The sequence below is a fragment of the Sinohyriopsis cumingii genome, chromosome 7 (assembly GCF_028554795.1).
Source record: "Sinohyriopsis cumingii isolate HCF-2022 chromosome 7, ASM2855479v2, whole genome shotgun sequence".
Classification (NCBI taxonomy): Eukaryota; Metazoa; Mollusca; class Bivalvia; order Unionida; family Unionidae; genus Sinohyriopsis; species Sinohyriopsis cumingii.
This window is the reverse complement of record NC_142967.1, coordinates 90446859-90512903: the sequence shown is the minus strand read 5'-3', so window position 1 is coordinate 90512903 and position 66045 is coordinate 90446859. Positions and strand designations below refer to the sequence as shown.

The window sequence follows — 66045 nt, the reverse complement described above, 5'->3', positions numbered from 1 at the left end:
TTTTGGTCGTTGATTTGATGAGAGTCATACGAAAGTGTGTAAGTGCTAATGAAGTTTGCTATATCTGCAAAGGTAAATGGGTATTTGTCTCCAGAATACCTGCTTCGTCTAAGAAAGAGAGACAAAAGTCAAGATACCTAATATCGTTGTCAGGAGAAAGGACACTGGAATTCAGAGTGCCCTACGAGAAAAGAGAATAAACAAAAACAAGACGAAACAGAGAAGAGGGATTCAGAAGAAGAAGAAATTGAAGATGATGAAGAACTTGTGCCAGTAAAAACATGGAAATGGAAAAATTGACAATGTGAGCCGATGCGTTGGCCCTGATGTGAAATTTCATACTACCTTCTAAAAGAGAATAGACCAGAAAGAACACGTAAGTGTCTCTTGGTCTTGACATTGTATAATAAGGATGGCGTGTTTTGTTTTCTACTCACACTTTATGAAATTGTGCCCTTTCACCTATCTCTATCCCTCTGGATCATGTTTTAGTTAGAATTGAAATGGAAGGATGTTTTCCTTCACGCACGCTCTTTAGGCATGCAAGTCGGTAAACAATAGTCAGTCTATTCCTCCATTATTTTGTGTCTTGATGTTTCCTAAATCACACACTGATGCCATAAAATAACGGGTTAAATGGGTTTTGTAGTGTTGGGAGTGGGGGTGGGTGGGGTGTAGGTGTTTGGCAGAGTTGGTCATTGCAGGTGAGGGCTTAGGTGCTTTCAAAAAACTTTTACTTCTTCACTCTGTGTTGATAGTATATTTGGGGTTTGTATGCGTTCGCGTACGTTTGTGTGGATAGTTTATTTGGGGTTTGTATCATCTCCCTTCTGTGTTGATAGTATATTTGGGGTTTGTATGCGTTCGCGTACGCTTGTGTGGATAGTTTATTTGGGGTTTGTATCATCTCCCTTCTGTGTTGATAGTATATTTGGGGTTTGTTTTTTCCTCTTCCCTCTGTATGTGTATGTGTGTATGTGTGTGTGTGTGTGTGTGTCTGCGCGCGTACGTTGTGTGGGTGTGTGTATTGGTCTCTGTTTGTCCGTATAAAACTCACTTTATCCCTATCAGATACACTCTACCTACCTACCTGCAGTAGCGTGCATTCAGGTCAGCCACTTGCAACACTGTTGATATTTATCCCTAGTGTTCAGTACAGTGACGTCACTGACGCTGAAAATTTCGAGACTATAAATATCGACTTGGGGATTTCCACATTTTGTAGCTATACATATATACTAGAATTCATAAACAGGAACGTCACTCAAGCTGAAGCTATAAAAAGATAGTGGGATTTTCCAAAGAAAAAACCTACAAGTTGGAGCCATAAATAGTGGGATTTCATAGGAATTTCAGCTGATTATAGATACATAGGTATTTATCCACGATCGTCACAGAAGTTGATATTGTAAGTAGTTACTAATTTTATCTATTTTATAGTGTGTGTGTTTATGTGTGTGTGTGAGTATGTCTGCGCGCGTACGTTGTGTGTTTCTGTGTGTGTGTGTGTGAGTATGTCGGCGCGCGTACGTTGTGTGTGTGTTTGTGTGTTTGTGTGTGTGTGTGTGTGTGTGTCTGCGCGCGTACGTTGTGTGTGTCTATTGGTCTCTGTTTGTCCGTATAAAACTCACTTTATCCCTATCAGATACACTCTACCTACCTACCTACAGTAGCGCGTATTCAGGTCAGCCACTTGCAACACTGTTGCCATTTATCCCCTAGTGTTCAGTACAGTGACGTCACTGACGCTGGAAATTTCGAGACTATAAATATCGACTTGGGGATTTCCACATTTTGTAGCTATACATATATACTAGAATTCATAAACAGGAACGTCACTCAAGCTGAGGCTATAAAAAGATAGTGGGATTTTCCAAAGGAAAAACCCACAAGTTGGAGCATAAATAGATAGTGGGATTTCATAGGAATTTCAGCTGATTATAGATACATAGGTATTTATCCACGATCGTCACAAAATGGAACGAAAAAATTGAAAAAGAAGAAGAAAATGAGAAGAGGAAGAAAGAAGAGGAGGAGGAAGAGAAGAAAGAAGAGGAGGAAGAGAAGAAAGAAGAGGAGGAGAAAAAAAAGAAGAAAAAGAGTGTAGGAGAGAAAATAAGAAGTTGGTTGAGAAAAAGAAGAAATTAGAAGCAGAAGAAGAAGAAGAAGAAGATAACCCAAAGGCCCTTTTCAGGGCCAGCCATATTTCTCGAAAAGAGATAGCCTTTCCATTGCCTACCCCTTTTTTAAAAAAAAATTTTTAAAAAAAAATCCCATGTTCAATTTCCCTTATACGTAAAGTGATCCACGATTTATTCCCATGTTAAATTTCCCTTGTACGTAGATTGACTCACGATTTATTCCCATGTTAAATTCCCCTTGTACGTAGATTGACCCACGATTTTTCGCGATGTTAAATTTCCATTGTACGTAGATTGTCCCAAGTGGGGTCTGTAATGCTAATTCCCATTGTACGTAGAGTATCCCTATTCACTAATGTCGTCTATACCGTGTGTGAATGTTGCATGACTGTCTTGAAAGGCACGATACCTTTGTCTCCACATCAGAACGAATGCTTGGAGGTGGACAAGGTTTGTCAGTTTTGTTTCTTATGTTTTTGATGTAACATCAGTTTGAAGACAAATTTAATATTGTGTTTATATATTATTTGAGCGTAAACATTTGTTTAGTTATTCATTGGAACTACAGAATGCTCATTGGACAAAAATATTATTCTGGGACTATTGAGAATTATTCAGAGGAGTTATGGACAACGCCATTTTAATACGTCATGAATCTTGGCAGACCAGTGCATTCAAGGATCTGAAATTTATTCGGGACATTTAATTCCTTTGGACTTTAATAAGGCCTTTTAGGATCATGTTGGATTCAAATCATAAAACTGTAAATTCATCATAAATTTTCTTTGTAAAACTTTGATTATTACATTATTTTTTAAGTGTTGACAAATTTGCTGGTTCGGCTTCTAGAGTCATAACAATATAAAAGTACAGGATATACTCTGTTGTGGTATGTAAATACGGATATATTTTCTCCAAATTTTCTACAGGAAAAGACATAACACTCCTCTCCAATCATAATCATCAACCATTTACCTTATAAATAAAGTCTGTCCACTTTAAAAAGTTTTAATTGTCAGCGTGGAATTGCCTTTTTTCATAAAAAAAATTGTAACTAAGTTTAATTTGTGTACAATATTTTGATCTGCAATTTACATTACTGTAATCAAACTTAGGTTACCAACTCATTTTGAAAGACTTTGTTCTGCAGTTGATGGTTAGGCCTACATAACGGTACAAGTTGAAGTTTTATAAGCAACGTTGCTAAAATTAATTCTTATCATTGGGACCTGGGTAAGGTCGCATATGGAATTACGTCACAATTAATACTTCCAGTTTAGTACCCACGAATGTAGTTCTAGTCTATTTTTAGAACATTTTTTCCTCTCTCATTTTGGTGGTGATAGGAGAGTTTTATTTATGCATTTTTGGTAGGGATTTAAAGGTAACTGTTTATTCTTGATAATATGAGCTCAGGGTGTTGTTGTCTGTGTGTATTTCGGCGACAGTGCACAGTGAGTAATAAGGCCTTGGTGATGATCCGGAAGTGAAATCTGTGTTCTGTTTACATGCTGCTATGTTGACAGTCCAGCATCCCAAAAAAGAGCAGGTCAACATTTGACAAGAACTTCACCGTGAAGTCATCTTTGAAGGTATTTTAGATCAACATATGATTTGCATTGATTGTCACACAGTGGAAAAGTTAGTACTTAGAAACAAATGTTGAGAACATATAGTAAAATTAATTGTGTTTTATGTCCATATACTTAACAACGGTTACACTTGGTCAAATGCATGTCGCGTTGAGGCGAAAAGTATGAGGCGCCGTAGCGGACAAAAGCTGGTCCAATGAGAAAGTTGCAGTTGGAATTTTTATGTCGTATGTCGACAAATCCAATATCACATGTTGGATCAAAGTGCGTATCCTTAAAGTTCCATTTTCTAGGTCAAGATTTTATATTTTATATGTTGAATTATACAGTGGTGGTTTAAAGTTCTATTTCCTATGTCGACGTTTAACAGTGTATATTTTGAATTACACAACGGTGGTTGAAATTTCAATATCATATGTCGAGGATCCCTAATTCACACGTTGAATGTAACTGTTTGTGATGAAAGTTCCATTTTCATATGGCGAGTATTTATATTTCATCTTCGGACTTCGTGGAGTTTTGTGAGCTAATAAAACTATCAGAAAAAAATGTAGTGCCTTATACTGATGTTGTTGTTGTTGTTGTTTTTGCTGTCTATTTTGCCAAAATTGTTATTTACCACAAAAATACCAACTAAAGGGGCAAGCATTCAACTTTTACATAATACGATATTCGCAAATCATTTACTCCTAATACTGGAGGGCAACTAGCGGTAGAGACATGGCAAATCATTGACTTTAATATTGGAGGGCAACTAGAGGTAGAGACATTGCAAAGACTTAAGATTACGTTGTCTTGCTGATTTCTGACAAATTATAGGTATTAAACCTTAAATTCAATTTAGAGGTAATGTCCATTTCAAGAAGTTTGACATAATTCATACATGGTATTTCACGGCCTGAAGCAGTAAAAATATATTTACAGCATATATATATATATATATATATATATATATATATATATATATATATATATATATATATATATATATATATATATATATATATATATATATGTGTGTGTGTGTGTGTGTGTGTATATATATATATATATATATATATATATATATATATATATATATATATATATAAGAAAGCTCATGGAATTGTTGGGAACTGATGAAATAGGTAACTTCTAAATTTTGAAATCATAAAACTCCTTAGCTGGATAAAATTAAGAACTCTTTATATCTGTCAGCAGGATAGGGTTTTAGCATCGGGCCAGAAGGTATTAGTGTTCAGCAATGCGTTGGCGACAGCTGACTGGTCAGCATTTTAGCTTCGCTGACAACTGCATTACATTTCGGTGCATGTTATTTTGCCTGGCACGATATGGTTTTTCCAAACCAGACCACGTAACAGAGAATGTTTTAGCACGGCCCACTAATTAAGGTAGCGGTTAGAAATAATCCGATTGAGGCCTTTAGTTAGGCGACATCTTTGCGGGAATTTCGAGATATCAAATTTTTTGTACCCGTCAGTTTCAGTTCTGAACAGAAATATTGCGTACCTGCATTTCTTTGTTTAGGTAATCCTTATAAAGATTTGAACTGGATGTGCACTTTCATCAAATTCTGCACCAAACCAATGTGTTGTTACCTTTATCGAAGATCGTGCATCCTGTATACAAAAATTGGGAGCGAGACATTTCGACCCTAAGAAAATTCCAGTCATTTCATTCCCCAATTTATGTATTTTTAAAACAATAATGATAGTACAACTCTCTTGGCTCATGTGCGCGCTCCGATTCACTGTCTGAAGCTCATCATCATCATCAACATCGTCAAACCCGTAGCCCAAGAGGTCGTTGGGGCACCACAGATGACTTTACAACCAGTTCTCTCCATCTTTCCCAGTTCTCTACTGTCCTTTGGGTATCTCCAAATCCCATGCCCGTCCACTCCTTAATGTTGTCTTCCGACCTCTTTATCTTTCAGCCTCTTCAGCACCCTCACATTGTACCCCGCAAGAGTATTTTTTTTCAGTCCAGTTGATCTTGAGACATGACCGTACCACTTCAGTTTGCACTTTTTTACAGTGGTCAGGAGGTCTGTATAGGGTCCGATGGCTTGTTGGATCCTGTTGTGGACCTCTTTGTTGGTTACATGATCAATGTATGAGATGCCCAAGATCTTGCAGTATTATCTCATTTCAGTGGTTTAAATCCATCTCTGTAGATCTAATGTGAGCGTCCATGTTTCACAAGCATGCAGAAAAATGAATATGACATTCGAGCACATCAGCCTTATTTTGGAACCAAGAGTAATGTTGGCATCTATCCACATTGGTCTCAAACTTGTTGCTGTTGCATAGACTATCATGCAAAGTAGTTCTGGTGTGGAGCCCACATCTGTGATAATTGATCCCAAGTACTTGAAGCTTGTGACAGCTTCTGTCCACTGACCCATATTTCTGCACTAATGCCATTGGTGTTATTTGTCATCAGTTTTTTTCTGCAGCTATAGGTGTCATTTTAGAGAATTTGATTACACATAACTTTAAATGGCATTTCGTGCCTTGTCCATCAAAATTCCATTGAAGATCATTGTTTAAATTCCTTGAAAAATGCTTGACGCAAATTCAGCATTAACATACTTTAACATTTTGAGACAGAGTCAGTCAAGTGGGTGATCCTAATTAAACCAGTTTTTGTTGCGCTATGAGCAAACGCGCCTGCTGTTGGGAAGAAGTTGTACTACAAACATTGTCATTTATAAACAAAGCCTGGAAAAATGCCAGCAGGAAAACAACTGCACACAAGTCCAATAAATTGGAGGCAATTATGTTAATTTTAAGTTGACTTTGGAATAAAGTCATTAATTAGTCAATAAGATATCACACTAGAACATAAATATCAAGTGAAGTGGCTTATACATTGTAGGACTAAGCCAACAGTTATATCAGAATATAGGTTCAGTTTTTCAGATTATAGGTAAGGTGCCTAATATGATAATAAAAGAACCACATTGGGGGGATAAAGAATGTGATAAGGCAAAATATAATACAAACTACTGGTTACAACAGCTTAGAGCATCCGCCTCAGATGCGGGATGTTGTGGGTTCGAACCATGGATGAGTCATACTAAAGACTTACAAAAATGGTAGTAATAACTGCCTTGCTATGCACTCAGCATTAAGAGGTTAGTTTTAGGACTGGTCGGCCTGGTGTCAGGATAATGTGACTGGGTGGGTCATCATGCTACATGTCTCTTGCATGATTCCCCAGTGCTAGACATCACTATATACTGCCACACTGCAGATGTTGTAGCGATATGACTGAAAAATTGTTAAAGCCTTGTGAAAAATCCAGATCACACACACACACTGGTTACAGTGCTTTAGATTCTCAAATACTTAAGCTGACCTTAAGTTATATGAGAGTATAAATCGGCTTTTAAACCAATAATTGCACTCAAGAAAATATACAGAGAATCCCAGATGAATAAATTAACTCAAGTGAGGAAAAACCTTTGCCAATTTTGGCATATTTTGAAATAGGGAAACACATTATTCTCAACATGAAGAGAAATGTATCTCCCCCAAAACTGGTATGAATACTTGAAATCTTTACTGAAGAAGCCTGTGTCCAAGTTAGATGATTATGACAATAATGTTTGAGAAGAATGACCTCACTTACAGGTTGATGATTTAAAGACTCCTATTACAAATGATGAAGTTTTGAGAAGTTTACTAAAAACAAAACTCCTGGACCTGATATGATAAAAAACAAGAACATTGTCAAATTCATTTATTTTCCTAAACAGTGGGAGAACAGTATTATCTGTCATTTATACGTGCATTGACAAGAGCGATCCGAACAATTACAGAGGGATATCCTTTAGTGAGACTTTATGATCCAAACAATTACAGAGGGATATCCTTTTTTGATACTTTATGCAAGATCTTTACTGACATATTGAATAATGATATATACATGTAGGCAGAAGACAATGGTCTGATAGACAAAACACATGCAGGGTTTAGGAAAACATTCTCTGCAGGTGACATGATTATATACGATTGTTATGAGTGTATACAATTATATATTCAGTTATTCTCTAAAGAGGTGGTGCAGAAACCTGAAATCCTGTTCTTTCATCAATACTCAAATTTTATGTATAGTGATTTCATCACATTTATTATAATTTACAATCACCATCTGTTTGCAATTAATAGGCTACGTGGGATCAGCGACTTTGTATTCTTTCAGACCTCATTTCTCATACACATTGCTATTGGGGTTTTCAAAAGGCAGATGTAGTTCTATAGATAATTTTGTGTTTGTGTGTGGTTATTAAAAAGTTAATTTGCAAAATCTTGTCTTTGTTTCATTGTAAGGTTGATTGTGTTGCATGCACATCTTTTATGAACATGCTATCAAACGAATTGATCATGTACTTTCAAGAGGCAGCTGTTTTCACTTTATTTTCTATATTTAATATAAGAATTAATTACCTATTATGTATTCATTACAGGTTTCACTGTAATGTATTTTGGGATACCATCAAATATGTTGACATGATTGCAGCATTCTGGGATGACGTCAACCCTTATTCTCTAACTTGTTTTTGGGCTGTTAGCAATATGTAAACAAGGTCAACCATGTGACTGTTTGAGTGTAAACATTGTCAAGTTGATCACCTTATTCAACAAAGTGGGACATGATTTGGCTTTTGGTACGAGATGTAGGAGACTTGCATTTGGGTATTTTTATATGGGTCAAAAGGAAAGTACATGTAGATCTTTGATACTTTTTCTATTGGTTAATTACTTAACTGTTTGTTTCCAGAAAAGGAAACATTGTTGAAATAATTTATTATTTGGTGTGATCAAAAACTTTTATTTAATAAAACTTCCATTATAAAAAACTGGCTGATGATGCAAGTGTCTGTTTAGAACTGAAATACCAGTAGTCACTACCACAAGATTATGGAAACCACGAGAATATGAGAAACTACTATACTTTTGCTCTTTTCTACCCTATTAAACTAGAGATCCTGTGTATAATTTTTCAATTAAATGAATGGATTTGAAATTTGACCATCCTTTGTGATTAGGAAAATTGAATTCATGAGCACGGCTGTACAGGTCAAGGTCAGGGACTAGTATCATGCCTATATTGGGCAAGTGTCTTATGTAAGGAATTTAGTCCTGAGCAAGTCCATTGTTTAAAAACTGAAATGTCAGACATGCTGTTTTATAAAGTAATAAATTTACTCCTTTAGTCATAATGAACGCCTGTTTACTTATCCCTCAGCAGGAGAAGGGCAAATGGGAATTTGAAAGAGATTACATGAGTACATCCTTAACATGCATCTGGCTACTTGACACTTTAGTGGCGCTCTACAGTTTTGTATTTTGCATAGGGTTAGGATTTTAAAGAAAAAGAATTTCCCTGGCTTTCCTCACTGGTTATACTGGCTATTTAAAAAAGACCTTGTATATCTTATGTATAATTCAAAGAACCTTTAATTCCCTTTATTTTGGTGTATGATTGATGGGTGTACTATGGGTTGTAAAGTATACAGCTTGGCCTTACTTCAGATGTGCACCTTTCAAAAAAGTGCTAGCTCTACTTGGTCATTTTTACTTCCTGAACTTCAGAGGTAAATTGTATAAAAAAAGAGCCGATAACTTTTTTTACATTCTGTATATTTGGTAATTCATTCATTGCACTTTCAGAAGCTGGTATTGTCTAGTCTTGCAAAATTCATTTTCCCTATTTTAATAGCTGCTATGTATAGTGTACTTTAGATAATTCAGGCTGATTTTTTAACACAAGGGAGCAGTCATTTTAGTTAGCAGTGTGCTTAAATCATGTAAAATTTCCAAAAGTACAATATCCAAAGAAATATCATTCACATCACATTACTGTAGCATATAGATATGGCAACATTTTCTCCATTGTGCTTGTTTTAAATGCAAACTACTTCACCTTACATACGTCACTCTCACTAAAGTACATATTAATTGGTGAGCGCCGCCTTAGTTACTATTATGGTCTCCATGCATTAGGTACCATTATGGTCTCCTTGCATTAGGTACCATTATGGTCTCCATACATTAGTTACCATTATGGTCTCCTTGCATTAGGTACCATTATGGTCTCCTTGCATTAGGTACCATTATGGTCTCCATGCATTAGTTACCATTATGGTCTCCTTGCATTAGGTACCATTATGGTCTCCTTGCATTAGGTACCATTATGGTCTCCTTGCATTAGGCACCATTATGGTCTCCATGCATTAGGTGGCGCTTTACAGTTTCGCATTTTCCATAGGGTTAAGATTTTAAAGAAAAAGAATTTCCCCGGCTTTCCTCACTGGTTATACTGGCTATTTAAAAAAGACCTTGTATATCTTATGTATAATTCAAAGAACCTTTAATTCCCTTTATTTTGGTGTATGATTGATGGGTGTACTATGGGTTGTAAAGTATACAGCTTGGCCTTACTTCAGATGTGCACCTTTCAAAAAAGTGCTAGCTCTACTTGGTCATTTTCACTTCCTGAACTTCAGAGGTAAATTGTATAAAAAAGAGCCAATAACTTTTTTTACATTCTGTATATTTGGTAATTCATTCATTGCACTTTTAGCAGCTGGTATTGTCTAGTCTTGCAAAATTCATTTTCCCTATTTTAATAGCTGCTATGTATAGTGTACTTTAGACTAATTCAGGCTGATTTTTTAACACAAGGGAGCAGTCATTTTAGTTAGCAGTGTGCTTAAATCATGTAAAATTTCCAAAAGTACAATATCCAAAGAAATATCATCCACATTACATTAATGTAGCATAGAGGTATGCCAAAATTCTCTCCATTGTGCATGTTTTAAATGCGAACTACTTCACCTTACATACGTCACTCTGTCAAAAGTACATATTAACTGGTGAGCGCCGCCTTAACTGGTGCTTACAGCAGTGATGTCAATAACATGAGCTTGACGCCTTGTATTCACTTCTAAGCAGATGTATTTTGAAGTATCAGTGGTATGATGGTCAGTGTCAATGAACAAAATCCTTGTTGAGTCATACCTGCATGAAATAAACAGGAAAATGTTTTAGTTTTTGAGAAATAGTGAGTATTATCAGTGTTTTAACAATCCTCTGACAGATGGGATGAAACTACAGGGTTGATGAAATTTGACCTGGTACTCACCATTTGCATTACTAGCCACATGACTACACAAATCTCGCAACCACATATCCATGACATCTGAGGTCCAATAGTCAAGTGATATTAACAATAAACCACTTTCCAATGTTGTACGAAAATTCCAAAATGTTAAATGAAAGTTAAATGCTACTTGTAAAAGAACAAAAGAATCGAGCACATGTCAGCAATGGTTTTGCTGTATCATATAATTACCACATTGACATGTGCTCTCTGCCTGATGAATCTGGCTTCGTACAGGTTTCTTATAGTTGTCTTCAGAATAAATATTTTGAGAATTATGTGTATTTTCTGGTTTTGTAGAGTATAAATATGGTTTTTAATTATTAATTGCACTTCAAGAGTTCCAGTATTTTACAGTCTCGTTTCAATAGCTCAGTTTCATTAGATTAAAAGATATTCAGTAATACTGGTACTTAAATGTTTTATTCTCTTTCAATACTTTCTGTATCCATACTGATCTCATCACACCTATCAGTTTAACGCACTGACTGGCAAAGACCGCTAGTGGATACATAATAAATACATGTGAACTGAAACACTATAAACCACTTTATAATCCCTTTTTGTTTAAATGGGCTATAAAAAAACAACCTATAAAAGATATTTTATTATAGTTATGAAGTTCAATTAACAAATAGCTGAGCTGTGTTGATAGTAAGGAATGTATCCATGAGAAAACCATGTGAAGGGGTTTTTTGTTAACCGTGTGGCTCATTTTTTGTTTGGTTTTTAATATTGTAGATTAAAACAACCACAGAATCCATGAAAAATTGGTACCCCATGAAAATTTGTTAACCTTCAAGTACATCACTACCTTAGAAATATGGACAGACAGTACATTGATATCGTCATTAATGACAACCTTCGTCTCCATATAAAAGTTATTATAGCCTGAGAAAAATGTGTTGAGCATGATATCTTAGTGTCAGGGAGGCAAGAGTGTCAACTCAGTTGTTAAAGTTTTTTGTAAGGCTATCATTGCAATAAATGTAAGGCACATCATTCTGAGAAACTCTTGTCTGCTTGCTGTATTTCTTTTCAGATGTGTTTTTAATCATAGGCATCGACATCTTTTGTTTTTACAAAAATCACCTGCAGTTCATTTGTCCCATAATAAAAATGTGCTAAATTTCCTTTTACAGATGTGTGGTGCTGTTTAACAAGCTATTGTGGAAAAGACGGCAATGCTTCATCATTTGAGATTTCTATAACATGGAATAACAATTTGAATTCAAGTGCATCTCATCATTCCCTTCCATGGCACAGACCCCTACATCTGCAGGGAGACAGGTATACAGATTTATATCTTGGGACATTGTGAAAGGATGGAAAGTAGATCTTGTTACATTTCTTATTAATCATTATGTGCATCAGTTAGATTTTGTTATGTTGAGGTTTTCAGTGATACATTAAGTTCATCATCAAGCCATAGAGAACTGAGGGTTCAGAAGTCACAACTGTGTATCACTTTTTCAACAACAGCAGTTGTGGCAGTGTTAGATTATATTTGTAAATCATATAAAGCATACCTGACTTGTGCAGAAAACATTATTTTAGACCCCCAAACCCACTGATAAAGCAGTGTTTAGAATATTACTTTAAGTAATCTTTGTAACAACCACCCCCAAAACAATATAGAGACCTTTCTTTACCACCATGATATGTACCAGTGAGCTATAGCCTGTACAAACAGAAACAGTCCTGCTTAGTGCTCGTGTACAGCTATTGTTGGTTCAGTTTATACAGCTGATTACCATTGAGGCAGTTAAAAAGTAAGGTGGTGAAAGATCAACAGCTGCTTTTTCACAGATTACTGAATGACAATAGCTAGGGTTATGTCCTGTTGCATCCTTTGAGTACTGCTTTTGGAGAGCCCATTAGGCTAATTTGCATAGGCAAAGTACACCAAGTGGAACAGCTCAAATCATTTGCATTTGAGAGACTCAAAAGAGATGCATGTTGAAGGACAAACATTATTACACATCATTACCTTGAATGATAATGTTTAAGCCATCTTTATTAAACATTATTGGCAAATTCATGGTCCTTGGCAACATTTCTTTAAGACTAGATACTTGATAGGCATTAGACTTTGTATACCTGGACAGGGTTGGACTTGGGATACCTGGTAGGCATTAGACCTTGGATACCTGGATGGGATTGGACTTGGGATACCTGGTAGGCATTAGACCTTGGATACCTGGATGGGATTGGACTTGGGGTACCTGGTAGCCATTAGACCTTATATACCTGGACAGGATTGGACTTGGGATACCTGGATGGGAATGGACTTGGGATACCTGGTAGGCATTAGACCTTGGATACCTAGATGGGATTGGACTTGGGATACCTGGACATGATTGGACTTGGGATACCTGGTAGGCATTAGACCTTGGATACCTGGATGGGATTGGACTTGGGATACCTGGTAGGCATTAGACCTTGTATACCTAGAAGGGATTAGCAGACCTGCCAACTCTTACAGTTTTGCTGTAAGTCTTATGGAAATTACCCTTCAAATATGGACTTATGGAATAAAAGATCAGATTATTGCAATACAATAGTTTGGGGTTAAATCTGGAAACTGGTTTGTCGGAGTTTGATTTGGATCTAGGTTTCATATTAGATTTAATGGAATTGGTCAGGGAACTAGAAGAAATTTACCAGAGTACCTCATATGCTTAAAACTGCACATATTTGTGATGCAACATGTCTGCATGATCAAGCTGTTTTTTTAAATGATGACTAACAAGCAAGTGGTCAGGACAAAATGGACAATGAATATCTTAAGCAGTTTTAATAGTTCAGAAAAATAAAATGGAATATTCGGATTCTTGGAGAGAAAAGCGGAGAGAGCAGCAATTAATTTTAGTGGACATCATGTGTTGATTTCAGTACGTCACATGACAGGAAAGATGATTGCCATCGCCGCGCCATTTTTTTAAGGGATTAAATCCAGTTGAGAGTTATCAAGAAGTCATTGAGCTGTGTAGGGTTGGAACTGCAGTTTGTGAAACTGTACTGGAGGTAATTAAGGTTAAATGAAACTTTGCAAACTTTTGAGTTGAACAAGATGTTTACAGTTGGTACATCAGTTTTGAATCACACCTCTGGACTTTTAAATGCATGTTTTCCAGGTTGACAAATAGCATTACATTATATTTTGTTACACTGTTCTGAAAACTGGCCCAACTTACAGAAACAAATTTACTGTCTTACTGAGGAAGTCTTGTTAGCTTTGCCAGGTCTGGATTAGACTTGGCATTAGACTTTGGATACCTGGTAGGCATTGGACTTTGGATACCTGGTAGACATTAAACTTTGGATACCTTGTAGACATTAGACTTTGGATACCTTGTAGACATTAGACTTTGGATACCTTGTAGACATTAGACTTTGGATACCTGGTAGACATTAGACTTTGGATACCTGGTAGACATTAGACTTTGGATACGTTGTAGACATTAGACTTTGGATACATTGTAGACATTAGACTTTGGATACCTGGTAGACATTAGACTTTGGATACCTTTTAGACATTAAACTGTGGATACCTGGTAGACATTAGACTTTGGATACCTTGTAGACATTAGACTTTGGATACCTGGTAGACATTAGACTTTGGATACCTTGTAGGCATTTAATTTTGAATACCTGGTAGGCATTAGACTTTGGATACCTGGTAGACATTAGACTTTGGATACCTTGTAGACATTAAACATTGAATAAGATTTGCCAGTTTACATGGAATAATATCCTTGAGGTAGGCAGATCTAGGTGTCAGAGGTCAAATTCACAGGATGAATTATTGTTAAACCATTTTGAGGTACATAATAGAGAGATATATAAAGAGTCAATATTTTTTTTATTTCAGTGCATATAAAGGGTCTATATTTTCTATTTCCATACATGGATTTTCATCAGTTTGTCAATATTAGCAGTGGAACAGAATTCCTAGTACAATTGTTATACACTTCTTGACTTGAATCTTTTAGCAGGAGCTTTAGAAACTTACCTTTTACTGAAGTTTTATTGTGAAACACTTTTGTGATTTTTCTGTTTTTTTATATTAATAAACACGATATTTACCTTTAACATTCTCCAATAAATGTTGTACATTCTATATTTTTCTCATACTTTTAACTTCACGCTAAGGGTCAGTGGTCAAAATCTCATGTTATTTGTGGGAGAACTTACCATATTATTATAGATGAACACCTGCATATATTTTCCACAAATCATAATGCAGTATTATGAAACTTCAGAGCAGTGAATAAATTTGTTCATTAAATGCTATTTCTTTCTACCTATCATTTGTTCTTCAGCATCTTTAATGACCTACTTTCAATAAATGTTATGTAATTTGCTTTTTTAAAATAAATTTTCTCGTCGGGTTAAAAATAAAATGTAGGTAACAGATAGAATTTCCTTGTTTTACAGATGAGTTCAGGCTTGAAGGAAAGATTGAAAAGATGCGGACGTTACCATACATCACCAGGCGACCAACCACTGAATAAGCAGCCTCGCCTTGCTGTGCCAATGAGTGATATATTAAGGTGTCCTCCTGAGAAGACAGTGACTACTGTTAATATTAATGATGATGATGATGGTTTTTCAGGTGCTAAACAAAAACTTTTCCAGTCACCATGGAGACATCAAAAACAAATTGAAATTACCCCTGAAAAATTTTTAAAAGAGAAGATACAAGTATTAGGTGTTACTGTCCAATCTATGATATCCTCAAAGGGTGATTTTAGTTTATTGCAAAGTGAGGACTGTTTGTCTCTAGGGAAAAATGGTAGTCTAAGTCAGGGTCTGAGTGATTCATCCTCACCTAGTGTTTCTGTGACAAATACGAGTCTTAGTCAAGGTCAGAGTGATTCATGCTCACCCAGTATTTCTATTACAAGTGTGAAAAGTGCTGAACAGAGTACCGTATCTAGTGTGTTGAAGCACATAGCAGTTGTTGGGAGTGAAGCAACAAAAACATTGGGGACACCATTGACATCAAAGTCAAGGCTAAGTTCTTTCTCTTTGAAAGGATCAAAACTAACATTTAGTGATACTGGTTGTGATTCTGACCAAGATCAGATGGAGAAAATGACTTCTTGCCCTGACAGTAGCGATATCTCAGCTGAAGAACTTATAGTAGAGAGAGACAGACTGCAGAAATTACTTGCACATAATGAAGACACATTGAGGAAATTGAATATGGTCAAAATGTATAGAGCAAAGGTGAGGAATTTATTTTTTTGTGGTCATTTTTTACAACATTAGGTTTTGCATATTGCATCATTTAGTTATGTTAAAGTGTGCCACAAATATCTAAGTGGTAAATACTGTAAAATTAGGAATTTAATTGAGTTTCTGAATTTATGTTTTATATGTGTAGCAAAAAACAAAATCCCCACCCCACCCACCTTTAGCTACCACAGTCAAGATTCTCAGTAAATTTATGAAAAATAATTTTAGGCATGAAGTTGAAAAAGATTGCTTTGTAAGTAAAATTTTCAACATGTTTAGGGCTGCATTGCAAGAAATTCGTAACTTCTGACATGTTGAACACACAAAGAGCTTGAGATTAGCATCCAGTAAATTGGTTTTTTTTCTTCCTGGATTGGAACTGCATTTTGGAGAAAAAAATTGGGATACCATGTATACCCACATATAAGTCTGATCCAACTGCAAAATGTGTAAACCCTGATCTGTCATTCAGATAATATGCCAGTAGATCAGGGTCTTTGTTGTTTACAGTTGGATCTGACTTGTAAGAAAGTATATACAGTATTTTGTGAACACTGCAAAAAAAGAAACTGAGTCTTAATCATCAAGACAGTAATGACGCCAATATGAATGCATCAAAAGGCTTGGTGATCATGATTAATTCAAGGTGCATTCACTTACATGACTGTATTTGCATGAGTGTTCTTGCAATAATTATGTACTAGTAATTCAAATATCCACAAACATCTGGAACTAGTACTGATAGTGTAGTTTATCCTGATTGAACTTACCATCATAAACACTAAACACTTTGGACTAAATGCTTAAAATTAAATTGCTTTGCATAATTTTATTACATTTACAAATTTATTTTTGCATTTTTATTAAATTTCCATAAAATACAGAAATACACTGCTTTTCTAAAGCTCCTCACAGAGTAGAAAATATGCAAAGGTTGACTTCATCTGCTGACTTGCTTTATTTTTCAGAATGATCTTGCAACTTTATGCAAACTGATAGAAAAGTGGCGTTCTGTCAGCCAAGAAGCCTTGCAAGATCTTCATAACCTGATGTCAGAACCCAAACCCACCCTGACGGAGTTAATCAACCACTGTCAGATAGACCACATACTTGTCAGTTATAATGCAGAGGAAGAGAGCTTTTCATGAACCTTGTGATGAACATACCAAATGGTTGCAGTCAGTTCATAACCACATATATACTGTATCCTATGAATTACATGTGTTATATAGTTTGATTGAACTCTGTGAGGAATATTTGAACTTGTGTTTACAAGGGTCACATAATAAGTTCTAGAAAACAACTTTTGCTGCAACTGTTTTTAAGTTTTTATACCTGTCGGCTTTTAGATTTCTATAGCAGCTGGTGGAGAAAAGTTTATAATGGTAATACTTACCTGACAGGTAGGATGGAGTTTGAGAGATTTTTCAACTCCTGCAATTTCATCAATAACTTCACATGCTGTCCTTTTCTCAGGACCATTCTTTTCTCCTTGTCTGTGTCATTGGTCAAAAATTATATTGGGGACACAGTTTGGTTTCACTTATATTTATAGCCAGTTGGTAAAGCATTGTGCTCATTATCCAAGGGTTGTAGATTTGATGCTGCCGAGGTCAGCTTCTATTGGTTGTATCAGTATGTATTTGGGAAAGGCACATGCCTCCCATTTCCTCTGCATGATATAGTCAGTAATGTCTTAAAAGTAACATTAAAACCCAACAAAATAAATGAATATTACAAAATAATATGTCTGTAATCCTGCACTTGATTCACTTCACATTTGGATGAAATATCATATAATCCACTTAGCTCAGTAGTACTTCTATTCCTGGATTATGCCGCAGCTTGCTTCCATAGGCAGAATTATAATGGGGAATACATATTTAAGGATTATTTTTTTCGACACTGTATTTTCATAACAATCATCACACACTAACTGTAAGGATTTGGACCATTCCCATCCCAGGTTCAATTTTCTGGGTGGAGACATGGAGTCAGTATGTAGGACACCATTTGGGTAAAGGTTTGATTCCATTTTGTATGCTTTTATAAACATTGTATTCAGTTAACAATAAATTGGAAATACTACCATATTCCTCAGGGTTAAACCCCTGGATGGAGCAATGGTGTCAAGAACTAGGACACTTTTGATTCATTATTACTATTATTGTTTCAGTAACTTTTCCAATTTTGGTACATACTTGGAATAAAATGTCACATTTGCTTATCACCTTTTACAACTTATGCTTTGGGGTTCAGAAAGTATGATACATCTTTTAGCTGTATTATTTTTTGGCACCCAATTTACACCTTATTTGGAATAAATAAAAACATACAATTCCTGTAGCATTTCTGCCCTTGGGCCATGCCCCTGATTGGTGTCGTGGAGTTATGCCCTTTTATATACAAATAACCTGCCTTGGGGGCATACTGTATGTTTCTTAACATACACTTCTTGATTAACTGTATGCTGCATTCAGCTGAACAATTGTTATAATTTTGTACAGTGTTTCAAAGTATTTGTTGTACATAGTGTTTCAAAGTATTTGTTATAATTGTTAAATTTTTTATAAGTTAAAGTTTATGATTATTTATCTAAATGTTGTTGACTTTAAAATGGTTTGATGCTTTGATTTCCGGCGAATAGTTTTCTTGAAAGTGACTATGCTTTGAATCCTGGGAATGTATGCCACATTTTATTTAGTATTGATACTATTTATATAAATAAAATAAAATTACAACTGCTCATCTGAAACAGTGTCTTGTGTTCCGTTACAATTAACAGTAACATAATCTGTCCATCTTTCTCTCCATCCAGCCATTTTTCTTCTGTCCAATTTGGTTCAGCAGCAGTTAGATATAAATCATGATAATTTAGTCAGTTTATTCTGTTATGTGTATTTGTATTTTAGTTTTAAAGTTCCAAATCTCTAATTTTCTTGTGACCACTATTTTTTGATAAACTATTTTATATATCTGGTTGCCATCAAACATAAATTACCTCATAAAATTAGGTTATTGAAGGCATTTGTCTCCCTTTCTTTGAGAATAATGACACTTTTATTATAAAATTTGGGCTGCTTTCAGCATAATGGATGAAGGTTATATACTGTGGACATTGTTAGCTCATGTGTACAACGTACAAGAGAACTTGTGCTTTACCCTTGGTGTCATCATTTTCCAGTCAGGTCAATTGCATAGAAGTTTGTTATACTGCCATTGCTGCCAGCTTCATGCATTTATTCAAACTTTTTTTAGTGTTCATCACATCACTCTGAACTACCACAGGGTAAAGCAGGTTACAATGACCTACCCACTTGATACGAATAACAATGTTATTAAAAGTTAACGCCATTGTGAAAGTTTCAACTTCCAGGCAGATCTCCAGCTTTAGGCATGGTATATTCATGTACATTAATTTTGCTTAAAGCTTAACTATATAGAAATTTTGGGATACTTGCATATGTCCAGATGTAGATTTGCTGCATTTATGGAAATTGGTCAGTGTTCTTTGCATCATTCCAAACCACCTCAGGGAAAATTTAGTCACAGTGACCTACTTTCTTAACTAATGCTGTGTATTGCAGGCTAATACCAGCTGTAGGTATATATGTAGATGTAACTTGGTCATGATGTTTCATGCATTATTTGGATTCACTCGGGGAGGGGGGGAGTGAGTTGGTCTACTGTAATTACTTTCTTACTTTCAGTTTATCTCTATTATAATTATTTTGTCTTCCTATGACATTTCCAGCTCCAGGTATGTGGTAGTTTATAGAATTTCGTCAGGGTGATAGTTGCATCAATTTAAAATACCTCAGGTAAGAGTGGTCTACTTTTTGTACAGGTTAACCCCAGGGTAAAATTATTATCTTGCTGGCAAATCTCCAGCTGTTGAATTCAGCCAGAATGTTCCTCACGTTATTGTAAACTACCTTAGGTAAAGGTTGGTTTCAGTGACCTACTTCCTGTAGAGCCTGCCTTGGCAGAAGCTCTACACAATGATCATTTTGGCATCTGTATGCATGCCCATCTGTTCATCCATACTCTAGATTAACTGTAATGTTATTTTTGTATGAGGGGCCCCGAGTGGCCGAGTAGTCTAAAGCACTCACCGTTCTGGATCACTGCCATCTCACCTCTGTCTGTGTGGGTTCGAGTCCAAGGATTGGCTAGCGTGGATACGTAGGAAAGCCTGCCAGTAGCTTCTTGTGGGTTGGTGGTTCTTCCCTGGGTTTTCCAGGGTTCTTCCTCCACCAGTTATACTGGCTGCCATGTATAGCCTATCTTGTGCTGAAAAATGGCGTTAAACCCTAGAACAACAACAAAATTTTTTTTTGTATGTAGTCATTTTAGCATCTGTCTGCATGCCCATCTGTTCATCAATACTCTAGATTAACCTTAATGTTAGTTTTGTATGTAGTCATTTTGGCATCTGCATACATGCCCATCTGGGGGCCCCGAGTGACCGAGTGGTCTAAAGCGCTCTCCGTTACGGATCACTGCCATCTCACCTCTGTCTGCGTGGGTTCGAGTCTCGGATTCGGCCAATGTGGGTATGTGAGAAAGCTTGCCAGTAGCTTCTCGAGGGTCGGTGGTTCTTTTGGGGTTCTTCCTCCACCATTAATACTGGCCGCCATGTATAGCCTATCGTGTGCTGAAAAATGGCTTTAAACCCTACAACAACAACATGCCCATCTGTTCATCAATACTCTAGATTAACCTTAATGTTAGTTTTGTATGTAGTCATTTTGGCATCTGTATTCATGCCCATCTGTTCATCAATACTCTAGATTAACTGTAATGTTATTTTTGTATGTAGTCATTTTGGCATCTGTATACATGCCCATCTGTTCATCCATACTCTAGATTAACCCTAATGTTATTTTTGTATGTAGTCATTTTGGCATCTGTATACATGCCCATCTGTTCATCCATACCTAGATTAACCTTAATGTTATTTTTGTATGTAGTCAATTTGGCATCTGTATACATGCCCATCTGTTCATCCATACTCTAGATTAACCCTAATGTTAGTTTTGTATGTAGTCATTTTGGCATCTGTATACATGCCCATCTGTTCATCCATACTCTAGATTAACCCTAATGTTATTTTTGTATGTAGTCATTTTGGCATCTGTATACATGCCCATCTGTTCATCCATACCTAGATTAACCCTAATGTTACTTTTGTATGTAGTCATTTTGGCATCTGTATACATGCCCATCTGTTCATCCATACTCTAGATTAACCCCAATGTTATTTTTGTATGTAGTCATTTTGGCATCTGTATACATGCCCATCTGTTCATCCATACTCTAGATTAACTGTAATTTTATTTTTCTATGTAGTCATTTTCTCTAGTACAGTTGACTACAGGGTCATCTTACATGGTATGTGGATATGCTTTATATTTACAAAACAGTTTATCAAACCCAGGGGAGGGCTTAACTTGTCATTGTTACCATCTTATGTTATACAAATGTAGGTCACATTAACTTTACTTACATTTCTTTCTTTGTTGTATGCAGTTTATGTTCATTTCATATAAACACCAGTGTACAAGCAGGCTTGGTTGTCACATAGTCAGCTTTTGTTAGCATGGTGGACAAGACTTAGAAAGTTGGGATTGTGCAGGCTTTATAAACCTACCATTTTGGATGTCGGAGCATTTTATGCTAAGGCACTGCCTGTTTATCTATCAGTTAACTTTTTTTTCTGCATGATAACTTCAGTACTACACCATGTACCTTCGCCAAACTTTGTGAAAACTTGCATTTGTGGTAATGAAAAATTGATTTGGGGGTCAAAGTTCATGGTCAATGGGGCTGAACAACAGTCAGTTTGTGAACAATAACACTATTTCTACATTACACACTTGGGCCAGACTTTCTAGATATCTTATGCTTGGGATAAGGAAGAAGCGTATTGATTTGTGGGTCAAGATCACTGCAAATGAGAAGAAAAATGGTTGTCTGCACAATAACAAAAATTTTACATGACATCTCGACCAAATTTCAGGGATAGCTTCCCTTGAGGTCATGGTGACTTTTGTAAGAAAAATGGTCTTGGCACAACAATAGGAGTTCTGTATCACAGCACCAGACCAAATATTGTGGACAGCTTGTAACTGATCAGTAATCTCCAGTCATTCATGCCCCACTATTTTCTTATTGCAGATAGTTAAAATGATAGACACAAAAAAAGTTGAGCATCTGTAATGACTCTTCATTGCAAAACCCCATGCTTTCTTCTACTACATATTCCACCTTCACCTCCAGGGCAATTTAATCACCCATTCTCCAGACAGTGGCCCTGGGGTTATATTGTAAAACCCATAACGGATTTGATGCCTCTTCCAGCTTTGATTACATATATAAAGTTTGGTTACAAAAGATTTGAAAACGTCATTGTAATTTCAGTTTTTCTTTTCTACTGACAATATACCAGATCTTATGCAGTGACCTTTCATAAGTCATATGTCATCTGTTAACACAAGTTTGTTGTTGCTGCTACTCCTAAAACTATGGGAGGATGAAACATATCAATTTTGAGTTGAAAGCTCAAGGTCAAACACGACTAAAAGAAGAAAAATAATTTATGGACAGTAATATCACAGACCTGTACCAAACTTTTAGGTGGCATGCACTTTGGGCGAGTAAGAAGGTAAGAAGCCTGTTGATTTTGGGTCAAAGTCCAAGGTCATTGAATGAAAAAAAAATTGTTTCTGCACAAAAACATAAGTTCAATACCATGAACCTTGACCAAGCTTTGTGGATGGTTTGTACTGGAGATCAGGAAGAAACACATTGATATTGGGGTCAAAAAGGTCAAATATGCTTCAACTGAAAGAAGAAAAATGGTGTCTGCACCAAAAATCATTTCTTGACCATGTACATTCACCAAAGTTTATGGATGACTTGCATGTTGGATGAGAAAGAACAATAGTGCTTTTGGGATGAAAGAACAAAGGTCATGGTAAAAGGGGCATAAATAAGAAAAATGGTTTCAGCATAATAACTTTAGTTCTAGATCACATACCATAACCAAAAGGTGTGAGCAGGGCTTAGACTTCAGTTGTGGAAGCCTTTTTTTTATTTTGGGGTCCATAGAGCAACAGTCAAGGTTTTTTTGTGGCTAAAAAAATTAAATGGCTTTTGTAGAATACATTTTCTTTACGAGTTTGCTTCTTTAACTTGAGTATTTTCACCCATTCTATGAAATATATCCCTTATTAACGCATCTCAAGCAACTATCCTCTCTTTATTCGTCAAAATATATGGACCCTCAAATTTCTGGGCACCATATTTACAAAATGGTATTTAAAAATTTTACACACCAGGTACATTTTTTGTGAAGCAGACAGAAAAAAAATTCAGGTTAGAACATAAACTTGTGTACATTTTACCCATACTAAAAAAATGTATGAACAGATGTCACAGACCTAGAACTGCTTTGATTACAACCCAAGTTCCTCTGGCCCTCAAAGCATTTGTTTCTTTCTTTCTGTTGGCTGAGATATCAAAGGATTGCCATATTCTCACCTTGTATTTAAACAATCTAAGTCGTGATCTAGTATGTGTTGAGATCCAAAACAATCCAAGTCGTGATCTAGTATGTGTTGAGATCCAAAACATTCTTAGTCGTGATCTAGTATGTGTTGAGATCCAAAACATTCTAAGTCGTGATCTAGTATGTGCTGAGATCCAAAATAATTTGATTGTGAATACATACTACATTTAGAATCGTCAATACTTCCTTCCTGATGGTGAGGCCAACATATTTTCAGTACCCAGACCAATCAGCTTTTTTTTTTACCATTGCCACTGTTTTCATACTATGAGCAAGAAATGGGGATCTCTCAATTACTATTAAAATAATAACTTCAAAATATTGTTTCTAACACAACTATATATATTGTCTCATTTAACATCAGGTGTTGACATATGGCATATCTTCCATTGCCTTGAGGGATTGCAGATTATCATGCTGAATTGTCTAATTTAACAATAAGGGTATTTGTTTTGTGCATCACAACATTCCAGTTTCCATGAAGGAAAGCAGTTCACATGCCATTCTCATTTAAAATCAGGGCTGATTAATAGTACATCAGAACATTCCATTTACCACAAGGCCAGACCTGCCAACCCTTGTGATTTTGCCATCAGTCTTATGAAAATGACCCTTAAAATATGGACTTCCAGTGTAAAAGCAAAATCTAAGGTAAAATGATTGTTGCCAAAAAATCTGGATAATTGGTTAAATCATGTTTGATTAGGATCCATGTTTCATGTCAGAATAATTGGAATTAGGGAACCAGACTAACTTTACAGAAGTACCTCAGATGCTTAAACTGCACTTATTTTTTTCATGCAAAGCATCTGCATGAACAAATATGATTATAGACTTTTTAGAAAATGGAGTCCAGCAAGCGATGCATGTTGAAGACCAAAGGAAAATAAGCCTTTTAAAAATGTTAATAATCAGTGCAGAAGAACAAAAAGAAATACACAAATTCTTGTGAAAGCAGCAAGTGACACAATTAGGTTAATTGGACATCATGTGCCAATTTGAGTCTGTTTTGTGGCAGGAGAAATTATTGCCATGTCATGTGAAATGGGAAAAAATTCCAAGAATTACATCAAGTTGAGAGATAGGAACAAGCCATTGAGCTGCATAGGGTTTGGAACTGTACTAGTGTTAGATAATGTCTATGTGTACTTGACAAACTTTTAAGTTGAACATAATGTTTACCATTGCTGCATGTTTTGAATACCGAACATTTAAATACATTTTCCAGCTTTACAATAGCAGTTTGATATTTTGTTACACCTTACTGAAAACTGGTCAAACTTATGGAATAATCAACTGCCTTACTGACATGGTCTCTCCAGGGTTGGCAGATCTGCAAGGCAAAGCTATTTGTCACCCTGGACTGTCTCATTTAACATCAAGAATACAGACTTCCAAGCAAGTAAAACTGTTATCATTTCTGCCCTAATATACCACCACTCCTGATCCCTATTCTACTTTGTTAGGCATTTGAACAATAAATGTATGCTTTATACATGGACATTCTACAAAACCTTTGTGATTTTTAGTTACAATAAATGTATGCTTAACACATTAACCCCTGGAGGTTTTTGTTACTTTCGCCTGAAATTCAAGTAGGACACACATTTTGAAAGCTATTTCTGAATGCATCCTAATACATCAACTTCCAGGTGATTTTCAAATAATCTAATGCCTAGTTGTGTTAGAAACATCGTTTTTCGTTGGCTATTTGGCTCGCACATGAGCAGAAGGGTAAAAGTTGGAGTTCTTTTTATTGTTGCTTAACGGACTCATTATTATCGTATCAAGACCACTCTTTATTCCAAATGCCTATCTTATCCTACTTTTTGCAAAGGTTCATCTGTCTGTTTGCAGTTCATACTGGTCTGCCTTAGATCTGAGACCAAAAAGTCTAAAATCCAGAAACAAAATCAGATTCCGACCACGGGCAAATTTAGGGTGCAAAAAAATCGGGTCCAAAAAATGAGGTTTTTCCCTCTGTATTTTGTAGTGCAACTAGAACTTCCAGATTATTTGTTATCATTGTAGAGCTACATCTGTCTACCTTTCTATAATACCACCCAATTTAGTGCATCATACAAGACCTTGACGCTACAGAGCTTGGCAGTAGGCTACTACCTCCTGCCACGTAAACTCGTCAGCAGGGGTTAATGTGTTAATACATACACTTTCTACTCACCTTTGTAATTTTTATTTACAAGCCAGTACAAATATTCAAAACAGCAGGAAGAGAGTTATGCGCTTATTCCAAGTTAGGAGTATACATTCAGCATTCATATCAGGTTCTCTTTGTTGGTTCTTGAGAATGTATGTGTGTGTGTGTGATTTGGATTTTTAACGTAGCTTTAACAATTTTTCAGTCATATCGCTACAATGTCTGCAGATTGATAGTTTCTAGTGATGTCTAGCACTGAGGCATCATGCCGCAGACATGTAGCATGATGTCCCACCCAGTCGCATTATCCTGACACCAGGCTGACCAGTCCTAACACTAACCTCTTAATGCTGAGCGCCAAGCGAGGCAGCTGTTAGTACCATTTTTGTAAGTCTTTGGTATGACTCGGCCAGGGATCGACCCCATGACCTCCCGTATCCGAGGCAGATGCTCTAACCATTAGGCTACTGGAGCGGTCTGAGAATGTATACAGGCTACATATTCAAAAACACACTTAAAGTTAAGAGTAGATAATAAAAAGCAAAGTTACCAATAGATGCTTAGGTTGTCATTAACCCAAGGAAAATCCCAATCAAGTTGTTACATTATGTCTTTCGCAAGAACAGCTTCAAAGAAGTTTTATAACTCTCCATTGCATTTTCTCTCCCATGTGACAAATAAATCTAGCTGATTAGCTAGCCTTACTTATCTCAGTCTAGTTGTCTCAGTGTAAAAGTGCTTGCCACAACACTTGTAGGAAGTACTTTTTTCAAAAGTCAAAGGTTTTCCCAATAAATTACTTTTCAGAAGTTTTCTTTATAATGAAATAAATTATTTTTTTTATATTTGTATATGAAATCCAGTTTTTAAATGTAATATCATAGTACCATCAAATGTTTTTATTTTCTCGAGGATAGAATCTTTTTTTTACATGTGCCATGTGCACAAAACTGGCATATAAACCAGAATGCTCTTGGTGCAATACGTAAAAATTATAACTGTTAAATTGCTTTGTTTATTTCAAGAGTGGCTGATGTAGTACAATTCAAATTATATACTTATTATGATTATCATAAAATAACATTTCGTAAGACCACATTTATCTATAGATGAATACTGTGTGCTAACTGCTTAACTGTGTTGTAAAACTGAAGGGTAATTTTAATTGGAAGACATTTAATGAGAGAATAAAAATAGTATAGGCTGGAATCTGCACAGAGACACAAAAATCTCAGTGGAGGAGTTACTTTATTTGTCTCCCTATCTGGGACAGCCACACAGGAAACAACATATTCCCTCAACTGTCTTTTCTCAGTGTCAACCACAACATGCATTCTATAATCTCTGTGCGAGTAAGTTACATGATTTTTTCTTAAGTTTTGTTCTTTAAATGAAAAATAATATGCTGCTTGTATTTCATCACATAAATTTGTAAAAGAAAAGTGTGGATAAATATTAGGCCACAGTTAAAGTGCATCTTAACGTACAATGACATCAATGAACTGTCACATAACAACTGATCAGAAATAACAATACATGGAGAAAGTCTGCAAACTTTTCCATCACATGGGTGAGTGCTGTCACAAAAGATTGTTAAAGAACACAGTAAAAATATACAGGTCATGACATTTGTAAATCTTTATTATGTTTTCAAGTTTGTCAAATTAAAAAGAGATTCGTAAAACTTCATAGAACAGATGATGAATTGTTTTTAAACACATTTTAAATCATTACATATTTACAAGACATGTCAATGCAGTCAGCATGCTGATGATGTAATTAATATACACTATGAATATGAATGCATGAACAAGATAATGGAAAAAATACATTATTTATTCATTTATGACACACACCCCTTAATAAACAGAACTGAACCAGTAATGTTGCAAATGTGCAGGCAGATCAGGTTCAGTTCTGTTCAGTGCTCAGGTATCTGTTATAAATACTGTAAAGAAATATAAATGTGCTCATAGAACATGAATGCTCCCCAACAGTGTCCTAAATGACCTGGATACAAAACTTGACTAAGGTGTGAAAGAATGACAGATAAGGGTAACACTATATGCTATAATGGTTAAAGTCTAAATGTAAATAGAATCTATGAACTTAAAATTATGATATACTGCAGACTGCATTAATGATACAATCTGATGCTCCTCTGCAGTGTGTAATAAACTGCTTCACCTGAGAGTGACACAGTAACACATGATCAACATGTCTTATGAAAATAATGCCAACAGTGAGATGCATGCATTTTTGAATAAAATGCAAAAGATGAAAAAAGAAGGCTCATGACACACGTTGTGCAGACACTTAAGAAAAACCAACTGAAGATAAATGAAAAATAAAATGTTGTTCTTCCTAGTTACTTTAAAAATGACTTCAAAAATTTTTGAGGATGAAAATGTTTGAATTTTATCTTGATTTTGGAGATGTGGATTTATTTCTTTCCTAATATTACCAACTCAACATGTTTTCAGAAATAATGCTTCCATATAAATATTCAGCTAACTTCTACCTGGCGTATCTGCAAACGTTATCTCTACTTCTCTGGATATTAATTTTTCAGTGGTGGAGGGGCAGCACAAAACATTTTTTGTTATTTATACCAACAACAACAAAAACAAGCTATTGCTGGATTAAAAAACTGCCCAAACGTCTAAAAGTACCATATTGTGTAAACTAAGGAAATGGAGAAAACAATTGCAAAATTAAAATTTTCATGAGTACACAGCGACCTACCACCTTCATCCCCCAGCAAATCTCCCAAAACCCATGCTTGTAAATAAATGATGGCAAGAAAACCTTACACAGACTAAGGCTGCAAATCACAGAAAAAGTTCATGTGCTTATTTGGTCATTTGTTCAGGTATATGTAATTTCTAGTGAGCCTAGGTTGGGAATCAAGTTGATGGAATCATCTAATGGTGGAATCGGAATATCTTCATAGTTCTCAAGCAGTTCTTCAAATGGAATCTCTGATCTTGTGGAAAAAGCTGCTGCCAAAAGAGAAGAAAAAAAATTAGACTAACATGGTCATTAGAGTGTGCTCTAGCACATTTCCCACTTTTATAAAAGTTTTCCAAAGGTTTTAAATATTTTAACATTTTGGTTGGAGACAACAAGTATCATTCCGGTTCACAAAACTCAACTTTACTCAAACTCGCTGTCTTTGCAGTATCAACAATACTGTGAATTCACTTTTTTTTAATTGGGTATTCATTTTTGTGGAGTACCCATTTTATTAATTTCATGGTTACTCCCAACCAAAAATTTTAAAACAATCTGGTCTTATTTCAGGCATGCAACTTCTATTACACTTTCAGAGGTTCATATTGCCTACTCTGGCTGCTGCTGCTAGATGTACCTTTGTGGTCTCGTTGCTGACAATCATCCCTCTTCTCTGATATAACTCCTGATAATGTTGGGAGAAGGGAGGGCTTGCAAGGAGAATTAAGTGGTAACTAATGTGCAGCTTGCTTTCCAACCTTCTCAATAGATATGGCACCTGAACCAATTAGGAGTATGGGAGGGAGACCAAGCATTCGAGAAGGCAAAGTCACTGAATGGTGATGTTGAGTGATGAAGATCAGAAATAGAGGATCTCAAATGGGTAATGATTTAATATTGAATTTATTAAATGAGTTGAATAATGTCCACCTTTTGCGAGCCTTGGATGGTGTGTGTATGTGTGATTGGGATTTTTAATGTAGCTTTAACAATTTTTCAGTCATATTGCTGCGATGTCTGCACTGTGGCAGTGCAGTGTACAGTGATGTCTAGCACTGGGGCATCATGCCGCAGACATGTAGCATCATGTCCCACCCAGACGCATTATCCTGACACCAGGCTTCCAATGCAGATGCTCTAACCACTAGGCCTCAGGAGCAGCCCAAGCCTTGGATGGAAAGAAGAACGAATGATTTCGTTCATTCTGATGGATGATGCACTTTTCATTTGTTGTGCATCAAAAATAGTCCCAACCAAAGTTGAACTAGTATTGACGATTACAAGTAGATTATGCTCTTCTTATAAACTATAAATCAAAGAACAAGCATACTTCTGAGAGAAAAAAAAACAGAACATTTTACACAGACAGAATCATTTTTAACACAGAATATCCAATGTGTGTAATGTCGCATGTCTGATGCACTACCCGTACAGTTGACGATCCATGTTTATGTAACCTTAAAGTATCACTTTCACAAATAAACATTACACTGATATTGCAATATTCATGTGAAAGAAGGTTTACTGGATGCAGAAATTCCATTATTTACTGTAATGTATTTGTGACCAAATATTTTCAGTATTTGATATGGAACAGTAAGCTATAGAATATGTAAACAAAGTTCATTTTGACTCGGAACTGCATCACATATTTACCACGTAAATATGCAGTGGTTGGATAAACTTCTGTCAGTATGTTGACCAATTTATGTCCACATTCTTCTGTGAACAGAGGTGAGTTTATTTACTTCTGTAAGCTCACATTTAAACTAAGCTCGTATATAGGGTGGATCCTATGCTACAGATAAACCGCCTCCCTCAACCCTGACCCCAAACACACAATACCCATAGTTTTATTTGTTGTTGTTATTGTTTTTATCTTGTGGTTTTAGCCATTTTTCATGTTATGGTATGTTATACATTACATAACCCCTGTGGGGGTAAATTAGCCATATTAAAACAGACAAGACCATTTTCCCCTCAATTCCCTTTTGCGAGTTGATTAAAGAAATGGTTGTCAATAATGTTCATTAAAAACAAAAAGTTCCAAAACAGGATTAAAAGTTTTCCCACAATTACAGCCAATCAGTAAAGGGCTTATTCAAGGGCTTATTTGGACCAATCAGAATCATATACTGTGATATTTTAACATGTGGTAATATAAAAAATATGAAACTGCACATACTATAGGAAAACTATACCTACTATGTGATAAAATACCATTATTTTCTTATCAAATCAAAATTTCTGCTAGTCTTTAGGGCACCTACTGGTGAACTACCACACTGGCTACATTGGCAGAGTTATTACAATGATTCAAACATTTGGTCGCTCCCTGCCTTCTCAGTTAATGAGAAATAGCCACCAATGCTAAGCCATGTAGGGAGGAAGTACGCATTAAATGCTTGATGACGACATTCGGAAGATGGCAAAATGCCATATATTTCTTATACTGCTATCTTAAAGACAACTTCTGTCCATTCCACAATTGCATCAGAGTGTTCAGGGAGGTTGTCTTCAATATGCCCTACATCCCAGAACATAACATGCCACACAGCTGAGATGTTGCTGTTGTCTCAACATGCATGGTGTGGCACCCAGCTACCAGGAATGCATGCAAAGCTGGCAGTACCACATTCTTAATGGAATGTGGTCTGGCTGGGGGAGGTTGATAACCCCCTGACTTATGTGATAGCCACATTCACAAATGTTGTTGCAGAACTCAACATCACTTAATTCAAACTTTTTGGCTTCAATGCCTTTAATTTTCATCGAAGAATATATAATTCAGCTAACTTTAATACCATTCATTTTAGCAGTTTATGAATCCTAATTTTTTTGTTTATGACAAATAATGTCACTATTTTTTAGTCTTAACTAAAACAAATTCAATAAAAAAGATGTATGAAATCGTGTTAATGCAAAATTTGCATAAGTCAAAATCATGTAAGTTGGGGGATACCTGTATTGTGCTGGCATACCTGTTCAATTCACCTGGCCAGGCAATTGGCTGGGCATAGTTCACGGTTGCTGTTAGAACTTTCAACCAATGTGTCCTTTGCTATTCCAAAATGAGAGTCTCACCTGCTAAACCCCTACATAGGTCAGCCAGATGGTCAAACCATTTAGTTGGCAGCCAGAAAGGTGCAAGGCATATGGTATATGACTTCTAGACTTGAGTCAGCAGATGTAATACTACATTCCCACATGCCTATTTTCACTGGCATTAACACAGTGTCCCATAACACTTGCTGTATGCAACAACAAACATTTTGTGCAAGCAAGACACATCTCATGGCTATCTTCTGTAACGTTAAATCACTTACATTTCTCGCATGTCCCTGACATATCTGACATGAGAGAGAGAAAGAGACACAGACAACATGCATGCAAGATAGATACAAATTAAGTTCAATTAGGCAAGACTTGCGTACTGAGCTGACATGTAAGTCTTACCAACTGATATTACATGGACAATAAATAAACAGCACAAATAGTAATAAATTCACTTACAACTTAAAAATGATGTATCCACAAAATATATGAACCCTGAAAGTTGTTCAACAACTCTGTTGTAGGGTCTAAACACTATTAGAAAAGAAATTGGATTCCTGTGGCACTATTAACAGTGTCAAAAGAAAGCTTAAACTTGAAAGCTTAAACTGGTAAACATCTGGGATATGGGTGGCCACCTAGTAAAGGCATGGAGAGGTCACATATGGAACAGTCACTTCCCTTCACACACACACACAGAGATATATATTAAGTTTTGGGAAAAATTCTGTGAATTCAACTTTTCAAATGGAATTTATATATATGTATGTATATATATATATACATACATAGAGGGAGAGAGAATTTTTTTGTGGCACCGGACTGGATTCATAGGTAGCAGAGGCCATTTGCCTAATGTTAATGTTATCAAGCAATGTGTGTGTGTGTGATCTGGATTTTTAACATAGTTTTAATGATTATTCAGTCATATTGCTTTGATGTCTGCAGTGTGGCATTTTATAGTAATATTAGGTTAGCACTGGGGCATCATGCCACAGACATGTAGCATGATGTCCCATCCAGTCACATTATCCTGACACCAGGCTGACCAGTCCTAACACTAACCTCTTAATGCTGAGCACCAAGTGAGGCAGCTCTTAGTACCATTTTTGTAAATCTTTGGTATGACTCTACAGAGGATCGAACCCATGACCTCCCGTATCCGAAGAGGATGCTCTAACTACTAGGCCACAGGAACTGTCCAATATCAGGTAATGTATTCAACACACAAATGCATAATCTGATAAAGTAGGACAAATTGTTTCCTCAAATAATGTTGAGTACGGATGAAAACCCAAAACAAAACAAACCCCAAGACAAACAGTTTTCATGATGTGTTAGGATGGTCTTCCTCAGTAATATGCATGCTTACATGAAACAACCCATGCCAATGTACAAGTGAGCAAATGTTCTGGTGACCAATTCAATTACCAAACTTTTTACATTAACAGTAAATATCAACAAGAGAAGGCACAAGTATATGCTATGAATACAACCAATTTTGATACTCAGACCAAACTAACTGACCATGCGATTTTTATTGAACCATGAATGCAGTTCTTGTGTACAAAATAACAACTGCAAACCAAATCAGAAAATTTATTCAAGTTAAACTGTAGAAAGTTTCCTTTTCAACTGTATTAAAAACTTACGCTCAAGTGTTGGTGGTGGCATTTGACTTATGATCTCATCCATGGTCTTCATGTCAAACTCCTCCTCCGTTTCCTCTTCTGTCTCACTCTCTGGTGCTGGACCAAACAAGCATGGGCCCCAGGCTTGGAACTTTTTGAAAAATGTGCTGATTCGGTCCTTCTTAGGCATAATGTCTTCATAGTCATCATCTGTAGTGCAAATATTATTAAGTTTTGGGAAAAATTCTGTGAATTCAACTTTTCAAATGGAATTTTAAAAAATCATAAAAAATTGTGGCTGCTACAAATTACAAATTAAACAGCCCAGCCAAATATTCATCCATGAAGACAAATGGACCAGTTTTCCTCAACCTAAAACCATTTAAGCATGAACAAAACTACAATTTTTGTAGGCAAAACTATCAAAATTGGAAAATTAATGAATAAAAAGAGTTCTCTTTAATATAAAATGTATGATAAAATACTTATAATGAACAATGATTGACATGATTTTTATGCTTTCCTTTAATACTCAGGGTTTTACATGGGATTTTGAAAGTTGCAGTCCAGGAATGATTAAATGAAAAAAGTTGCAGACCCACCACTAAAATCTGCAATCCCAATAATGATACTTTTTTTTTCCCTTGTAATAGTTTAGAACATAACAAGTATACTGTTATGTCACAAATATATGTCATCGATTGCTAAGTTCATTCATTGTATAATATTTAGAATTATGACAAATTGAAAGAAAAATCAAGGCGTATGATAACAATGATAATTATAATTTTTTTGGGGATGAGACAACAATAACAGACTACTCTGGTGACCATATTATATTCCATTTCCTCTTTAAGCATAATACTGCATTCACTTCTCTTAAAACAAACTGTAAAAAAGTTTTCTCCATAGCAGGTTTTGGATATAAATCCATAAGTTCTGGCCTTCCACCATCACCATCAATAAATTCATTAGTTTCTGGTTTTAAAAGTCCATGGCCCATTGTCTCAATGTGATTATGTCGATTATGGTGAACTTTTCAAGTTCAGTGTTCCTAGGGTTGCCATTGCGTTATTTCTTCCACAGCTGCAATACTGTGTGCATCAAGCTAATTATGTTCCATTGTTTTTTTGGCCTATGGGAATGTCCTATTCCCTGAATTAGTCTTTTGATCAATATGATCATTAGGCACTAACAAGAAAAGTATGCATACTTTTACATGGATTTTGGTGTCGCAGAGAACTCTGAAGACAATTAAAATATGATTTAAAACTTTAAAAAAGTAAAGCTGAATGGATAAAAAATACTTTCATAATATTTCTCAACTTGATAATGTACTTGACATAAAATCCAGACCGTTGTAAACTTTCTGTAAGGTCCGATTTCAGGTCACTTTCTTAACCTTAAACCCCAAAATGAATTAGTCAATTCAAAATTTCATAAAAGTTGAATTAAATGTTGTACAAGTCATCGCCATATTCTGCTGGAGACAAACTAAGATAATCATCCTACATTAGATACAAATTTGTCTCAGCCATAGAGATGTGCTTTTTCTGATTACTAAATAAGATTGCATGTCACACAATCTGCAGCAAAGAGAACCACAAATGTTCAGTCTCTTTCGTTACACACCCAATTGGTGGTCATCACAAGTTGTGATCACATGCCAGTAATGAAGTAAGGAAGGTGCATGCTTGACTTTTTGCAAACATATGAAATCAAAAGTTGACTATAACAAATTCTGCATTGTGGAGGTCATGGCATGAAACAGTGATCTAATAGGACACTTACTCATACAAACAATACCAGCGATAATCATCAAGTTTGCTTATAGTCTGACCTAAACACAACAGATAAAAACACACGATGAACATAAAATACAAGTATGCTCCAATGCTGTATTATTGGCGGCTCTATATTATCACATCAAATGGGAGTGTCCAATTAATTCTGGACATGTGATGTCTAGTGGTTGTTTACAGATGTAAAGCTGTAGCCAGTAAGGACACAAATATCTTATAGCATAATTTACTCTAAAATGTCAAAATTTCTTACAAGTCTGCATTGAAAAAGAATAACATCACTTTTTTGCAAAGCGCACGCAATTCAATTGATCATGATATATAAAACTCCAGTCAAACTTGTTATATGGGCATTGGCTTTGATTACGAAATATATTCAGTGTATCATATTATGTTTGATGATTATAGGTCATATACTGATGGTAACACGTGTCCTTACAAGGTTTAGGTTGCAATTTCATTCTGTGGTAGCCAATATGGACTAAAATTGACAAAATGTTTCTTATAATCATACTTCTCATATGTAAATAAGAATAACAGTTAAACTTTCTTGAAATCAGTAATATTTCAATAATAATATAAATAATGTTGATATTAATAATAATTTCATAAATATTTATATTTCTTTGCCCACATTGTATTTAAAATTCATATGAAGTTAAATAATAGCTGTTTTTAATTTGTAATGTTGTTATTCATGGATTTCCACTTCAATTACATTTGTGTGTTTGATTTGATCATTGGATCCTTTTGTTTATTATGGAAATATTTTGCCAGTAAAAGCGTGGACATTCCTTCTCGTAGGTAAGTTGTATTTTATGTTTATTATAATACGTATGTGCTACCATACCTAAGTTTGGCAAATACTGCGATAATATAGAGCTGTTCCCTCATGGCATCTTAACCTGGGTCAGCCACTATAAGCTGTTTTATTTACATTTATGCGCTTCAATTGACAATTTTTTTTACAGGAATAGAAAGAGGGAAAGTCATAGAAACTTTACATATTATAAGTATACAGCAATAGCAAAAGTTTTAATACGTACCAATAAGAATGTTAAGTACCATGATAATACAGCATTCCGGGCTATACAATATGTATGATAAGATGCATATTACAAATTTACTAAAAAAGTCAACTTCCTTCTTGAAGAAAGAAATCTGCTGTTTATTTATAATATGTAATATTTTCAGCGCAAAAAGTATTAATAAGGTGGGTGAACAAGGTCTTCTGCCTGGAACTTTGCCAGCACCATGATACATCCTCCTCTTAAGTTAATTATACATATTTTTTAATTTAATCTGTGTTTTATTATAAAACCTCAATTTTTCTTTTGTTACTATTGTTCTACCTGGTAACTTGCACTTGCCCATGCTTCTCCTTTAACAGATTTTCCTATATAGATTTGTTTTAATCAAATTCCCTATTCTTTTTCACGGAAAGATGGTGATGCCCCCAAACCAGTTCAACTTTTGAGAGCTATTTGGTATGGTGCTTTATGGCACAGCAATTCAAGTCAGCTACTGAATGTGGATGCAATTGGAGTAAAGTGACTTACTCAAGGACACACCACAGTAGCTGACAAAGGCTGATCTGATTGTGAGATTTGAACCAGCACCATTTTGATCATGATCCATGTACACTACCCACGGAGCCATTGTGGTTCCATATGAGAACTATACCCACAACCATATGTGGCATATCAGGGTACAAAGTTTAGGCAGATAATATCAAATCCACGTTTCAGCTGGACACAGCAACCGAGTCAGAAGACAGATACAGCTCTCCCTCACCACAAGGCCCTTCATAATAATACATTTCTTGTTATAAGATGAGTACGGCCACGGATTCTATTTCACGAAGTGGTAGTAAAATGGTGGGGGGGGGGGTAAAAATAATTTTAATTCTAAAATAATTACCTGTCAATTTTGTGTAGCTTACCCTTTTTACAATGAAAAAAAAACCTCATCCTTGCCAGATATTACCATCTTATCATTTTAGACACTAGAACATGTTGATTCACCCACTGTGAGTCAGGTCATAGACACTTGAGGAATAGCATCTTTTCAGTCTTTTCTAGGACATGACAAAAAACTACATTTAATATGTTAACTTGTCACTATGATGTACCTGAATTTGTCAGTAACAAGGGAAACTGATGAACTTTAAGGGTGTACAAAGTTAAAAATTACTAATCTTGTAGCCCAGCCACTCAACTTATGTTTTACAGCACTGGACTGGATCAATGTCTGTACTGCAACTATTGAACCCGAAGACAAAATACTTTGATTCTAGTTTGTTAAGGACCAAAGGTAAAAGGAGAAGGTCATGTTTAATTGCCAATACACAGCTTCATAACAATAAGACATTGTAGGCAGTGGGAATTGTTATTTTTACTCGACATAAATGAATGGAGTTGATAAAAACTAGTTATTTGAAAAATTTGATTTCAAACACTAGTTGCAACATGCAGAGATCAACATGGTAGACAGTACTGAAATGGCAAGTGATGTGGATGCTAATTTTGATGGTAGAAAATGTTGTGGAAGGGAAATTATTTTAGGCAAGGTGGATCAAGATTTTAACCACATCGAAATGAACTGAGCAGATAACTACTTAATTGGTACTTTTGACTTGGATATTGATGATGATGAAGACTTTGTTTTTGAGCTAAAATGACACTTGAGAACTTCACAGCTGATAGAGTTCAGTGCATACCAAGGTCAGAGGGGCAGTGATTCAATACCCAGATGAAGCTTTACCTAGTCATTATTTGGATCTGAAATGGGATTTAAATTTTGGGCAACATTTAGTTACAAATATATGTCTGTCCATAGAACAGGAGCATCCGCTTGCTGCACCAAAATGGATGCCAATTAATATTCCAACTATAAAGGCAGTTACAGGTTTGTTTTTTTGCAGTGGTATTTTATTCTCTTATCCATGAATGATTATTTGGAACAACAAGAAATATGTTCAAGACTAATTTCACTAATATTATGTCCACTGATCAAGTCAATAAAAATAGAATTACTTGGAACACATTTTTGATAATAAATAGTATCAATTAACCCAAATTTTTTGAAGTTTTTAAAAATATAAATATGTGTGCATGATATTAAGAAATTTTACTGCATTCTTGGAAGTGGACTAAAATAAACATAGAATCTCTATTACTTTTGCATTAGAATTTATTATAGATTAAAAATAATGAAACAAAATGAACAGTGTGGTCGAACTCCCAGCAAGGATCTGCACTGCTTGCTCTCCAATATCATATTTTTCACCATCTTAAAGGCTTAAAATTCCCCTCAATTCATACACTTACATATAGAAGGTATAAAAAAAAATTCAGTTAGTAAAATTGCACTGTAAGTTTTAAAAAGGAAGTAAAGTATGTGTTTAAGTTGACTTACTTCTGATATTTTTACATGAGAATTTTCAATTAAAATATAACACTTTGTAAAAATGTTTTCAGCTTTTTAAAATGGTATATACTGTATTTATTGGCCTACAAGTTTGACCTCATAAAAGTCTGGGGTTTTTCTTACACTCTGAATCGGGGCCCCAAGTGGCAGAGTGGTCTAAAGTGCTCTCCGTTACGGATCACTGTCATCTCACCTGTCTGTGTGGGTTTGAGTCTCGGATTCAGCCAATGTGGGTATGTGAGAAAGCTTGCCAGTAGCTTCTTGTGGGTCGGTGGTTCTTTCCAGGTGTTTTCTGGGTTCTTCCTCCACCATTAATACTGGCCGCCATGTATAGCCTATCGTGTGCTGAAAAATGTCATTAAACCCTACAACAACAACAATAACAATACTCTGAATCCACTTAAATATGGATCAATTTTCTTCCACATCCTGATGCTATGGCTTTGTATGAAAAAACTGAAGAGATGCTATTGTACACAGGCCTATGACTCAACTCACACTGAGTCAAAGTTCTTGTGCTGGAGCATTCTAAAATAGGCGGATGATACATCTGGCTCAGACATGTCTTTATTTCGTCCATTGCAGAAAGGGTAAGTTACACATCAGTGACAGGTGTGTGTGTGTGCGTGATTTAGATTTTAAACATAGCTTTAACAATTTTAGTCATATTGCTACACTGTCTGCAGTGTGGCAGTTTATAGAAATGTCTAGGACTGGGGCATCATGCAGCAGACATGTAGCATTTTGACCCTTCCAGTCACATTATCCTGACACCAGGCCGATCAGTCCTAACAATAGCTATTAATGCTGAGCACCAAGTGAGGCAGCTGCTAGTTCCATTTTTATAAGTCTTTGGTATGACTTAGCCAGGGATCAAGCTGTGACCTTCTGTATCCAAGGTGGATGCTCTAACCATTCAATCCTGATTACTGAATGATCTGCACCTGAACTGTAATCAAGTGACTTCCAGACAAAAATAATCAATCACTATGGACTTTTACAATGGTGGCCATGTACTAAACTGGGTCAAGAAAAGAGCATGCAGTGTCTGTCACAATACAGGGTTGTACAATTTTGTTTATCAACATGCATATCATTCATTGTGAAATCACAGCACATGACAGTCAATCCGATTTGTACTGGATCACACCTTTATGACGATCTCATCCAAAAATGTCCACTTACTTTAACATTGATTTTGCTGCACGTACTTCTCAAGGCATGTAAATAATGACCTTCCAAAGGAATATGGATATACGAGGATCCCAATAAAGTGAATAATTGTCATTTAAAGGTATGTATAATCAAATTCTAAAAAAATGCCACCCATCAATGAAAATATCACTGCTGGATGCCTATATGACCTGTATGACTTTTACTACGGTAGAATACTTACCTTGAAGTATTCTGCTCCATAAATTTCCTACAGACATTTGTCTCATGCCAAATTAGGTAACTAAACAAAAACCAAATGGACCTGAGATAGCTCATCTGTATGACATCTATCTACACAATAAATACATAATTATGCAGTTTGCAAAGGAATATGACTTAGGAGGGTGCTGTCAACATTACTTCAAATTCTTTGATAGTGATTAAAAAATTTTACTTGAAATTTCACTATTATCTGTATCCTCCATACCAACTTTAAAGGCCATCAATCCTATATGATTTCTTGACAATTTGACCAAATTCTGTTTAAAGGTTTTTGAAATGAGAAGCCATTTAGAGGTTTGTCTACTTTTAGTAACAGTGACTATATCTGACGGCAGATTGTCATCATTCACAAGAACATCAAAAGGTCTTCATGCCTGAATGCTCCTTTGCCACATTACAATTGGTCTTGTGATTTTCATACAAAACAAGAGATAGCAAGGACGTACTGTAAGTTCACTTGACCTTATGACCAAATGAACCAATAACCATATAACTTGTTTTCATCACTGTGTTGTATGAACAGTCAAGGTGGATGGATTGCATTAAACACCACTATCGAACATGATTTACCGTCAAGATTGTCCTTGTAGATGTACAGTTTCTCAACCTCCTCAGTCTCCATGGCTTTCTTCAGTACCGGTTTGAGCAGGATTTTAGATGCAGTGGAAGCACTGGTGTTTTTTTGTTTTTTGATGGATTCTGTCTTCTTATGAAACGAAATGAAATTACACTTAATATATGAACAAAGATTCTTACATGACAGAGACAGTTCTAGTTAGCTTGCATGCAATTTAGTGATGTAAGCTAAATTCACATGTAGGAATAGTACATGTGATGTTTAAGCTAGGGAATAACAGTTATTTATTGGAAAACTTGACTGAGTCAGTGGTGGTTTTACTGTTGCAAATTTTACCAATAATGGATACTTGCAACAATAAAAGAAAGTGGCAATAACCTTCATGTTGATTCCACCCCAAAGTGATATTCCAAGCCAAAAAGGTGGGACAAATTGGCATCGAGATCAAAGGAAAGTAAATAGCTTTAATAATGCCGTTACTCTAAAGTGTGGACATAAATTTGGACATTACACCAAACTGATCCTTATGTTCAGCTTCCACCAAAGAGCTGGGAAAAAACCACCACTAACATCTTTAAATATGTAAACACTGGAATATTATCTACATTCTAACATGCTCTGGACATTCATCTGAATAAAAAAAAAGAACCAATTGTAATTTTTCATGGCACTTTCTGTATGCAATTCATTCGTTTCATAGTTCATCATGTATGAATGAGGACCATAGATGGCTTGCTATGTGCAAATGCCAGAGGACTTGAGAAGCTCAAACTAATAACTCATGTTATAACAAAGGTATGAAGCAAACTGTGTATGTACACAGTACTAGTGGTTACATTGTAGTTTACTGGGCTGTCATGTTATAATTAAGGCATAAAGCAAACTGTGTATGTATACAGTACTAGTGGTTACATTGTAGTTTACTGGGCTGTCATGTTATAATTAAGGCATAAAGCAAACTGTGTATGTATACAGTACTAGTGGTTACATTGTAGTTTACTGGGCTGTCATGTTATAATTAAGGCATAAAGCAAACTGTGTATGTATACAGTACTAGTGGTTACATTGTAGTTTACTGGGCTGTCATGTTACAATTAATGCATAAAGCAAACTGTTTATGTATACAGTACTAGTGGTTACATTGTAGTTTACTGGGCTGTCATGTTTTAATTAAGGCATAAAGCAAACTGTGTATGTATACAGTACTAGTGGTTACATTGTAGTTTACTGGGCTGTCATGTTACAATTAAGGTATAAAGCAAACTGTCTATGTATAGAGTAATACTAGTTACATTTTAATTTACTGGGGTGAGCTGAAGGTGATGGGTGTGTCGTATTCCAGATATTCACAACATTATATACACCCTGCTAAACTAACATTTAACAAAATTTATTACCATATAAACCTTTGTAGGCACCATGCTAACTCATTTGGCCAAAATTTCATAATTTGCTGTGAATTTCTTCACTGCCATTGTTGGCTTTGGTTTTCAAATTGTGTGCTAGCTGTAACAGCATCCTGCCTTTGACAAAAAACAAAAATCCTGCCAAACAACATATTCATAAGAATTGTTCAATTAAAATACTTTTTTTTTAAAAGAGATAATTAGTACTGATAATAAACCACATACTAACTCAAGTTAAAAATGATAAAATAATTTCATATATTTGGATCATAAATTAGATGTTTCATTTTAATGTTGGAAGACAAGGCTGTATGCCATTTTTTAAACTAGCTGTGTAATGTTAGTCACGATGAGACTTACACCCCACCAGTAAGTCACATGATGTACCATATTTTCTGTATGTTTTCAGACACTGTTTGTTTATGGACACATTTCTTCCTCCAAATTATTTATTCATGCTTGTAGATTTTTGACATCATTTTAAAAGTTTTGATTTATGCATTGATGTTTTCATACACAAATTTAGTTATGCAATTATAAGAGAAAGAAGACTCGTACAGTAGAGGAAAGATTTACTTATCAATGGATATAGTCTCTACATGATCAATTTTTTGTAAAAAAAATTGTGCAAACAGTTTTTTATTTATACAATAGATTGCTTACAATGATATTAATGAATAACATTCATTTAAAACAATATTACTTACTGGAAATAAAAAAATCATGAAAACAGAAGAATATGCCACACTTTATAACAATACAAAATGTTAAAAGTCTTCAGTTAGAAATGTTTGTTGAACACATTATAGATAATACTAAAACCTGAATATGTGCCGGTCACACATATAGGATAATAACATATTTAAACAAAATAACCTAGAACAAAATGGAGAATTATTTCATGTGTTTTGTATATTGTTATCAATTTAAGTATTGGAGTGTAATTTAGTTTGCAATTAGCATTTTATATGTTTTGGTTCTGCACTGCACAAATTGGGATCGGTTTACTAGTTTTGTTACTAATATTTAGGACTAATCTACTACTCTCCACCTGCAATCAAAATACACTACTACTTAAATGATCTGGAAGACTGATGAACATATTTCTGTCTGCAAATGAGCTGTGGTCAAGAATGCTGCTGTTGAGTGGTATACATTCATCTATACCCTTTGTCTACAGTCATCTCCCCTGTGGCACATTGGGTATACTGAATTAGTGAAAAGATGGATCACAGGGGAAGGACAGCTGCAGGGGCAGCAACTGTGTTGCCTACTTCCCTGCATACTTGATACTGCTTCCAAACAGCAGTGATCAACCAAAAGTCAATGAGCATGCAGCCAGAGTAATGAGACTAAAATGATAAGCAGAGAAAGGCATCTAGCTGCACTAAATCAAGGCTGGAAAAAGCCATCAGGGTGTTAGTCATAATGTGCTGTCCTATTACTAACCTTGGTGATTAGGCTGTATGCTCATTACTTAACTTTTCAGCCAGGAGAAAAATCACTGATCATGCCAAGTGATGCACTGATGATGTTGGAAACTGTCTCAAAAAAAGGCAATAGGCCTTATAAATTTGCAGGGTTGACATGTTTACCTCAGTAATGTTCTTATGAATGCTCAGAATGTCCACATTGCATGTGTCCTAGTTCTTATGAATGCTCAGAATGTCCACATTGTATGCATCCATGTTCTTATCAATGCTCAGAAATGCCCACACCGCATGTGTCTTAGTTCTTATCGATGCTCAGAATGTCCACATTGTATGTGTCCTAGTTCTTATCAATCCTCAGAATGTCCACACTGCATGTGTCCTAGTTCTTATCAATGCTCAGAATGTCCACATTGTATGTGTCCTAATTCTTATCAGTGCTCAGAAATGTCCACACTGCATGTGTCCTAGTTCTTATCAATGCTCAGAATGCCCACATTGTACGTGTCCTAATTCTTATCAGTGCTCAGAAATGTCCACATTGTATGTGTCCTATTGTGTGAGGTATGAGCTTTGATGGAAAATACACTGACAATATTCTTTTTGAGATGTAGGCCTTCAAATTCCCTGGGTTCTGGTTTTTGTCTGAAAGATGTCTGGAAAGGTGTTCAATGTTTACAGTTTACAGAGCACTTGATAAAAGCACTAGCAGGACATGGCTGACTCTGGATGGTATTGACCCTTGGGACAGAGACAATGACCTTTTACCCATATAAACAATAGGACAGCACTGACCAATGGGATAGAGGCAATGACCTTTTACCCATATAAATAATAGGACATCATTGACCAATGGAACAGACAATGCTCTTTAACCCATATAAACAACAGGCTCATACCTTTGTCAAATAGCAAATCATCTGCCTTTTGGGGGTAATTGCAACCATGACCTTTGAACTGTTAAGCCATCTATATGTGATTTATTTCCTTACTGCATCAGCAAATCATCTTCCAAGTTTGGTGCCATTAAGTGAGGTGTAACATAAGGTCATCTTTTTGTACAGAAATTGTTTTTCTTGTTGTGTCAGTAATAATGACCTTGACATTTTAGCTCTCAAGTCAATTGATGCCTGTCTTATTGGGGTGTAACGTACTTTACTCCAATTGTTTCTGCACTTTATAACCTACTTTTGTTGCTGTGCCATAAAGTATCAAACTAAACCATCATGCATTGCAATGCCATGTTTTGCTGGTAAAATACAACACAGCCAACATCAAACACTATGGACTATGGACACATTAAGAATTTTATTATTAGAGAATTTTCATTAATTTGATCTATTTTAGGTGTATAACAGACTAAATCATTAGAATTCTTTCAAAAAAAATTCTTTCAGATAAATAGTAAGCAGATTTTTTTCCTAGAGTTTATTTTCCTTTCATAGTTCAACTTGAAGTACAGCAAAATATTGTGGCATGTATTGTGTCATGATCATACATGCCAAACCCTGGCGAGGAAAAAGTGTAATCCAAGTGGACAAAAAGAGTAATCATATGTACAAAATGATTTATTTATCCCTCTGGACTTTTAACATCAATTACTGCTTCAAGTTTTCGTATATAACGCTTAGAGCTTTAAAAAGCAACAGACTCTCATATTGCATTTCAAAACACTTTGCACCAGTTGAGACTATGAATGTTTTGTACACCAGGAGAGTACTAAGTGCTGGGTTACAGAGCCTGGATCAAAATTCAGTTTTACTTTTGTTAACAATACTGAACAATCTCTCACAGTTATCATTAGAACGGAAAAGAACCAATATTCCTTTCATAACCTGACAAAGAAGAGGAAATTTATATCTTACAGTTATTGGGTCTTTTAGCTGGGGAAAAAGATGAAAAAAATCAACTCTGTATGAAGTACATTGACAGGTAGAGTGCCAACTTGATACTTCAAGTGTTCTCCTAATTTTATCAGCAGCCTGTCCTGCAGCATGGTGCATCATATGACAGAGACAACCTGATATGTACAATGATGGAGACCTTTTTCAAAATATAGAATGCACTCCTTTATGAATTCCAGTCATCACTGATGCAGTATCAGCTGAAAACCCCATTCAGTTCTGCCAACTTATGTTTATTCAAAACATTATCAAGCAAATAAAAACGTTTTCCCCAGTGGAATCTACTGTTAATTCTGGTAATGAAAGAAGAGCACTCTGACTTTCCCCTTTTCGTTGTCAAAGTCTCTGACACAGACTGGGTACAACTTTTTGTCATAATCACTACTCCTGTCTGTTGCAGTACTTAATGGCCCAATTTTCATGGCTTCTGCAATTTTAAGTGAAGTATCTTCTGCTAAACACCAAACAATATTAAATGATTTTGTTCATGCACATGCATATTTTATGCAATTTTGGAATCGGGAAACATTTGTTTGAACAAAGGACCAATGTAGTCTTCTGCCACTAGGGGTAGTCCATGTTCTATTAAGAACTTGGTAGATAACGCCTCTGCATTTGTAATATTCATGTCCACAATTAAGTTCTGCTGTAAAAACAGGAGTTACCTTAGTAAAAAGAGCTAATTCAAGGTTTCTTTGTTTTACCACCATGACCAGTATTAAAATCCTTTCCATGCAGCCTGCAAGGGCGTGAAGCTGCCCTAGAATGGAATGCTGTATTGTGTTTTTCGTCTTTTCCTAATCCATCTGTGAAATTATTTGAAAAATATGTTTGCTCTAACACATGCATTGGCTTGAATAAATCTGACTTGACTTTTAGCGCCAAATACCTAGACTGGTTCTGTACCAGATATGAATTAGAACAAAGAATCTGCAAGCAAAGATCACAAGTTAGAAAACCAGTCTGTTCTCTCCTAACTAAGCCATACAGCTGCTATAAATAGAAACCGAGGTCAAAAGTAGAAACAAGCATTTTTCTTGGAAATGGGGTAACTGCTATAATTAGAACATAAATGTTAGGAAAGTGCAGCCAAGTCTTTGGACAAGCATACTCATATGTCATAGCTACATAGAGGCCGTCTTTTGTAGAATACAGTCTGTGGGATTAATGGAATGTTAATAAAAATGAAAAAACAAATTATTAATTTTTTTGGAGAGGGATATACTAAAAACATGTAATCCTAATACAGTTACGCGTAATTTAGTGAAAAAAAGCATAATGGTTGGCATGCATGCATCATCTGCATATTGCAGTATGAACTGTATCGAGGCCCTACTGTCTTACCACACAAGCCATTCACTAAGGTTTGTCAAGATATATGGCACAGAAATAAAGTTAATAAGCCAAATTTTATCATTCTTACCAAGTCCTGGATTACCTCGACACCAAAATGAATAGGTACATGCTAGTTACAAGTTTTATTCAGTTATTTTTGGTCCAAAACTAAATTTATTGCAAAGAACCTGTTTTATTGAATTAATTACCTTGACATTTTATATTTTAACCAAAAATATAAACAGGCTTATTTCTAAATGTAAGCAAAGTCTGATTGAAGTTCATGATCTTGAATAAAATGTAATGTGCAGAAACCAGGACAAAAAGCAACGACACATCATGAAGTATTCTGCCTTACAGCAGGCATATAAGATTGGTAAATTGACATACCTTTGCACTGCCTGAAACTGTGTTTAGTGGTTGTCTGAACTGGAGATTTTTGGTGGGTGGTGGCTGTTGAGACTTAAGGCCCTGTGGTTGGAGACCCTTTCCTTTTCCTGGCTGACTAGCATCAGCCTGCAGGTCCCTGTTGACATCTCCCAGTGCCTTCCTTGGGGTAACCAAACTCTTTTGGTTGGCATTCTGGTACACCTTGCCACCTGCATAATTAAAGATATTGATGTTCAATGCTGTAAAATCAAATCATTTCTGTCTTGTAAGTGAGGCTAACAGCTGACAGCTATTTATATGTAAGCCACTGACAATGTGCTTGTCGTGCCTCATTTGACTCGTGAATTCTTCATTTGGTGTTATCGTTTTACATCTTACTGAAACAGGATTCAGTTAGTAACGTGTTGTTGACTATATCAATTTAGGTAAACCATCCTTAGGAATGTCATAATAGTATTCTGAAATACTACCAAATACTTGTACCTTTTTGCTCTTACATGCATGTGCACAATGGAAAATAATGATAATGCAATAGGACGTAAAGAGTAGACAGGTGCACAAGCCAACACAAAGTGTACCACATGCATAAATGTTTACATGGTTACTGATGTTTTTTTTCAAAACAACTTCAGCTTTGCACTGGTCAATGTAACAGTTCTTTTTCTTTTTTCTTTTTTGTTGTTGTTGCTGGTTTACATGGTACTTTTAATGGCTTATATCACAATGAGGAACTAGGACCTAAGAGCCTTTCCCAGGACACAATGAGGCAGCTGAAATCAGGCTGGCCTGGGTGGGTACTGAACCAATGACCCTGGATTACAACTGCCATATTTTACCAACTTAGCTACCATGGCTTCCTCCTTGCAGTGAAGAGGTACATGTAATTCTGTCATATGACTCAACTGTTTTATAATCATACTTCACATTTTCAATCATACTTAAACATATGAAGATAATGCAAATTAACTCTGCCCATAAGGTATCAGAAAATTTTCCATTCGGCAAGAGCGAACTATTAATAACGGTTTCAGTCTGAGTGACTGCTGAGTACCTAGCCTACATATCGGTTAATTTAATAAATTTAACAAGTATTTCCTTACTTAGCATGATGAAGAAGTGTAATGTTTTCCATTCTATTCAATCTATTCTATAGACTATACTGAAATAGTACAGCATGCACATGCCAGTAGTAGCCTTTTGTGGCACCTTAGAGCAATAGTGGCTGTATCTCTTTGTGCTTATGGTGCAATCTCACATGGAACATGAGGCATCCACTAGTCTTCTCTAACCCTACTGGTCTGCTTCTTGGTCTGCCAGAGCTCTTTTCCATGCAATGTCTACAGGTCTCTTGGGATTCCTAATTAAGGCTTCCCCGGTGGTGTCCATTTCAGTGCCATCTTAGGCAGACTGTCTGGAATCATCCTAAAGACATGTTCAAGTCATTTCCATTTTTTCCATCCTTTACTGATAGAGGCCATGCATTGCACACTATCATCAGTTCATCATTCTGTATCATGTTATGGCCAAATAAAATTCTTCTTGTTCTTCTAAAGCACTTGTTGCAGAATGAGCCCAGTTTCTTGCTGACGGCTTGGTTGTTTCCAGCATTCTGACCCATACAGCAGAAATCTTAGTACATTTGATGTGTAGATTCTTAATTTTGTCCAAAGAGAGAGCTGTTGTGATTTCCATATTCCATGTAGCATGGCAAAAAGTTTGGTTGGCTTTCATCACTCTAGATACAACCGCTGGTTGATAGTTAATATATGGTGCTAACTAAATGAAAAGTTTTAAAATAGGTAAAAATAGATTTGAAAACAAATTTTGGAAAATGAACCCTTCCAAAAAAATATAAATATGATTTACAACAAGATAAAATATAAATGTTAAGATGATAAAATTCTGTCAATGACGGATGCAACTATCCAATAGTGGGTTTCTTTGTGGAGATTAATTCCAAATATTTTGCTAAGTCTCTTGAACAAGCTAATTTATACAATCTCTTAAGCCCATTTATGGAATCTTCCATTAGGAAATGGGTGACTGCCAATAATACAATATAATTATAGATTGAATGAGCACAACATAATTTCTGTTGTATCTGTGATACAGACAGGCTGTCAGATTAAAAATGTTGCAGGCTTTCAGTCTAGAATGGTAAACCAAAATAAGCTGAAATTTGTGTTCTGCAAGGTTTCGATGTAGTTTAGAGCTATGAGTATGGCTGTAATTCATGCAGTAAAAAGTGCGACTTTATCCAATAACATGCCCATGATGGTGCCACAGAGTGTTGCAATGGTGGCACAAATTTTGCCTCCATGTTTTTAACAACCTATAAACAGTAGAGCTTTTTACTGCAGTATTTCTGAGCATGCTGTAATACATACTTTGGTAAACTGCAATTATACTGGGAACAAAACAATTTAATGTTCTGGGCAGGGGCCTGACACTTTAATTTCTGTTTGTCAATAGTTGAAAATATACTTTGCTTTGATTCATAGTAAAATAACACAATATTATATCCACAATATTACTGGGAAAATATATTAATTATCTTGAGATTAAAGAAAAGAAAATATTTCAGCTCAAAAGAAAATCACAATCCCACAAATAACTCTGAAAATTAAATGACCAAAAATCTAAAAGTGGGATGCTTAAACTTACACTATAGACGACACTGTTACAGACACCGTTACAGACATTGTTACAGACACTGTTACAGACATTGTGCTGACATTCAAAAGTATATTGATAAAAGGTGTTGACAATGTAGCCAACGATTTACTAGCAACACTACTGGTATAACAGGCAGTAAACAGCAAACATAAACACACTCATCGTAAGAGAAAATATTTAGTGGACCTGAGAAAATTACATAATGTTCAAACTGGAAACAAGTGCGCTCCTGACAACAGTAGGATGATTCTCAGTCTTACAAAAGAATAAATAATTTTTTTACACATTCATATACTCTAAAATTTGGATTTGCCCTGAATATGTTTCACAACATTCCATTTGGCTACTGCATTTTCATGTGAAACGTGTCAAACATGTTAAAGGATCATAAATAAAGACGATGGTGAAAACGCGATTTATTTTCCTTTAGGGCAACAATATTTTTGCACTGGAGGAGCCTGTGAAACCAACTTCCAGCAAGTACTGATTTCATGGCATTTAGCGTGCGAGTTGAACTGTTTGACTACTAAAATGCCAACAAAAGAAATCTATTGTTGTCTTTGTTCCAATCACAGTAATAAGTGGATAGATGGACAAAAGGGTACCTTGCACAGGTTGACAACAGTCCCGGGAATACAAAAAATTTTAAAGAAGAAGTGCAACATAGAAGGACAAGCGAATTAGTACCTTGTGTGGCGATTTGCACCTATGAGAGGAAGGAGATGCTGTTACAGCAGATAAGGGCATTTTTTTACATCAGACCTAACCACCCCAAAAGATAAAGAAGAAGTTTTCCAAGCACAAATTGACTAAAAACATCACTAATCTGCGGATAGAAAAAGAGTGAGAAGATAGAAATTTTCAGATTGATGCATGGTGTGATGTCAATATCCTAGGCCAATCAGTCATAAAAATATGGAAAATTTGTGCAAGACTTACACCCATCATTAGTGCTTAAATAGTCAAATGATATATAACATAGTATTCCAGTTGTGACTATATTATAATCATTAAGATATTTTGTCAATATTTTCTTTCTGTCTCAGGAATGTATTGAGGTTAGAAATATAAGTGTGCATTCACGTACTAGAGAGCTACTAAGCTTTAGGAAAAAACAAGTTCTTGAGTTTTTAAAAAAAAAATTAAATGATTATATTATCCTAGATGATGCATGTTGAATGCAGAGTAAAATATTACTATGGGTGACTTCTTCATGAGTAGTAGATTCACTGGTACTCAGAGGTCAACACCACAATGCTTTTACACATACATCTTGTAAACTCACAACATGTATAATGTATATTTTTTATTCATATATATACATCTGAAAACGTAACAGTTAAATTGTGTTCAGCATTACATTATTTTGTTTATATTTAAATCAAAATTTTTAACATTTAACATACATCTAATGTGCTACTTTCATTAATAAAGTAGAGAAAAAAAGCAAAAACATTACTCAATCACCATATGGATACCTAAAAAAAACCACTGACATAGCTGATGCTGCTACAGTTCTGCTTGTCAATGACATAAAACAGCGTTTCATATCCTTGAATGAATGAGATAATAAATGAAAGAAAATAAACTGTGATAAACATGCAGGTACCATCATTTATCAGATATGTGATGTTGAGAGTGAGTGAGTTGCTGAATTTTCTGGCTTCTTTGATTAAACAATGACAGCTTTAGTCAATTACTCATTCTAACTACTTACTGGAAGTTCTAAGTATGCAGCTTTAGCAGACCGGTTAGGTAACCACCTCTTCACATTTGTCTATATAGATAAAACTACATATGTGTTTTTTTCCAAGTGGGCAGAAAGAACAAGCTTGATGCAGGGTATGAATATGTCAAAGTCATCAGGTAGAGACATATGTTTGTAAGCATTATCAAACATGTTCTTTCCCAGACTCTGAACAAAACACTTTGTGGTTTTGTGTTTATTGCATATCCCCTTATTAGCCATAGATTCTTTCCAATTTTTGTAAAGTATACTTTTAAAGATATAAATTAGGCATTTGGTAGAGTATGAAAGATATTGTACAACCTCTGAAAAATCCCCATGTGACATACGTAACCGGGTCTAGGAACAGATATATATCCTCTGCATCAATCTGCATGCATTGCTGATATGGTGATTTGCTCTTTAGCTTTGAATGTTTCAAAAATGTTGTATGGAACATGTGAAAAGATTTAAACTGCAGTCATAGGCAAGTGGATTTTTCCTTACTTCTCTAATGGAAAACACGTTTTGGACCAGTAAGTGACCCTATCTTCTTTTTAATAATTTAAAATGTATAGCAATAAATCATTATAGATATTTTACAAGTGGAATATTTAATATTTCAAACTGTAAAAGTAGTTTCAGGACGTGTGCAATATGGAATTTTAGGTGTGCGATACGGAAACACGGACTGAACATCTGTATCACACACCATGTAAGATTAAATGGGTATGTAATAAATTTATATTTGTAATATTCACCATTAATTTGTGACAGATACAAGCATTTTGTAAAAAGAGATAATTTGCAAACCATTTTGTCTGGAATAATGAAAACACGATGTTAATATCATTTAAGTCATAACAGGATTCCTTAGGAATTTCTGTACATTCCTTACTGACAGAAACTACCTACGTACCGGTACAGTGAAAAGTACTGTAGTAGTACCACTGGGAAAAATACCATGGTACACCAGTAATACTGCAAACCTCTAATATACAGGATTGTATGGCAACAGGAGGCTCTGAGTTAATTGAATTTACTCTAAAAAAGGAAGGCAAATATTATTTTGGGAGGTTTTGAAAATCATGGTGGTGATTTGGCAATGCAGAATTCTGCATAGTCTGTATGACTGCCCTATCTCTTATGATATGTCTCGTACTAACCAAGTCCAGCAGATCGATTTCTAGCTTTGGGGTGCGCCCCAAGTGAGTCGGTGTTCTCTTTGTCAATGTAAGGTTGAAAAACAGACAGTGATGTCATCTCTGCTGCTAAGTTTCACTCACAAAGAAGCTGAAAAATAAAAGAAAATACTTTCAAGACTCACAAAACAGGTAAGATAGAGGTGTTTATCACAAAAGTTTAGTTTGAATAGGGGAAACAAATCTGATGACTGTGTTATAACACTATGAATGAAAGAAACAAGCCATTGCACTTCACATAGCTATGATTGACCATTGAAACTCCTGAAAAAGAAATACCCTAATTTTAGTTTACACTATATGATTCGGCCAGATTGTCAAATTTAGGTCCAAAAATCATGACTACAACAGAGATTAAGATGAAGATTTCACCCCAGTTGGATGAGGAATCAAAACAAAATTGATAATATAAATTCCGTCCAATGCATCAACCAACAATTTAATCACCATTACAAAGTGACTCTTTTTGATTTAATGAAATTAAAAGGTCCGAGGACATTCAAGGTAAAATGGGTTTAAATTTAAGACATTTTGGTTAGAGGTTAGTGGTATTACTGGTAAACTGGTATAGTGGAACTTTTGTCCCAGTGGTATGTACCACAATACTTTTTCACTGTACCAGTAATTCTAAAATTTCCGTACGTTAGGAATGCATAGAAATTTCCATAGGTTAGGAATGCATGGAAATTTCCAAGCAATTTTGTTGCAAGTTTAATTCTTTTAACAGCATTTCTTCATTGTACATGGCAAAATAATTTTAAAAAACTATGGATTTTATTTTACAAAACAGTTGTACTTGTCACAAATTATTCTGAATATTAGATATATAATTATAGGCACGATCCTTTAATCACATATTTGACACATATTCTTTATGCCAATATTGTGGCCAAATGAGATGTGAAGCATTTGGTTCAAATCCTTGGATAATTTTCTGATTAAAAAACAAATATCATGTTTTAGTCATTTTGCAGCACATGTCATTGAGTTAAACACATGTATTTCTTTGTAAAACTGCAAATCATCCTATTTTCAAGACAGCAATTGTTTTCTCTTTGAATTTTACATAAGTTCTCAAGTCCACTAAATAACCTCTAATTTGCTGAATCCGTGTATTTCATGTTTACTGGCCCTCTTTGATATATATCTTGCATGGGTGTTAGCATCCCAAAGGTTACCTGCCTATTATACTGATAGTATTACATGCAAAGGGTCTCATACCAAGCAAATCAAACACCTGCTTGAGTGTGGCTTCATAGTCCATGTTATCCCTTATTCCCAAGTACCTCAAGACAACAACTGATGTCAACTGAAAGGTTCTTATATACATATATACAACAATCATTTTCTCTAATCACCTAATGAACACACGTTGTGAAAATCTTATTTCAAACATCTTTGTCTTGTTTTACATTTGTATGACTTATTAGTAAACATTCTTTAGTTGAATATTTGTCCCCAATATTACAACAAAATTTATATTTGACTCCAAGATGATGGCAAATTTTCTAATACAGACTCAGATCTCAACTTTCTGATGCTTGATTTGTTAACATCAATTCAATCTAATGTCTGACTGGCCAACACAAAATCATTCTGTTGTCTGACTGGTTAACACGAAATCATTCTGTTGTCTGACTGGTTAACACGAAATCATTCTGTTGTCTGACTGTCCAACACAAAATCATTCTGGTGTCTGACTGGTCAACACAAAATCATTGTTGTCTGACTGTCCAACACAAAATCATTCTGTTGTCTGACTGGCTAACATGAAATTATTCTGTTGTCTGACTGGTTAACACAAAATCATTCTGTTGTCTGACTGGTTAACACGAAATCATTCTGTTGTCTGACTGTCCAACACAAAATCATTCTGTTGTCTGACTGGTTAACACAAAATCATTCTGTTGTCTGACTGGTTAACACGAAATCATTCTGTTGTCTGACTGGTCAACATCAGATGATATACCAAATCTGAATCAGAAATCCTAAGTCTGAGCGTGAGGATTTATCAAAATTATCACACCTCACAGACAGAATATATATATTTTGGATACATCAGAATTAACACCACAATAAGCAAATACATTTTCATCCCCTACCCTTAAAAAAAAAATGTGGACCATTTGCCAGAAAGTAATGCACATGTATACACAGTGTACTGAGAATATGTAGACTGGTTTAGCAAGAATAATATACTGAATTTAAAGAAAATTCATCATATACAGTAAAGATTGTTTATAACATTTCACATGGATTCTTATAACTGTGAAATACTATTATCCAAATTCATAATTTGGTTTTTAAAATGTAGAAAGCAAATTATTTCTTTTGTTCTTTAATTGCAATGAACCAGCAAATTGTGACTGTAAATTACTGATTATGTATACATGTGTTGTTAGCACACTTTGTTATATACATGCCTACCATTGTTATATGGTTTCAGTGTCAAATTGAACTAATTTTCTGATAGACCTCACAAATCAAACACTACAACCAATTATAAACTATAGGTAAGGAATGTTATAACAAAAACTTTGGGTTATGTAGTAGTATGGATTATGTAGCAATTTGGAATCTGGCCAGGGAAGTTAAACTTGAATGTTTAACAGCCAATATTTCAATTTGGAACTTAACAAACAACTATTACCATACCAACATTTTCCTCCATTTACAAAATAAATTACATTACTTTTGATAATAATGATGGCACAATGGACTCATTTGCAGTTAAACACTACAATGTATAATCTACACAACATCAACTAGTGCAGGCCAGCAGTACAAGAGTACATTTAATGCTTGCATATACCTCGTCTGATGTCCTACCAGTTTTTGTCATAAGTGGTTGTAAAAATGCATAAACTTTGATTCTGAACATTGCTTTCACATTTTTTACAACTTTTATTGACTATTAATGTAACTCTGACAAGCAACAAAAACCTGAAAACACATTTATTGACAACTTAGAGCGTTGGAATGTTGCTGAGGTGAAATCTAGAGAAAGTCACTTTTGCCTTCCATTGCACTTGGACAATGTCAAGGAACCATTACTCTTGAAATGTCAAGGAATCGTTACTCTTGAATGTTATGCTTATGGTGACTGCCCATACCTTGTGAGCTGATACGTGCAAGAAATTCAGAAGTTCAAACATTAGTTCTTTATACACAGAGCAAATAACCCAGAAGGTACTCTGTAGGAAGAAATCAGAGCCTGATGTCACCAATTCCTTCTCTTTCTACAAGACTCTGGATCGGAGGCATTGATGGGAAGGCATGAGCGTCTAGAACTTCCAGTTCAAGGAAAGAGCTCTGACCCTACTAACTTTTGAATCTGGGATCTGAAACAGATCCAGGATTAGTCAATCCCAGTGAGTGCAGATTTGTATCAATATCGAGGGGTGAACATACCATGTTGTTTTAAGAAATTACTCCTACTGAACAGTGAATCTGATAGAACATTGGGTCTGCAAAGGATGTGGATTTATTTGATGACACCACTCAAGAAAAGCCCCAACCATGGATTTTTGCTCCCCATGCCTTTGTATGTACTTTTCAAGCGTGTAACTGGTGGACAGGAAGAGAATGCCCTTTCCAAAGTATCTCTTGCCACAACTATCTCTTTCATCAATCTGAGACAGGGTATGTGAAGAAAATATATCACCACCCTGCCTTTGTTATGATTATGTTTTATATATATATAATTTGTATTGTGTGATTGACCTTAATTTATAATTGAGGGTAGGGATTGGGCATACATGTCTCAAGTCACATAAGATAAGCCTGATTACATGTACTAATTTTCGAGTTCTGGATACAGTGTTGATTCTGACTTAAAATGTTCTAGAACCAATTCTGTTTACAGCCTGAAGGAAATTTCCGTTGAGATAACATTGTTCCTGTTTGATCAGACATACTTGGAAATGCATCAAAAGAATTAATCCAAGTTGTCAATGGCATGTTCACTATCCTGGTCCAAGTCAGAAGTCCTGGCAGAAGAAATTGTAAAGCAATCAACTTATAACTGACCACATGAATGGATTTCTGGGCATGTGCAGTCAAGCGGGATGAAAGATGCGTGAAACAATGCCGACAGGTTGAGGCATGCAGCAAATCACAGAAGTGATTAAGACTAAAGCAAAACAAGGTCAGACACCATTTAGATTATTCACACCTTGTTGATTTGTCATTTTAATTGTGATGAGTCTGTTTCATAGCATAAATTCCCACGCATGGCTAATTTCAAATTGTGTGACACAGTCCATTTTGCATGAGCTGCATGGCCTGGCAGCATCAGTAAAGTCATCCAAAACTGTTAATTGTGAGAGAGATCACCCTAGCCAGTACTGGGAAGCATTGGTATGTCCATCTATGATCCTGACTGGCTACTTACCATCATGGTACTACGGTAGTCCTTGATTTACTGCCAAGATCTGTTTTGTCTAAGGTGGCTGTGGTGGCAACAGATGGGCTGGTACTGGATGTGAAACCTGTGATGACATGGTTTACTTAATTTTCTCCTGGACCAAGAAGCTCTTCACCTTCAGTGTTTCTACTAACAGACAGCTGTTAACTGACACTGTGTCAACAGTTATACTGGTGGAGTCTTCGCCTTTGCTGGAGTATTTCTCAACTCTCCACTGCATCACATACAACTGACACAGTTAACATGGCTAGCTTCCTCTAAGCTTAAAATGCCTGCACTCTCTGCAGTTTTTTGTTGTGACCACTGTGTTGATACCTTAACTATAAAGAGGAAGAATGGCATATACTGGTGAAATGAACCAAACATTGTGTGAGCTCACTGTGATGCCAGTGACGAACAGAAATGTCTAGAAGCAATTCACTGTATGGAAATACCACACAGAGTTCATACACATGTACCAGGTGGAGAACTGAGATGAATTTAAGCACTACAGAACATAGGGCAAGACAAATAAAGTGTGAATTATATGTCTATAAAATGTGAATTCTATGTCTAACATAGAACAGATCAAGAAATAGGCACAAATACTGCTGGAGTATAGTCACTAGTGTGAAAAAACTCTTACATATTCTTATGCAGCAGTCATCATTTTAAGAATATTCTTAAATTTTTGTGAAGTTAAAGAGATGATAATAAATATGATAAAAACAAAATTTCAATGCTTTATTTCTATTTTACTGTACCCAAAAAAACGTAATCCGTATATGTATAAATGTAAAAATAATTTGGTAAAAAAACGTAATGATTATGCCAAAAGTGTAATCATTGACATGTATGTAGTGATGCGAGTCAAATTACATGCAGTGTAAAGACTGTAGATACCTACAGATTACACAGCAGTTCTTTCTATTCTTGGAAATATGCAGTGTCAATGTGTTAATAATTTTGAATATATTGATTTGGAATTGTACCAATGGGTCAAAACACATAGAAAATAAAAACACCTTTGTAGTCTGCTGCCTAGATGATTATATTATTCAAATCAAAATTAAAAACAAATTTGGAGAGTTGGATGCCCTGGGCCTATCTAATTATAGATTAATCTCCTGTATTCAACTTGAGATGCCAAAAAGGCATGTTAAAAAAAAACAAACCTAGTTTGCCTGAAAAAACTTTAAGCATGCCAACAAAATATGGCATACAGATTTTAAAGTTCTTGAAAGATCTTGGTAAGTTATTAATGTTCACTGATGGTGCTCCATTTGTAGCTCCCTCCATGTTATGAAAATCATATGTTTTAATTGTAAGTGTACAAAGCAAAGTCCATTTGTAGTTCCCTCCATGTTATGAAGATTTTGTTTTAATTGTAATTGTACAAAATAAAGTCCATTTGTAGCTCCCTCCATGTTATGAAGATTTTATGTTTTAATTGTAATTGTGCAAAAGCAAAGTCCATTTGTAGCTCCCTCCATGTTATGAAGATTTTGTTTTAATTGTAATTGTGCAAAAGCAAAGTCCGTTTGTAGCTCCCTCCATGTTATGAAGATTTTGTTTTAATTGTAATTGTACAAAATAAAGTCCATTTGTAGCTCCCTCCATGTTATGAAGATTTTATGTTTTAATTGTAATTGTACAAAACAAAGTCCATTTGTAGCTCCCACCATGTTATGAAGATTTTATGTTTTAACTGTAATTGTGCAAAAGCAAAGTCCATTTGTAGCTCCCTCCATGTTATGAAAATTGTATGCTTCGAGCCAAAAATAAATTGTATTTCCAGTCAGCCAGCCATCCCTGTTTTTTTTTGCCAACCCTTGCACACACCCATAAAAATAATATTTCAAAAACAAACAAAATTCCCGAAATTGATTAAAGTTGATTTGTGCATATAAGTGAGCTGGTTTAGTCCAGAACTTGAATTGCTTAGTACATTATATATACTAATAATTATAATATCTGTACAGTAAAACCTGTTATGAGACACTGCCCCTTCTGCCAATAAAAAGTGGTCTCTCAAGACAGTTGGTCTCTCATAGCAGATTTGTACTAAAGGACCAGTTTTCAAGGTCCAGTTTCAGAACAATTTCAAGAAAAATAACTACAATCACTGTAGATATATTCCATTCTTTATTAATAGTTATTGCTAAAATATTGTATGCATTCATCTAAAAACAAAATTATATAGAAATAAAGATATACTTCTATCATTAAACATGAAATCACATTTACATTTGAAGATCACATACTTTAGCTTATGAAATAATTTCTGAATTACTCGTTTTCCTTTATAATAACCTAAATTTGCTTTACTGACACTTAAACTGCCTTTTTGCGAGTGGTCTGCTCTTTTTCACTTCTTTCAGTTACAATAATTATTTTCTCCAGCCTTAAAATTTGTCTCTTTTTAGCTGGAGTTTTGTCCATCGTTATTAAGGTTCTAGGTGTTAAAATTATTACTATTAGTACTCAATCGTATTATCGAACGTAAAGACGGTTTTGACTGGGCTGTGGGAAAATATGAAAAATCTATACATGTGCATTGCATATCTAACAATTAATGAAATAAAAAGAAACAATTATCTTATCCAGAAACAGAACCATTTACTCAGAGACAAAAGTCAATGGCTTTTCATTCAAAGATGACATACAGGGATTAACTCTATAAGCAAAGTGTGTAACCCAGTCACATCAACTTGAATAGAAGACAGCTTTGTGGCTGGGATGTAATCACTTAACATCGGGGGAAAATACAACAAACATCACCCATCTTGAATATTATCAATCAAATCCCACAAATGATTCTCTCTTGCTGGTTTAATAGACAATGACCTTATTCACCCCCAGCAATAAGGCTTAATAACTCGATCAGTAGCCAATTTTCATGAAAAACCTAACTCTAATTATACTGTAGTTACTAGATTTTAGCTACAGTCATCCTTCTGTCTTTGACAATAATTTTATTTGCTCCATTATAAGGTATAAGATCAGATTGTAGCATCAATCACACTGAGGCTATGAAATCATAGCTAAATATTGATTGGTGCAAATCTAAAATAAGGGCAAGCTATTATGCTTGGTAACTCAAATTAACCCATTAATCATACGCCAAAATAAAGGGAATTAAAAGTTCATTTAAAAAAAAAAAAAAACAAGATATGCAAGGTAATTTTTAAATAGCCTGGATAACCAGTAAGAAAAAAACTGAAATTCTTTTTCTTTCAAAATTTAACCCTAGTTTGAGTGCTGTAACTTCTTTTTAAACAAAAGAGCCCTAGACAACATTTCCAAAGGCAAGGTCTTGTACCCTATTCTGCAGAGTAGTTTCCCTTTGCTGTGGATGTGGTGCTCTAAAGATAGTACATACTTCTGAGAGAGTGATAAGTGTATGGTGAAGCTGTTTGTACTTGCAACATGCACAGTAGAGAGAATAACGTCATTCCCATTACTTTAATGTACAATGGCTGAAGTTTTTAATATATTTTACTTGTAGAAATTGTCCATGATCTAAGCATACTGTATAGCTAACCAAAATGGCTGCCATCCCAACTCAAAACATCAGCATGAATTATGTAAAGTATACCATTGTTAGCCGTTATTAAAATAACAAAATTAATTTAATTCTGAACGCACACAGTGCAGGGCCAGTTACAACATAAAGCTACACCAGAAGAGTGAGCTGCTAAAAAGTTAGTAGAATTGTTCAAGAGCTGTCTTGAAGCTCTCCACACACAACATTGTCACTAAGATGATTCTAGTGCACAACTTTTTTTTTAATACGAAGAATTTCTAAATTGTTCTCTTCAACAGTGCTCAGCTATGAAATATAATGTTATTTGTTACTTGATTTTCTACGACGTCTTTAGTTTCAAAGTTAGGAAACGATTTGGCTTTAATATGGCGGCTTTGTCTGAATGGTTTTGGAAATATATTTAGTGTAAGAGCAGGCACTAACCCCTCAAACAGTTTGTAGAGGTATGTAATTCTAATCATACTATGCCTAGCTTGGAATGTTAGGAGACTCAGGTCAGTTAACACTTTGGTGATACATCCTGCTTCACTGGTTTGGTAGTCACCAGGTACAAATCTTGCTGCCTGGTGATGAACATTCTTGACTAAATTTTGACAGATTATGTCACTTCGTCTGTTGTAAGACATACAAAACATAAAAGCCACGAAAAATCCTGCAAATCTTGCGAGCTATCGAGAACACGTTGCTAGTAAGAGAGCAGATGACAGGACGATGCAAGTTGTGCCCATACTTTTTTCAATCTCGAAAATATGTGATCCTTTTAAACATGGTTTCTGACCAACAAAAAAAAAGAAAGAAAAAAAATCCTAAACATCTTTAATAGGCGTGTGTCGAATTCATGTTACAGAATCTCTCATTGTTTACATGTCGATTTGTCAACAACTTGAGTGCGATACAGCAATTTTCAATGTTATGATCAGCCTTGTAGAATACTATATACCCACAACAAACAATGTGTAAACATTTACTCGACTACTGGGAGCAGCATCAGTAAAAAGCATAAATTTATAATGAAATCAAATATGAATATTTTTAAGTAGTCACCAACAGTCGGGATAGGGATAGAAAAAACCTACCTTGTATCTAATTGAGCCAAGACAAATGTACTTAAGTAATTGCTTTTGAAGCTGGCGGCTTTAGCAGAAATTAACCAATGGCGAGTCAGGATCAAGTTCGGCTAGTAAACAACTTTGTGTCGCTCCAAACACTGCACCCGGTGCAGATTCAAACCAAACGTGTGCAGAATTGTTAAAGGTTTTATCCTCTTCAAAATGACACTATATTTATGGAAACCGCACGAACAGAAATATAATTAATGCTGTAGACTTGTCAAAGGAGGGTAAATAGAAAGAAAAAAAGTATTTTAAAACAAAAATCATGATAATGATATGCCACAAAGTCGGCAAATTTTGCTCGTCGGGTAATTCTGCGCAACGATATGTCATTTCTGTAAACATTGGATCGTGTGCTATATTGGGTCAAAATCCTTTTTCTATCAAGAAAGATCGATCGTACTTTAATTATGAAAACTGAAATTCATAAAGTGTTCAAAAATATCCCATATTACGACTCGAAATGCATATGAAAATATGATTTTAAAATGTCAACATGAAGACCCACTCAATGACCTTATTGAACCTGTAACCCAGAAAATCCTATTTACTATGTATCATTTAGAATCATACAAATAAATACATTATTTAAAAAATGGAAATGTATACCTTACAAAAATTCTGCATCGTAATCCAAATTTACAAGAGTAGTGAAGGGGGATATTATAGGGTCTATGGGACTTATCATTAAAAATACCCTTGGGACAATATAGGGTCTATGTAAATTTAACATAGAGAAAAATCGTGGGACAATATAGGGTCTATGGGAATTAACATGGCCAAAAATCGTGGGACAATATAGGGTCTATGTAAATTTAACATGGACAAAAACCCCTGGGACTGTATAGGGTCTATGTAAAATTGAAACAGGGAGGGACTCTATTTTTTTTAAAAAAAAATGAAATAAAAAAAGGGGTAGGCAATGGAAAGGCTATCTCTTTTTGAGAAATATGGCTGGCCCTGAAAAGGGCCTTTGGGTTTTTCTTCTTCTTCTTTTATCTTCTTAACTTTTTCCAACATCTTCTTAATTTGTCCATCATTCCTTTCTTCTTCTTCTTTTCTGTTTCCGGCAGCCAGTCCGGGTGGCCCATGGCCCGGAACTTCTCTTGGATTTTCATCCAGTTTGTGTTCAGTTTTTCGAATTCATCCTTTTTTCTTCTATTTTCTTCGTCTTTTCTTTCATTGGACCACTTTTCTTTGATCTTCTTGACCTCTTTGGTCAGCACATTCCTCATTAGTTCTTCAGCTTTCTTAATTTTTTCTAACCCCCACTTTGCGAAACACCAATCTGTCCATTCTACAACGTCTTCTAAAAAGCACCTTGCACTTGTCACATGATCTATTGCTTCTTTTAACTTACCCACTTTGACATACGGTAGGTTAATTAAACCTCTGATTCTCTTCTCCTCATCCTCTATCATTTCTTTCACGATGTTTACGGCTAAGTGCAGGCTGTTTACTTGTCTTGAGACGAAGTTTTTTGTCACTTCATACCTCCATTCCTGTTCAACCCTTTCTGCTACACTCAATCCATCTACCATCCAATACCAACTTCCCATAAGATCGTTGCATAAAGCTGAAGCTGCTGGCATCTTCTTGTTTGCTTATTCCGTAGAATGAGCTCCAATGGCCAACAATGTTAGTTTTATACTGAAAGTGCGGACGTGAAGGAAAACATCCCCCTGAAAGATAAAATTGATCTTACCTAGATCATGACCCAACAACGCGCGGACGTGAAGGAAAACATCCCCCTACTTTCTCATTTCATATAATATAACCCTAACTATACTCTCTACATACGCTAAGAATCAATAAATAAACCCATAATCTACTATTCACACTAACTTACTTTATTAGTTACAAACACAAACACAAACTCACAATCACATACACTTCCACTATTAATAAAGAGTTAGTGTTTATATTCACACTACTCTACCTACACATTGGCTAATCGATCGTTATTTCTTTTCTAGAGTATTGGGTAGCCCTGAAAAGGGCTGTTTTTTTTGTTTGGAACTTCATGGACACCTGGTTAATGGTGGCACCTTCCAGGCCTGGCGCCACATACACATCTTATCCCCCAGTTACTTTTTACCTTTTGGGGGGAGAGAGTAGAGGCAGGATATGTCGCTTCAGAATCCCAATTTTCGCTCTCTGGGATTTTGAAATTTCTTCTCTCCTTTTCCTCCTCCTCTTCTTTGTTTCTTCTTTCCTCTTTATATCTTCTTTCTTCTTCTTCTTTATATTTTCTCTCCTCCTCTTCTTTGTTTCTTCTTTCCTCTTCTCTTATCCTTCCCTCCTCGACAATGGCTTCCGCGGCCAGTTCATTTAATATGCGCCTGGCATATTCCAGATGCACATGAAGCTCCAACAGTTTCTCAAGTCTCGTGTTCATTTTTTGGTGTTGATCAATCAACAAGGGTAGCTGGACTGCCGAACGAGTTTCAATTTATACTGAAAGCGCGGACGTGAAGGAAAACATCCCCCTAATAACATAAAATTCATCTTACCTAGATCATGACCAAAAAAACAACAACGCGCGGACCTAAAAGAAACACTCACTCACTTTTTATGCTACCCATCACTATTTTAAAATTTTTTATAAATCACTTCAATAGACTATCCACATACGCAAATCAATCCAATCTAACCCCAAATATACACCTCAAACACTAAGAAAAGATATCATTTTAATCTACTATCCACACCAACTTACCTGAGCTCTTACTAACACAAACACACCAACACATACCTTCACATTTTTAAAAGCAAGAGTTAGTGTTTATTTTCACACTACTCTAACTACACACATTGGCAAATCGATCGTTATTTCTTTTCTAGAGTATTGGGGTAGCCCTGAAAAGGGCTGTTTTTTTGTTTGCTATGGCATTCTTTTTTTAGTTTCTAAGAATGCGATGTCCTCTGAGGATAGACTTTCTGGCGATAGGTCTGCTTCTTCGGAAAGAGAAGAAGAACTCTTTGGTGTCGATACGGCAATCGACAAAGCCTCTGTCAGCTTCAGGTTGCTGCTGCTGCTGCTGTTGTTGCTGTTGTTGTTGCTGTTGCTGCTGTCTCTGAAGTCTGTACTTCTCTGTCCATTCTTCTTTCTCCCTGTTCATTTCTTCTCTGAAGAGTTCTTCTATCAGGTCTTCAGTGATTTTTAACATTCTCACATTCTCTATTTCTTCTGGCTTTGGTATCAGACTGTGTCTGACCCTATGCAAATTCACGTAGGCTTCGTTGAGCTTAGCTAGTTTGGAGCACATCTTCGTAGGAGGATGAGTCGACAATGGATGGTTAGACTGGGAACAAACCGGTTCTTAAAGTCAAAGCGCGGACGTGAAGGAAAACATCCCCACACGGTTTTTCGAGCCGCAACGTTCATGAGAGGGATAGTAAGAAATGAAAGAGCATCAATCCAACATTCTTATAGCTAAACAAAAGACAAAAGCATTTTTTCAAAACACAACATTTTTTATTCAAAAATCACTTAACACTAAACAACAACTCTAACATTTTTAACAATATAACATCAAACAATTTTTTCAAATCACCAACAATTTTTTCTCAATTGACAATCTACTTTGAACAGGGCTGACAACGTTGTGAATGAAATTGTGATTTCCACTGTTGGAAATCATTAGGCCATTGATGGACACTACGTTTCCTAGCTTGAGACAAAAGATAAGCATAATGGTCACAAAACCATCGATCTACTTTCACATCATTTCTAGCAGAAGAACGAGGATCGAAATGAGTCACTAAATGTTCTAAGGAATAGCCCAGGCTGCGATGATGCAGAAAATACACACAATATTGTCCACACACCAAGGAATCTGTGCCTTGTAATTTCACGTTATTGAATCGGGTGGTTTGAGCATTTCTTCTCATAAAGTCAATGATATCGTCTTCCAAAGGGGGCAATCCGTACGAATCGAAATATTCCACACATCCTTCTTGAGGAAAGTAGACGGCTACCCAGTGGGTTCCTGGGAGATGACTGTCGTCCGTGTTGATCACGTAAGCTTGATGGTCTTTAGGTTTGCGATGAGGGAGTTCATCTTTAGCACAGACGACAGGATTCCAAGAAGACGTATACGAACTGTGGTTCAAAAGGTAATAAAGTTCCCAGGTATCCATTGATTTGTGTGTTGTTTTTTTCTTTTTCTTCACAGGTAATAATAAGTCGTCAATTCGATCCTGACTTTTTGCTTGAAAATGTCTGACGAATAAACGGTTATTCGTTCTGTTTCCTCACTCTGATTCAGGAGAGCTTCGATACGATGGATCTCTTGAGTGGTTAATGGTGGACAAGAATGTTCACGCAAGTCTTTATACCACTGGTGCAACACGTCTTTGTCCGAG

General features: G+C 35.5%; 2 protein-coding genes across 4 annotated transcripts; one reads left to right on the top strand and one right to left on the bottom strand.

The window, feature by feature from the left end:
* The first annotated feature begins 5161 nt into the window (after positions 1-5161).
* Positions 5162-18875, top strand: LOC149795691 (uncharacterized). The gene is made up of 4 exons (XM_089965566.1): positions 5162-5260; positions 12049-12196; positions 15347-16141; positions 17119-18875. The coding sequence occupies exons 2-4, from the start codon at positions 12164-12166 to the stop codon at positions 17296-17298; spliced, it is 1008 nt and encodes a 335-aa protein (XP_089821692.1). The 5' UTR covers positions 5162-5260; positions 12049-12163; the 3' UTR covers positions 17299-18875.
* An 8629-nt stretch (positions 18876-27504) lies between these two features.
* Positions 27505-61742, bottom strand: LOC149795690 (uncharacterized). 3 transcript variants are annotated; one of them, XM_089965563.1, is made up of 6 exons: positions 61642-61742; positions 52578-52704; positions 47010-47218; positions 40538-40673; positions 33321-33509; positions 27505-28883 (listed from the first exon to the last, which is right to left on the bottom strand). In XM_089965563.1, exons 2-6 carry the CDS (start codon positions 52672-52674, stop codon positions 28750-28752), a joined length of 765 nt encoding a protein of 254 aa, XP_089821689.1. In that variant the 5' UTR covers positions 52675-52704; positions 61642-61742; the 3' UTR covers positions 27505-28749. The 3 variants fall into 3 exon arrangements, with proteins under 3 accessions (XP_089821689.1, XP_089821691.1, XP_089821690.1); XM_089965565.1 differs by having other exon boundaries at positions 27505-28880; XM_089965564.1 differs by having other exon boundaries at positions 40538-40670.
* Between the last annotated feature and the right edge of the window lie 4303 nt (positions 61743-66045).

What these genes read in the sequence shown, in the direction of transcription:
- LOC149795691 (XM_089965566.1), top strand. Translation starts at nt 12,164, where the DNA reads ATGGCACAGACCCCTACATCTGCAGGGAGACAG. An exon ending in CTACATCTGCAGGGAGACAG is followed by an intron (nt 12,197 to 15,346) that starts GTATACAGATTT and finishes CTTGTTTTACAG; the next exon opens with ATGAGTTCAGGCTTGAAGGA. An exon ending in TCAAAATGTATAGAGCAAAG is followed by an intron (nt 16,142 to 17,118) that starts GTGAGGAATTTA and finishes TTTATTTTTCAG; the next exon opens with AATGATCTTGCAACTTTATG.
- LOC149795690 (XM_089965563.1), bottom strand. Translation starts at nt 52,674, where the DNA reads ATGACATCACTGTCTGTTTTTCAACCTTACATTGACAAAGAGAACACC. An exon ending in CTACAAGGACAATCTTGACG is followed by an intron (nt 33,510 to 40,537) that starts GTAAATCATGTT and finishes TTTGCACTACAG; the next exon opens with ATGATGACTATGAAGACATT. An exon ending in GCCACCACCAACACTTGAGC is followed by an intron (nt 28,884 to 33,320) that starts GTAAGTTTTTAA and finishes CTCTTTTGGCAG; the next exon opens with CAGCTTTTTCCACAAGATCA.